The 72,089-nt window shown below is 36.8% G+C and overlaps 1 protein-coding gene across 1 annotated transcript; it reads right to left on the reverse strand.

Annotated features, from left to right (window-relative positions):
* Window positions 1-34,571: 34,571 nt before the first annotated feature.
* Window positions 34,572-46,080, reverse strand: LOC149178877 (uncharacterized). Its single transcript, XM_089420467.1, has 3 exons — window positions 45,790-46,080; window positions 40,541-40,749; window positions 34,572-35,142 (listed from the first exon to the last, which is right to left on the reverse strand). Exons 1-3 carry the CDS (start codon window positions 45,889-45,891, stop codon window positions 34,884-34,886), a joined length of 570 nt encoding a protein of 189 aa, XP_089276593.1. The 5' UTR covers window positions 45,892-46,080; the 3' UTR covers window positions 34,572-34,883.
* Between the last annotated feature and the right edge of the window lie 26,009 nt (window positions 46,081-72,089).

A 72,089-nucleotide genomic window follows, 5' to 3' on the forward strand; every position in this document is an offset into this window, starting at 1 on the left:
ATATATGTTTAACATTCTACATGGAGCAACAATGAAGGAAAAGATGAATGTTGTTCTTAGAAAAGAAAATTTATGGAACATGTAAATGGCGATGAATTGGTCCTTAGCTCATCTGGAGTGGTGTTGGAGGTTAATGAAGTGGGGAAGGGGGGGATTTTTACAGAACTATGAGGACTCTAGTGGAACGAATGTATAGACGTACTTTCCACTTACAATACAAAAATCAACGTATTTTCCACTTACAATACGAAAATCAATGCAATGATTCTAAAAACGAAATTGTATCTAAACTACAGGAAGTGTTTCCAGAGCAATGGTTAATGAAACATGCCACACTTGCAATAGAAAAAACATACAACAACAAAAAGAATCATTCAAAAGGTAATATTCCTAATTGTATAAAATGATTTTCTAGAATTATATGTGTATATTACTACAAACCATTCATTTATTTATAATGATTTTGTTATATTTAGTTTTCATATATCATTATAAAAATAGCTTATTACTTTTTGGAGGAAGATTATGAAAATCTCAAATGATCAACGCGTTGTTATGTGAAACAGGTCAGTATGAATGTCCAAAAAATTGTATAAGGAGATGGTCAAAGAAATGGACATAATTGCAGAACAGGAGGAGCCATATTAACAACAACATGCTTCAAATGTATGTAATCATGATTGAATTTGTACATATAAAAAAATATTTAACATTAAATATTAATTTTCAAGTTTTTTCTTGCAAAAAAGAAAACAAGATGGGACTCATTCAACACATAAAATAGGACGACAAGGAAGAAAATGGTTGATTTCAAAGTTTGTGAGTAATTGTTAATATTTCCTTATAACAACTCAAGGTTTCATTTTTTAATATTTTAAGTTGTTTTACAGTAACCATCCTTGAATGTCTTCAAATAGGTGCTAACATACAAAGAAGAGTCATCAAAAGAATTGATTGACATTAAGTTAAATAAGGGTTATGAGTATATGTTGGCATATCAAAAATTAATTGTGGAATTTGTAAGTATCTATGTTGTTTTACTTCTCTAAGTTTATAATTAATAGAACAAAAAAATCATTTATATTAAATCTATGATTTATAATGGGGTTTAAAACATGCAGGAAACAAAGTATGGAACTACGCCAGCAAAAGACTTGTTGCAACAAGGCATGAGACTTGGTTTTGATAGCATGTGCATTGTTTATGAGTCACTTCTTGTTTTGCTACATTGTTATTCGATTTAAATTGATGTATATTATTTATTTCAATTTTCATTATTCTCACCAATGTAGATACACTCATTACACTTTATTTTTATGTTTGCAGATGGAACAAGATCAAGAAGATGAAAACAATCAATGCAATCAACAAAACATTCCTTCAAATAACCCAAGTCATGGAAGTAGCTCAAGCACTAATAGCAGTTCCAGCAAAGAATGATGATCTATTTGGATATCAATGCAACATGTCGTATTTTTTGAAATAATTGTCTCTAAAAATCAAACATTTTCTTTAATGTAATGATGGACATAATGTCCCAATTGAAAGACAAGGGGTTAACAATAACAATCTCAATTTGTATGGCAAAGAGTCTTTTATTGATATATAATAAAAATATTTTTTAATTTATTCTATTGTGTTATCCAATATCGTTGTGAAATGTTACACCACTAATTAAATATATGAATGATTAAATATTATAATGAAAAGATGCAAAATCTGACAATATAACAAATTAATCCAAACATCATATACAAATACACTAATCAAATATTAATTTATATGAATATTTTTATAAGATATATGTTGATTTTTCAATGAATAACGAATTTTAAAAATTGCAATAATTGCACTGTCACAAGTCAATGTCTCCGAAAAAAGAAAAAATATCATACAAAAACATTTGTGCGTCCATAACATAAAAACACATTGGTTCTTTACTTCAAATAAAAGCACTGTGACATCATCTTTTAGCATAATCGATGCTTTTTCATAAAGTGACGGCATCGGGGCTTTCAAGTCTTCAAGCACCGGTATTGTTTTTAATTAATGCCCAGGTGCATTGTAACTCTTAACGCATCAGTACTTTCATAGAACTAACACCCCCCGATTCTACAAAAATATTATTTACATTCCCAGTGCATTATTAAAATTAACGGCATTGGTACCTCTATATAACAAACACATCAGTGCGTTCATACAAACAAGACGTGTTGGTGTTGCGTGTTTAAGTGAAAGCATCCGCACTGGAATTATTTTTTGTGTGCCTCGAAGTCATTCCTTCATCAAAGAACAACTAGGGTTTTTTCTATATAAGCACTGATGCGGTATACGTTTCAAGTTCCGATGTTCTTTGAGTTGAACGCTCCGAGGAATTTTTTATTGTAACCACTAGGGTGGTATACATTTTAGGTGTCATTTCTCTTTCAATTAAATGCCTCGGTGCTTTCAGTTATGTATGAAGCATGATGTGTTTCTATAAGTAGTGTATCAGAGCAGCTTGTTCCATAAAGTGCACCAAAAAAAAGAACATCCACCAATGATCCGTTAATGAAAAAGGTATTATAGACTATGTGTGAATTTGCTTATGTTACTTAGTGCAACAGATTGAAAATATTGCGAATAACATAAACACATAAATAACTTGAAAACACATTCAAACACATCAACACAGCCAAATTTAATAAAGGAGTTCACCAGACTTCCTGGCTACGTCTCCTGGTCCTTTCACTTCCAGTGTTGACCTCTATATTTTGTCTTCAAATTATTGTTACAGGTATGAGCTCAAAAATAGAGTCTCAAATAAGAAAATGGATCTCACCACTGTGTTTAGCTTGAATTTTCGAGTCAAAACGAGTATAAACTCGACCGTATTTGGCCACTATGACCTCTAGACCCCTTGGAATGGTCCAAAAACCACACTAGTCCACTCTTTCAGTGATTTGGTATTGATATACCATGTATAGTTGCAAAACTGTGGTGAACGTGGAATAATACGATAACATTAAAATCAAAGGATAAACCAAAGGACCGGTGGGTGTGGGGTTGACCTCGACCGTCCGGCCTTTTCCCGGTGGAGATCCCGATACCAAACGATCCAACGATTATCGCATCCCTCGCTCGATCCAACGGCTATCGCATCCTCCGCTCGATCCAACGGTTGTCGTGTCACCCACTCGCCAACTAGCTTGGCTGATCTCCACCATCGATCCATCCTACTCGATCCTACGGCTGTTGCGCAATATCGCGCTCCCACTAGCCCGACGGTTAAGACTCCGAAAGCACACGAGAAAAGTTGTTTTGGTGTGCTACGTGTCGACCGCTGAGTGTAATCGCGTAGATTTTAGAAATACCATTTCCAGCATTTAAGGCGCACGAGATACCACTTACCACTTTCTTGTTGGAACCCAAAGAAGTTAAACTTCTTTTGAATAACCACATCGCGTCCGTTTGAACTATTAACCTGCTTGCATGTTCTGACGCGATATGCGTCGATCTCCTCTGATCGGATGATCCAACGACTGTGGTGTGAACCAATCACAAATTTCCATGTCACCTTCTCTGCTGACATCATCCAGAACCTGTGACTCATTCCCGGGTTGCCACGTGTCCTGCTAACGTAGGCATTGATTGTTGACCAAAATCTTTGATTGGCTCTAATTTCTTCATCCAGACTCAGATTTACACGCCATTTGCACCATTGGATTCGTATCGACGAGCACTTTGACTTGATCCCATTTTCATCTGCATTTGAAGACTTTGATCTGGAGGCAAGACTGAATCCATTTTGGATCACTCCTCCCCACTGGAAGCTTTTGGTCCACCAAAAGTTGGTTTTAGCTGTCGAGTAAGTGAGGATAAAGTTCCCTCACTTTTCCAATCTCTATCCATCGTGCTTTACTTGGATTTGTACCTTTGAGTCCAACTCGAAGATACTCAACATTTCCCCGTCATGAAGTCCTTATCCTCCTGTTAAGAACTGTGTCCTCTTGTAGCTCATTGAGATACTCGGGCAAAAGATCTTCAATGGAAGGTAGCTGACCTTGCTCTTTGGGATCTTCAATCAATGAAGGTTCATACAACTGCAAGTTTTCAACATTTGCGACGGAATAGATTTGCATATAAGCTAGTAGATCTAGGCAGAAAGCATTTTCACCAATTTTGTCAAGTATTTTGAAAGGACCATATCTAATTGGTTTCAATTTTTTACCTTCCCCTTGTAGTCTTTCTTTGTTGATGTACAACCAGACTTGATCACCAACTTGAAAACTATGCTCAACTCGATGCTTGTCATGTCGCTTCTTATACTTTGCTTGGCTTCTTTCCAGTTGTCCCTATACTGCCTAGTGAATTTCCTGGATTTGTTCAATGAACTTGGTTGCTTTGTCCACATCATTGTGTCCATCAAATGCTATGTCTTTACCAAAGACAAAATCCAAGGAGACTTTGGTATAAAACCAAAACAAGTCTCAAAAGGAGATCGCTGAGTAGAAGAATGTTTTGCATGGTTGTAAGCATGCTGCACATAACACAAATGCTCGTCCCAAAGTTTGGGATGCTTGCTGCAATATCCTCGAAGCAACTGTATCACTGTCTTATTGACCACTTCTGTCTAACCATCTGTTTGTGGATGAAATTTCGTGCTCTTCTTTAACTTTGTGTCCATTAACTCCCATAGACTTGACCAGAATTTCCCGACAAGTCGAGAATCTTGATCAGATACAATAGAAGTGGGTAACCCAAAATGAACCCATATATTTTGAAAGAACAACTTTGCAGTTTGTTCAGTTGTAACTTGTTTATTACATGGTGTCAAAATACACATCTTACTGAACCTATCCACAACTACATACAAGTAATCATGACTCTTTCTATATTTTGGCAATCCGCCAACAAAATCCATGGAAACACTTTCCCAAGGACGAGAAGGAATTGGAAGTGGAGTATACAAGCCTAATTTTCTATTACTTGGCTTACTTGCAGCACACATAGTACATCCTTTAATATATCTAGAAACGGTCTCATTCATTCGTGGCCAATAGCAGAATATTTGTAATTGTGCAACTTTTTTACTTACACCAAAATGACCTGATATGAGAGAAGTATGTGCTTCTCGAATTATGTTAACTCTTTCAATTTTTGGAATGCATAACTTTCCCAAATGATATAAGAGTTTGTCCCTTATAAAATAATCCAATTCTTCTACCTGCTTACCATGACTTAAAGTTGCATATACATCCTTAAAATCTGTGTATTGAGCATATTGTTCAATGTAACTTTCATGAATTATCGAATTATGCTTAAGTGTTGTGGATGCATTTATAATTGGTCTTGATAACATGTCTGCAACCTTATTATGTATGCCCTTCTTCTATCTAATAACAAAATGAAATTTTTGTAGAAAACCCATCCACCTGTAATGTCTTGATTGTTGCAATTTAGTTTGTGAGTGTAAATATTGAAGTGGTTGATGATCTGTATGTATGATTGTTTATTTACTCATTATGTAAGGTTTCCACTTTTTAACACTCTAAACTAATGCATATAATTCCTTATCATATGTAGGATAGTCAACTACTGCTGATGTGAATGTCTCAGAATGAAAGCATATAGGCTTTGTGTGCTGCATCAACACTGCCCCAATGGCATATTCACTTGCATCTGCCTCGATCTCAAATGGATGCTGAAGATTTGGCAGTGCTAGTACTGGCGTTGTACTGATCCTTTCTTTCAATGCGTCGAAGGCTTTCTGTTGTTTGCCTCCCCACTGAAACACCTATTTCACACTTGTCAAAGCATGTAAAAGCGCTGCAATCAAAGAAAAGTTAGCAATAAACTTTCTCCAATATTGCGCTGCCCCTAAGAAACTTCTAACTTTTGTAGCAGTATTGGGCTTAGGCCAATTTACAATGACTTCGACCTTAGAGGGATCTATCTTCAATTCACCACCCCCTACAATATAACCCAAATAATTCAAAGATGTTCTGCCAAATTCAGATTTCGACAGTTTTACATAGAGATTTTATCTTTTCGAAACATCTAAAATCTACTTTACATGTTTTACATGTTCATCCCATGTTCTACTGAAAACAAGAATATCATCTAAATTAACTATGACAAAATCATCAATGAATGGTCTAAATATATCATTCATGACTCGCATGAATGTAGCTGGAGCGTTAGTTAAGCCAAAAGGCATAACCATCCATTCATAGAGTCCTTGCTTCGTTTTAAAGGCAGTCTTCCATACATCCTATTCTACAACTCTGATCTGATGGTAGCCGCTTCACAAGTCCAATTTAGAGAAAGTAAACTGCATCTTTTAACTGATCTAACAAATCATCAATACGAAGAAGAGGATAATGATTCTTTATTGTGATTTTATTTAGTGCTCTAAAATCAATGCACATTCTCCACGAACCGTATTTCTTTCGCACTAACACAATAGGTGATCCGCATGGTGATGTGCTTGGTCGAATAAACCCTTGATCGAGCAACTCTTGTACCTGCTTCTTTATCTTTTTATTCTCTAGAGCTTTTATACCTGAAGCTGTATCCGTTGTCTCATCACCTGAATCTGACCCCAAGTCCTTTTGAATAGCATCAACATTCTTTCGCTCTTTACTCCCGAACTTCCTAGGCTTCAATTCCAAATGCAATGACCAGCAGTGTGCCTCATCGTGTCCTTCCTTCTTACAATGAGTGCATGAAGGTTTATCCTTCTTCACAATGTTTGTTTTCTTCTCCTTCCATTTAAGTTTCTTCTTACCTTTATTCTTACTTTCAATAGGTTTGGATGATTTCCCAACATCTTGGGTTACATTTTTACCTCTAGCTTCTAGATGGGTTGCTTGAACTGATACATCATCTAAGCTAGTTGGATTAAACATAAGTATGGTATGCCTCAAATAACTATGAAGACCACCTATGTATTTCAACAATGTCTCTGGTGAGTCCAATGATATGCCTAATGTTAAATCTCTCTTATGGAATTCCTGAGTATAAATTTGAACACTTTGACCTTTTAATTGACGTAGTGTTTGCCAACTCATCATTTCTTGTTGCATATAAGCCAAAGGATAAAATTGCTTTTTAATAGCATAAACAAATTCATTCCAAGTTGAAATGATTTTACCATGCTTTTGGAGATCTATTTGTGTCTTGCCTTCCCACCATACAAGTGCGGTTCCTCTAAGTCGAAGGCTAGCAAGCTAGATCTTCTTCCTTTCTAAAACAACTTTCTGCACCCTGCAATATACTTCAATTTGTCTTATCCAATTATCAAACTTTTCAGCGTTAAGTTCTCCATCATAAATTGGCAAGTCAAATTTTACATCTAATTTGATCAAAGAATATTTCTTCTTTTTCTTTTTAAAGAACTAGTTTTATGAGAAGAAGACGATGATGATGACGATAATGGTGATGATGGAGGAGATGGTGGAGGAAGAATTCCTCCTTTTCCTTTATCTTCTTTATCTGGAGGAACAAAAAGAGTAAGGTTCCTCTACTCCTTTGTCTGGTTTAGGTGATGAAGTGCCTTCACTTTTACCCTTTTTAAACTCATTATACATCTCTTCCACCATTGCACGTATCGTCATGAAACTATCCAAGAATTTGGATTCTGATCCAAGTGGATTTTCATCAATCATCCTTCTTTGTGAAAAGACCCTTCCAATCTTTGGATTCACCTCAACAAGTTCACCTTCACCTCATCCGAGCCTCAACTTAGTAAGCATTCAAATCTCCACACAAACTTGTCAAACCTTTAAAAACCTTACTGCTCTAATACCACTTGATCTGTTAATGAAAAAGTTATTATAGATTATGTGTGAATTTGCTTATGTTACTTAGTACAACGGATCGAAAAGATTGTGAATAACATAAACACATAAACAACTTGAAAACACATCAACACAGCCAAATTTAATAAAGGAATTCACTATACTTCCTGGTTATGTCTCATGGTCCTTTCGCTTCCAATGCTAACCTCTATATTTTGTATTCAAATTATTGTTACAGGTATGAGCTCAAAACAGAGTCTCAAATAAGAAAATGGATCTCACCACTGTGTTTAGCTCGAGTTTTCGAGTCAAAACAAGTATAAACTCGACTGTATTTGGCCACTATGACCTCCAGACCCCTTGGAATGGTCCAAAAACCACACTAGTCCACTCTTTCAGTGATATGGTATTGATATACCATGTATAGTTGCAAAACTATGGTGAACGTGGAATAATACGATAACATTAAAATCAAAGGATAAACCAAAGGACCGGCGGGCGTGGGGTTGACCCTGACCATCCGGCCTTTTCCCGACAGAGATCCCGATACCAAACGATCCAACGGTTATCATGTCCCTCGCTCGATCCAACGGCTATCACATCCTCCGCTCAATCCAACAGCTGTCGCGTCACTCACTCGCCAACTAGCTTGGCTAATCTCCACCGTCGATCCATCCTACTCGATCCTACGGCTGTCGCGCAATATCGCGCTCCCACTAGCCCGACGGTTAAGACTCCGAAAGCACGCGAGAAAAGTTGTTTTGGTGTGCTACGTGTCGACCGCTGAGTGTAATCGCGTAGATTTTAGAAATACCATTTCCAGCCTTTAAGGTGCACGAGATACCACTTACCGCTTTCCTGCTGGAACTCAAAGAAGTTAAACTTCTTTTGAATAACCACATCGCGTCTGTTTGAACTATTAACCTGCTTGCATGTTTTGACGCGATATGCATCAATCTCCTCTGATCGGACGATCCAATGACTGCAGTGTGAACCAATTACAAATTTCCACGTCACCTTCTCTGCTAACATCATCCAGAACCTGTGACTCATTCTCGGGTTGCCACATGTCCTGCTAACGTAGGCATTCATTGTTGACCGAAATCATTGATTGGCTCTAATTTCTTCATCCGAACTCGGATTTACACGCCATTTGCACTGTTGGATTCGTATCGACAAGCACTTTGACTTGATCCCATTTTCATCTGCATTTGAAGACTTTGATCTGGAGGCAACACTGAATCCATTTTGGATCAACTAAAACCTTTGGCCACCCAAATTTTTTCAGTTGTGATGAAGTTTCGTTATAAGCTCCGCTAAAACATCTATTCCCACTAACGAATGTTATTTTGACAATTTTTGCCAATTTTATAACACTAAAAACCTCCGCTAGAAGGTCTTTTCCTTGTAGTGATGTTGATCACACCCATGGTAGTGTTAGTCAGTATGTGTACTCAATGGACATTTATTGGCACTTAAAGACATTGTTGGGGGCAGTCTTGCTAGACCACAATGAAGTTAAGGAGGAGATTCTCCTTATGCTAGATGAACTTTAGTTCTCCATGTATCCCTTGGAAAAAAAATTGTAGCACATAGAAGCTCATATGGACCTCCGTACAGAACTAAGATGTTCACCAAGAAGCAGTGATGAGTCAATTGCAATGGAAGAACTAGTTCCCTCAACAATAGACCCTCAACAATAGATTATAGTTCTTATTTACTCCTATCTTGTTTTCTTGTTTTTTTGTTTTTAATTTTACAATTGTGATGGCATGGTTAAACTTGCTTCTTTAAACTCTTTTAATTTTTAAATAAAAGCTCCTATGGACCTTCGTACAGAATTAAGATGTTCACCCAGAAGCAGTGATGAGTCAATTGCAATGGAAGAACTAGTTCCCTCAAAAATAGATTATAGTTCTTATTTACTCCTATCTTGTTTTCTTGTTTTCTTGTTTTTTTGTTTTTAATTTTACAATTGTGATAGCATGGTTAAACTTGCTTCTTTAAACTCTCTTAATTTTTAAATGTTTCAAAATTCTAATTTTTCCATTAATCCGGTTTCTTGAGCAAATCAAAACATATTTTTATTATCAATTTTTTAAAATGAATGAAACGTAACTTACTTAGAAAAAAGCCAAAACTTGTGAGTTGGCTCATTATGCTTATTATTAGCTTTTATTTGATAACATGAGCAAATCAAAACATGTTTTTATTACCAAATTTTTAAAATAATGAAACTTAACCTACTAAAAAAACCAATACGTGTGAGTTGATTCTTAAAATCATAACCGAAACCTATCTACTTTGAAACTATTATTCTTATTATTAACTTTATTCATTTGATAACATTGAGTTGAAATTTATAAATATAAAGGTATAGAGGTAATTTAAGGTTTTGAAATTTAAATATTATAATGTTTAATTTAAATTTATAATTGTGATATCAATCATGTTTTAAATTTACAAAATTTACAATTATTATGATATAATTTTCCAAATGAAAATAATATTTATTATATTATATTCCATGTTATTACCTTAACCACTTATGACGTGAGGATTTATAGTCATAGTTCCTCCTCTACACATTCATCAAAATCCTCCTCTACACATTCATCAAAATCTAGATAGGTGTCACCAAACCATGCACATTCATCAAAATTTAGATAGGTGGTGTCAAACCATACTACTCATAGCATGTAATCCACTTAGGCTTTAACAAAGATGGTACATGGTTAAAAGCCTATGTGATTATTGTTTGGACCCTCACTTCATGCTTGTTGAGCCATGCTCACTACCTTGCTCATCCCCAATGGCACTCCACATGATTGCTAGTTTCCCCTTGCCTCATGATTGCGAGCCATACTCACTACCTTGATCATCTCCCATGGCACTCGACACAGTTGCTAGTTTCACTTGCTTAAATAATTGTGATGCCTTGGCTCGTCATCCCTTACTTTCGAAGTGTTGAATAAGCTCTTATTTCTAGCTTACTCTAATTAATTTCATTGTTTTGGCTCGACTCATAGTCTCTCTATCTTTGGTCTGAGAGCATCAACCCACTACCCTAGTTTATTCATTCCCTCTCCTTCAACTAATCAATTTTATTTGTCGAACTCCTTTCATTACCTTGTATCAATATCTTGCAAGTTTGATTTGTTTTTAAATCATCAATGGCTCCTTCTATTAGAATTAATGGAGAAATATATTTTAGGAGGGAGTTGGTTCATTAGTTAAGTGTATGCCTTTGATTAGGATTTAGTTCCTATTCATTTGGAGGTTGTTCTAACTTCCCTATTTGAGTGTAAGTTATATATATTCATGTGTGTAATTGGATGGATATAGAGCGTTCTGCTAATGGCATGTTGGCATTATGGCACAAGTTTGGAGCTATGGCACAGGTGTTGTCCTTGATGGCAACTCTCTTTGGTAACAGATCTCAGTTCAGGCTTTCAGAATGAAGGAAAAGACATATACGCAAGTTCATCTAGACGAAGACGCGTATACACGCGGGTTAGACGTTTCAAAGGCGCGTATGCGTATACACGCACTTTCATGCAAGGAAAAGCGCGTATATGTTGGAGAACTTACCTTTGGTCCGTGGTAGTTAGTCCTTGGTATTTGAACCTATGGTTTTGGACCATGGTACCTCGTCAAAAGTGTTGATCCCAAGTATTGGGTCCGTGGTATTGGTTTATTATGGTTTTGGACCGTGGTATTGTGGAAGGCCTAAAACTATAAAAGAGGAAGGAGATCATGTGGCAAAAGATCATCTGAATTATTATTGAATATCTGATAAAGTGCTAGATCTGGAATACTGGTAATTGGGTTATGGTGCAGATCTAGATCTGAATGAAGGAGGAACCTTAGTGCAAAGAGAAGGATAAGTTCTATTGATGGGTCATAATCTTTAAGCTTGAATGATAGTATCTTTGTATATTTTTGATCTGCTATATGTGGCGCTTGCTTGATCTATAAGTCTAATAATCTGGGTTAATTAGTGTTTGAATATCTGAAAGAACGAATTATCCTTTATAGATCTGTACGCAGGTTCAGTGAAGCGAAGGTGCGTATACACGCCGGTTCAGTGAAGCGAAGGAGCGTATACGCAGGTTGTTCCAACAACAGAAGCGTATGTACGCAGGTTTCAGGTTATTAAAGCAGCGTATATCTTTTGAGTTGTGATCTAGCTGCTTTTGTTTATTGCTGCAGTGTTCTGGGTTCAGATTTGGTGTGTGGTTACTGTTACTGTGATCTGGGTACAATTGTCAGATAAGTGTTTATTTTGATTCAGTTTTGATTGGTGAAAAGGTGATTGATTGATGCAGAAATTCTTGATGTTTGATTGATGTTAGTTGTGGATCCAGTCTGAAAATTTATGAAACATGGTCCCTGAAAGAAAGAGAAGGTTGTAGCTTTCTGTAGGCCAGCACCTACGTACTAGTATCTTGGCTAGTGCAAGAGCTAAGGGGGTTGTAGCTCCCTTCCAGGAGAAGCTGGAAAACGAGAGAGGGTTGTAGCTCTCTGCAGGTTGCAGCCTGCGTACTGGTAAAGGACTGCACCAGTACAATTGTAAAAAGAAGTTTCTAATTAAAGAGAAGATAGAGACGAATTGCAACAGGTGGTTTTCACCCACATTAGGTTTCCACCTTATATCTTGTGTTCTTGTGTGCGATTGTCTTTCTGCTCTGTTTTACTGTTTCTGGTTACTGGTTATTTGTTTCTGAAACACAGATTAACAATCAACATTAGAAAGATAAAGTAAATTAAAAAGTTTGCATTATATACGCGGGTTTCCTTCTGCATAGTTGTGTATATATGCGGGTTTAATTAACTGAAGTAGCGTACGTCATTTGATTTTGAAAAAGGAATATTTGACTTGATAATACTGATCCACCCCCCCCCCCCCCCCCTCTCAGTATTATTTCCAACAATTGGTATCAGAGCAGGATCTTCAGAAGAAGCTTGATCGCTTGAAGAAAGATCTTTCATCATGAGCAACTACAAGAGGGAAGCATCAATCAGGCCACTGATTTTTGATGGGACAAACTTCGTATATTGGAAGGTAAGAGTCACTGCCTATCTTCAATCTCTTGGTACAGAAGTCTGGGATATCATAGATACAGGGTATACTTTTCCATCAGCAACTCCTACAGATCTAGCTGAGAAGAAGAAATATGAAACAAATGCAAAGGCAGTCAATACTCTATTAGGATGCCTATCTCAATCAGAATTTGTCAAGGTAATGCAATTTAAATCCGCAAAAGATATATGGGACAAGATTGTTCTAAGCTATGAAGGAGATGATCAGGTAAAATGAGCAAAACTTCAAACCCTCAGGATTCAGTATGAAAATCTCAGAATGTACAATGATGAAAGTGTGGCTAACTATTTTCTTCGTGTAGATGAGATTGTTAATTGTATGAAAAATTTGGGTGAAGAAATAAAAGAGGCTGTTGTGGTTGAAAAAGTTCTAAGATCTTTGTCCCCTAGGTTTGAATCTAAAGTTTCTGCAATAAAAGAAAAAGAGAATCTACAAAACCTTAAAATGTCACAGCTGCACGAAATTCTAACTGCTTATGAAATGAGGAAAGGAGGTCCATCAGACAGGAGAGAAGCTGCCTTCAAGGCTTCAGGCAAAGGAGAGTACTATGAGTCCGGACACGTGTCAGAAGAAGAAGAAGAATCAAGTTTTGTCGGAAATCTTCAACGGGGTACTGGACGGTTCCGAAGTAAGTTACCTTTCATATGCTTTGCTTGTGGAAGAGTCGGTCACTATGCTGCCAAATGTCCTCATAAGGATAAGATTGACAAAGGGAAGGAACCTGTTAGATGGAACAAGAAACAGAATGCTAATAAGAAAAGCTATTACACTCATGAAGATAGTGATGGACTTTCAAATAGTGACGAAGATGAACGAGGTAATAATCATAAACTTTTAATGGCTTTTGAAGATGATGATTACATGGATGCTATAGATGAAGAAGGTCTTTATGAAGAGATTTCTAATTTCAAAATTTGTTTAGAAGAGAAAAATGTGATTATTGATTCTCTGCAATGTCAACTGGGTGAAAGGGAAAAACATCATGAAAAATTGGAATGTGAAATTGTTGGTCTTCGAAAGGAGATTGAGAAAACAAAAGCTATTAATCTTAAATTTGTTAAAGGATCTGAAACTCTGGATGAGATTATCAATGTGCAGCGTTCTCCACTAATCAAGACAGGTCTGGGATATAATGGAGAAACATCTCAAGCATCCACCTCCAAAAGTTATCTTGATGCAGTAAGGAGGAGCGAGCAAAGGCCTAATAGAAATCATCAGGTAAATCAGGGACAGTTTACCTCAAGAATGAACAAAGTCTATCAAGAAAATCAGGGGCAATCTACCTTAAGGGAAAACAGAAGCTACAACCAGCCACAGGTAAAATCTTCCCAATTTTCCTCAAGAATGGATGTCAGTAGAAACTACAATTGGTTGGATAATCGCAAGAGTTACTTCAATGGCCAATGTTTCTCTTGCCATAACTTTGGTCACAAGGCAGCTCAATGTGTTGCCTATAAGACAATCATGACTAGAGAAGCTCAAAAACAAAGAAGCATGACTGGAATCACGAAAAGGACCTATAACAAATTTTCCGCCCTTGAAAATGAAATTGAATGTTATATTTGTAATAACTTCGGTCATGAAGATTCTGAATGCAGGAGCAGGTTTTGGAAGACAACTCAGAAGGAACAAACCTCAAGTGCCAAAACATGGAGAATGAAGGAACCGCAACCAGAAAGATGTGGGATAGCTTTTTATGCAGAAGGACAGGAAAATCTATGGTACATCGACAGTGGATGTTCGAAGCATATGACAGGTGATAAAGAAAAACTTGAATCATATAGTGTTTTAGAAAAGGGAAATAAAGTTTCTTTTGGAAATGATACCCCTGCACTACTCGGTTGAAAGAAAAGGTCAAAGCTGGAAATGTTTTGTATGTTGATGGCTTGAAGCATAATCTACTGAGTGTCAGTCAGATGTGCGATCAAGGAACCGAGGTAATATTTCGATCAAATGGATGTAGTGTTCGTGATCTTGATACAGGAAAAACAGTGATCAAAGGTAGAAGAACTCCAAATAATTTATACATATTTGAAGAAGGACAACAACAATGCTATTTGAGCAAGGATGATGAACACTGGTTATGGCACCGGAGGTTGGGGCATCTAAGCTTTTCACAAATAAGGAAAGCATGCAAATACCAAGCAGTTCGTGGTTTTCCAAATATCAAAATTCTAGACAACACAATATGCAAATCATGTCAGTTTGGTAAGCAAACCAGAACTAACTTCCCTGAGAAGGAATGATCAACTAGCAGGCCTCTTGAGCTAGTCCATATAGATGTATGTGGTCCATTTAGGACAAGGTCACCTCGAGGAGAAGAATACTTTATATTATTCATTGACGACTTCTCCAAGATGGTTTGGTTAGGACTTATGAAGCACAAAGACGAAGCATTCGAAAAATTTAAATCCTTCAAAGCCTTGGCTGAAAACGAATCAGATCACAAAATTAAGTGCCTCAAGTCCGACAGAGGTGGGGAGTTTACCTCAAATGAATTTTTCGATTTCTGTGAAGAACATGGAATAAGAAGGGAATTTTCTACAGCTAGGACTCCTCAGCAAAATGGAGTGGTGGAAAGGATGAACAGAACAGTCCAACAAATGGCTCGTGTTATGCTTGATGAGTCTGGAACTCCCGCAACCTTCTGGGGTGAAGCTTCATTTGCTGCGGTTGGTATTCTCAACAAAACAAATGTCCGAGTGAACAGAACTCAAACTCCTCATGAGCTTTGGTATGGTGAGACTCCTTCGGTAAATCATTTCAAAATTTTTGGAAGCAAATGCTATATTAAGAATAATGATGAACAGCTTGGAAAACTTGAACCTAGAGCAGATGAAGGCATTCTCCTTGGTTATTCTCCCCACAGCAAAGCATATAAGTGTTACAATAAAAGACTTGGAAGAATTGTTGACAGCATTGATGTATTGGTTGATGAAAAAGGATACATTCCTTAGTAAATTATGAAAATATCGAAGAGGATGAAGACTACTCTCCAAATCAGACTGATGATGAAGAAGAACCTCAAGAGGCACCAGAGGAATAGATAAGGATAGAAGAGAAGACTCCATCCAGGTATGTTCAGAAGGATCATCCAGAATCTCAAATTTTGGGGCAGAAAGAGGCAAGTATACAAACAAGAAGAACAATTGCAAAAGCCTCAAGCTATTTGGCTTTGCTCTCCTCCACTGAGCCACAAAATGTAAAAGAGGCATGCAAAGATGAATGCTGGGTCAAGGCAATGGATGAAGAACTTGAGCAGATCGAAAAGAACAACACTTGGGAGTTGGTTCCTAGACCAAAAGATAAGAATGTCATAGGGACAAAATGGATCTTTAAAAATAAGTTGAATGAAAATGGAGAAGTAATCAGAAACAAGGCCAGACTTGTGTGTAAAGGGTATGTTCAACAAGAAGGAATAGACTTTGAAGAAACTTTTGCTCCCGTTGCTAGACTTGAGGCCATCCGAATGTTCTTTGCTCTCTCAAGCTGTCAGAAGTTCAAAGTATTTCAAATGGACGTGAAATCAGCCTTTCTGAATGGAGACTTAGAAGAAGAAGTGTACATTGAGAAACCAGATGGTTTCATTCTTGGGAATGATCCAAATCTTGTATGCAGACTAAAAAAGGCTCTCTATGGTCTTAAACAGGCTCCAAGGGCTTGGTACTACCGTTTGGACAAATATCTTCATCAACAAGTTTTTTCAAAAGAATCAGCAGATAGCAATCTCTATATAAAAATTGAAAATGACAAATTGCTAATACTTGTTGTGTATGTAGATGATATTATCTTTGGCAGCAATGAAGAAGCTATGAGTCAAAGCTTTACCTTGGTGATGCAGAAAGAATTCGAAATGTCTTTGCTTGGAGAACTGATGGATTGCAAATCCAACAAAATGAAGGCGGTATCTTCTTGTCTCAAACCAAGTACCTCAAGCAGATTCTGAAGAAGTATGGCATGGAAGATTCGAAACCAGTATGTACCCCTATGGTTACAGGATGCAGTCTCAGTGCAAATGATGAATCAGCAGCAGTACATCAACCAACCTATAGATCTATGATTGGAAGTCTACTTTATTTGACAAGTACCCGACCAGACGTCATGCATGCAGTGGGAATAGTTGGAAGATTTCAGGCAAATCCAAAAGAAACTCATCTTCAGGCAGTGAAGAGAATTTTCAAGTATCTTCAAGGAACTCAAAATTATGGCTTATGGTATCCTAGAGATACAAATCTCACTCTTCATGCTTATACAGATGCAGATTGGGCTGGAAGCGTGGATGACAGGAAAAGCACAAGTGGTGGTGCATTCTTTATGGGTTCCAGATTAGTATCTTGGTTCAGCAAGAAACAGAGTTTGATTGCTTTATCTACAGCTGAAGCGGAATATGTGGCTGCTGCATCTTGTTGCACTCAACTTCTTTGGATGATGCAAACCTTGCAGGACTTTCAAATCACTTGTACACCACCTATCTCCATCTTATGTGATAATACAAGTGCAATCAGCATTTCAAAGAACCCAGTCATGCATTCAAAGACCAAGCACATACCGATCAAGTATCACTTTCTCCAGGAACAAGTGTTGAAACAAAAGGTCAAATTGGAGTATGTTCCTTCTAAGGAACAAGTCACTGATATTCTCACCAAACCACTGCCCAGGGAGACATTTGAATACCTCAGACAGAAGTTGGGAGTAGTTGATGCATCATATTGCTGTTAAAACTTGTCTGTTTCAGAGAAAAATGGGTGTACGCGAGTTGCCTGAGGAGGATCCGCGTACATACGCCGGTTTGTGCAGAGAGAGTTGTGTATATGGAGGTTTGATGGATATCAGTAGGGACAGGCTCTGGTTGAAGATATTCTGATATGGGTCTGACAGAGACCATCCGGCACAGGTTCAGGGGGAGCAGATAATCTTCTAATAATGCATTGTTGGCATTATCTTAGAAGCTTTTGGTTCTAGTTCACAGCTGTTGTTGGTTTCAGGTGGAATAGAGGCAGAGGAAGAACAGAAGGAAATCTTGGTTGCTGATCTGAATGGTGATTGACAGATGCTGTTGCTATCAGTTATTGGTGACTTTCATAAGTCTTGTTCTAGATATTTCGTCTCTATGTCATGTATCTCTTTTGTGGTATCTCTTTTATGGTGTCAAGGTCATGTAACGGCCTATTTTGGTTTCCCCACTATGCCTGGGATGAACATGTAATGAAATTGGTTGTCATATGTAAATTTTTTATGATCCCCACTTGGTTGGGTGATGGATTTATGTATTGAGTCTTTTGATGATAGGAAGGTCTTTTATGATGTATAAGTCATGGTTCTTCTTGAAGAAAATTTTTTGCATATCTTGCCTACAGTCAGGGGGAGCATGGTGAGCACAGCAGGGCAGAAATTTCAGCATGTACTCAGGGGGAGCGCAACCCTTTGCCCTTGATGACAAAGGGGGAGAATGAATTTGAGGATTTTGGGTTGCCATCAAGTCCAAAGGGGGAGATTGTTGGCATTATGGCACAGGTTTGGAGCTATGGCACAGGTGTTGTCCTTGATGGCAACTCTCTTTGGTAACAGATCTCAATTCAGGCTTTCAGAATGAAGGAAAAGACATATACGCAGGTTCATCTAGACGAAGACGCGTATACACGCGGGTTAGACGTTTCAAAGGCGCGTATGCGTATACACGCACTTTCATGCAAGGAAAAGCGCATATATGCTGGAGAACTTACCTTTGGTTCATGGTAGTTAGTCCTTGGTATTTGAACCTATGGTTTTGGACCATGGTACCTCGTCAGAAGTGTTGATCCCAAGTATTGGGTCCGTGGTATTGGTTTATTATGGTTTTTGACCGTGGTATTGTGGAAGGCCTAAAACTATAAAAGAGGAAGGAGATCATGTGGCAAAAGATCCTCTGAATTATTATTGAATATCTGATAAAGTGCTAGATCTGGAATACTGGTAATTGGGTTATGGTGCAGATCTAGATCTGAATGAAGGAGGAACCTTAGCGCAAAGAGAAGGATAAGTTCTATTGATGGGTCATAATCTTTAAGCTTGAATGGTAGTATCTTTGTATAATTTTGATCTGTTATATGTGGCGGTTGCTTGATCTATAAGTCTGATAATCTGGGTTAATTAGTGTTTGAATATCTGAAAGAGCGAATTATCCTTTATAGATCTGTACGCAAGTTCAGTGAAGCGAAGGCGCGTATACACACCGGTTCAGTGAAGCGAAGGAGCGTATACGCAGGTTGTTCCAACAACAGAAGCGTATGTACGCAAGTTTCAGGTTATTAAAGCAGCGTATATCTTTTGAGTTGTGATCTAGCTGCTTCTGTGTATTGCTGCAGTGTTTTGGGTTCAGATTTGGTGTGTGGTTACTGTTACTGTGATCTGGGTACAGTTGTCAAAGAAGTGTTTATTTTGATTCAGTTTTGATTGGTGAAAAGGTGATTGGTTGATGCAAAAATTCTTGATGTTTGATTGACGTTAGTTGTGGATCCAGTCTGAAAATTTATGAAATGTGGTCCCTGAAAGAAAGAGAAGGTTGTAGCTTTCTGTAGGCCAGCACCTACGTACTAGTATCTTGCCTAGTGCAAGAGCTAAGGGGGTTGTAGCTCCCTTCCAGGAGAAGCTGGAAAACGAGAGAGGGTTGTAGCTCTCTGCAGGTTGCAGCCTGCGTACTGGTAAAGGACTGCACCAGTACAATTGTAAAAAGAAGTTTCTAATTAAAGAGAAGATAGAGACGAATTGCAGCAGGTGGTTTTCACCCACATTGAGTTTCCACCTTATATCTTGTGTTCTTGTGTGCGATTGTCTTTCTGCTCTGTTTTACTGTTACTGGTTATTTGTTTCTGAAACACAAATTAACAATCAACATCAGAAAGATAAAGTAAATTAAAAAGTTTGCATTATATACGCGGGTTTCCTTCTGCATAGTTGCGTATATACGCGGGTTTACTTAACTGAAGTAGCGTACATCATTTGATTTTGAAAAAGGAATATTTGACTTGATAATACTGATTCACCCCCCCCCCCCCCCCCCTCTCAGTATTATTTCCAACATGGCAATCTCTAGATACAGCCTCTCACCTAAGAGTTGCACAGCTTGATCAATAATGTCTAATTCTTCAGTTTTTATCATGGCATCAAAGCTTGGGATTAGAGCCCTGTCTATCTCATGAGGAAGTTGTGTGCCACATGTGTGGAGGAGGCGCATACCTCAACTGAGATTTGTGTAAAGGACAATTTGTGGATAATAAGGGAGGTTGATTGCTCGCTCAGGGTGTGGAGGATAGAATTCCAAAGGTTTGTTTTGTTGCCTTTGTGATATTGTTGAGACCTATTTGTAGTCGTTGTTGTTCGATTGAATCCGATTTGTGGTTGAAGAGGACGAATGAGGCTGATTTGCTACCTAAAGAGACCAATTGTGAAGGTCGAGTGTTGTGAAGATTGAATCACTGCTCAAAGGTTGTGTGAAGGCCGATCCCTGCGAAAAGGCCGTGAGGAGGTTGATTGTTGTGAAGTCACCGTAGTGCTGAGACACGGTTGTAGACAGATTGTTGTGCTCAAGGTATTTGTTGGGCTCATGAAATAAGTTGTGCATGTGTGGCCTCTTTGAATTTGTGTTTTGTTGCACTGCTGGAGCGCTGTTGCGTTGGGCCAAGTTGCATGAGGCAATAAAGGCGGACTCATTTGAAGCTTGGTGAGATCCGCTGAGATCTGTGGCATGGGAGAGGACGCCAAGTTTGTAAAATCCGCTGAGATTTGTCAACAGCCCAAATCTAAGTGATATGTGGATTGCGAACTAAACAGAAGTGTATGTGTAGCTTGAGAGAAAATCTACAGGATCTGCGACGTGACTGTGAAGCATTGCAGCATTCGTTGCCAATTTCGAACTTGAAGCCGGAAAAACGGTCGAGGTGGCGTTGGTATTTGAGATTGAGATCCATCGGATTGAGGTGGAGTTGTGGCGTTGTGGATCTGTGATTGAGATCCAATAAGTTGCCTGCAGAGTCCCAGCCCTAGCCTTGTGTGGAGACCGCTTTGTCAAGTTTGCGGTGTGAACTTACGTGCAAGAGCAGAGAGTTGCGTGAGGAGGATTAGCGTGCATTGGATCGCTCGGATCATTTGCTCATGTCTAGTATTGTGGGTAATCTTCGATCCCTCCACTCCTTTGATGTGTGAGATCGCTTAAGTCTGAGAGATTGTCGGTGTGGTCCGGTTTTGGGAGGAGAGAACTTGCCCAGATTTTTATTTGCAGGGAAGAGAAAATGGAGGCGTGGTGCAGCAGTGTGTGAGCCGAATCTAAGTGATGGGTTGAAGGAGTTGAATCTGAGAAACATTGTGTCGCGTACAGTGGCTATGTCAATGGAGGCGTGGTGAGGCCCGAAAGTTTACCCATTCTCAGCTTCTAGATCGCTCAGGAATGTTATGCTACTCACCATCTTCTTGCAGTTGTTTACCTACTGCATGTAAGAGCTCCATGGGCGACTGTGCTTAAGGACCAAGGGTAAAACCCTTCAAGATCGATGAATTTGCATGTCGAGGCTTCAACTTGAATGCCCCAAGGGTATGCGGAATTCCTCTATCAAATTTGCAATTTTAGGTAATCTTATAGGAAAGGTGTGTCCGATGCTTCTCTGACATGCTACAGTCATCGCATATTGTAAGCGCGAGTAGTTGTTTTGGCTGGCTAGAAAAAAGCTAGTTCAAGAGAGCCAACTAGTACAAGTTTTTTATTTTGCTACTGACAGTTCTCTAGTATCTGTGGCTACAAAAAGTGCAGTGGGCAGCGAACTATTCCTGACCGACTGAAGTGTTCTTGCGTGCTTGATGCAAGGGAAAAAATAGAAAGAGAAATGGGTCAACAAAGGAGATTGAAAGAGTCTCGAAGAAAACTAAGGAGAAAGCATCAAGGGACAGATGTAATATATTGTTTTGTTGAATTTGGTGAAGAGTTTTCAATCGACGCTAATGAACTTATCGATGATCAAGTCAAGGATCATGATGCAAATCTAGAATTTGTTAAAATCGTTAAGAGGTTAATGTTGGATCTACCCTCTTTTTAAGGTATGAATTATGAAAGTTGGGCAGCTAAAATTAAAACAACATTATGGAAGGTAAATTTATTGAATTATGTTGAAGATGCTATCAATTTAAACTATGATAGTGGAAATACATCAACATTATCTCTTATAACATATGCATTAGATGAAAACATCATGTTCAACATACTACATGAATATGGTAAGATTCAAAATGCAAAAGTTTTGTGGGATATTTTAGAAATGAAGTACAATTTGAATGAGGGCAAAGATGATGAAGGTATTGCTCTTGAAAATGATGATTGTGTTTTCAATCACATAACTGGTTGTGAAATTGAACATGTCAATGTTGAAGATGCAATGATGGGTGATGAATGTGTGCCTATAATTGACATTAAAACATGTGATGATGAAGATACAACCATTATTGTAGAATCTAAATTTTTTTATGAAGAAAGCTTCCTTGATGTAGAGACCTATGAAGTCAAATTTGATGAGATCTATGTATCTCATGACGAGTGGATCAATCTGATGCATGAAAAGCATCTTATTGATGAGTTGTTGTTCAGTGAGAAGAAAAACCTATCTCCATATACAAATCAAATGCAAGATAACATGTTTGCAACAACAAAATTGAGTAAAGAGGTTGAAGGCATGAATCAACAAACTATGTCAGTAGAAATGAAAGCTCTCTTGAAGGAGCAGGAAGACAAGGGCCAATATGGTCCTCTTTATGAATCGAACATTGTTTTTAAGTGTGCAAATATTGGCATTCAAGAAAAACAATTGAAAAGTCCCAAGAACCTGCAACATTGAATGTTAGCTTACAATCGAGATCAAGAAAGAGGAGGATAAGAATTCAAGCATTTCGCCTTTGGGGAAGAAAACATAAATAGGAGCAGAAGCTCCATCACTACCTTATGGCAAGAAAAGTGAAGATGAAACTTCACCGACGAATGAACAAGCATGGACTCTCAAGCAAGAAGAAAAAAATGAAAGCTTAATTACCAAGTTTTTCATGTACCCTTGTAAGCCTAGCTGAGACTAGACCAGCAAGCGTATGTTATTTTTCAAGCACCCTTTCTCCATTAAGGGGGATTGTTGGAATTAATGGAGAAATATATTTTAGGAGGGAGTTAGTTCATTAGTTGAGTGTATGCCTTTGATTAGGATTTAGTTCCTATTCATTTGGAGGTTGTTCTAACTTCCCTATTTCAGTGTAAGTTATATATATTCATGTGTTTCAGTGTAAGTTATATATATTCATGTGTGTAATGGAATGGATGTAGAGCGTTCTGCTAGTGGCAGTCTCTAGGTGCAACCTCTCACCTAAGAGCTACCCATCTTGATCAATAAAGTTTAATTCTTCAGTTTTTATCACCTTCATCCCTAGTCATAGTATTACTACTCTTGTCGTGCATTTTCCTTCCACCATGCCATATCTTGGAACAAGTCAAGTTCATCAAGGTCATTCTTGCGCACTCACGCATCAAAATGCAATGAACTCAATAGCTAATCTACTAGGAGCACACTCCACATTTTGCTAGAAATAAAATAACATATTGTAGAAATATAAGTCTAGGTGGAGAGACAATTTTTCCAAATTGAGAAAACGGTAAAAAACAAAAAACCAAACAATAAAGTGGCACATTAAGTCCTTGTGACTTGTATCAACCATGATCGTTAAAAGAGATATCTTCAAACAGCGAATTTTTATTAAAACGTAAAGGAAAATATGAAATAAGTGCTGGCTCTAAAAAATGAAATTTGACAATAGATTCTTCTTTGCATTGATGCCTTTCACCTATAAATCAAAAAATAAGAGAACAAAATGTCTCTACTAACTCAAAACTTTGCAAATCTAAATTTAGCAATCCTTGAAAATAAAAAAGTTAAATCAAAAGACAATTCCAAAGGACTCTTCCCAATAATATTTTAATGTTTTTTGTTTTAGTTTCATAAAACAATGAATCTGCTCATCATACTAGGTATAGATATTGCCTCTATAATAGCTCTCCTCATGGCAAAAAGCTTATGAACCTACTCCATTTTCATTTTTGATAATTTGGTAATATAAACAAAAACTATATACCTATATTATTGGTCTGATTTCTCACTGACAAGTTAAGAAACAAAAGAATACATCCTTTTAATTAATTACCATAATAATAAACAAAAAATTTATATATATATACAAAACTTTTGTTTCAATTTCATTTCAATACTCAATTAAAAGAGAAGTGATGCAAAGTTATTATTATAAATTCATTAAAAAGAGAAGTGATATAGAGTTATTATTATAAATTTGTTGAGCTAAAAAATAAAATTATAATTAATAATATAACAAAAGAAAATATAAATTTTATAACAAGCATAAAGTCGAAAAGAGAAGTGATGCAAAGTTATTATTATAAATTTGTTGAGCTAAGAAATAAAAAAGTTGATAATATAACAAAAATTATAAATTTTATAGCAAAGATAATAACAACGAATAACAAGTACCTAGGAATTGATATTCATCACAAGCTCAACTGGAACCATAGCATTGAGAAAAGGATTAATGGGGGGTGGAAAGCTTATTTTGGTCTTAAAAATAATTGTAAAACAACAAACCTCGTAATGTGGGATAAAAAGTTCATCTTTGAAACTTTAGTCACTCCTGTTATCTTATATGGCTGAGAGGTTTGGGGTTGCAGCATCTCCAAAAAATCATGGAGAAAGATTGAGCAAATCCAGAAGCATTTTATAACTTATAACCTGAAAATTAAAAGTAATACACCCTATCATATTCTCCTTATAGAAGCAGGTCTTCCCCCTATTGAGAGCCTAGCTATGATTAGGTTTCTGTTGTACAAGCACAAACTCAATAACATAGACGATCATAGACTTCATAAGCTAGCTTTAAATTCCAGCGAAAACCACCTAAAGCTCAATCGGGGGTGGCATAAAGACACAAGGGCCTGGTTAAACTATTGGGAGATCAACGAGAATGATGCATTGCAAAACATAAATAACATTAAAGATATTGTTACTTCTAAGTTCAAAGAAAAAATGTGGTGTGAGAGAGATTTAGCGTTAAAAGAAAATTAAATTATTATAAGAAGGTTATCAACCCCACCCTAGAAGATCAAAAGTATCTCTCTATTTTAACTAGCTCAAAGAAGAAAATTCATATAGTAAAGATTAAAACGAATTCTCATGAGCTCCATAGTGAAACAGGGCGTTGGGCAATTCCTAAAACGCCATGGATGGAAAGGATCTGTTAGCGCTTGAATCTGCCTCAGACTGAGGAAGGCAAAATCCAAGGCAACATCAAACCACTTAGCCTCGTAGCTAGCCCTACGAGGACAAGAGAGGGCTCTCTCCAGTCTATCTCAGCAAAAAGGTTTTCAAATGGCTGAGATGACCAATAAAGAACACTAATTTTAGGCTAGTAAACTGATAGGGAAAGTTTGATTTTAAATTTTTAGAGTTTTGTTGGAAAACTAAGCACAGCAATTTTGGGTGCGGGGATGAGACAGTTTTTGCAGAGGTCTTTTTGGGGCAAGGTAGGAGATTGTCTTGATGCCTTTGAAATAAGTGAATGGATAGATATGACCGGTGAGGAGCTAAGGAGAGCAAGAAACCATCGAGAGTTCTCCTTAAACAGATAAAAACATAGATATTAAGCAAACTTAAAGGCAGAGCATAGAAACCATGAATTCTACCTTAACACTTCATTTACTTAATTTACAGAAGAGAGGAGTGGGTAAATGATACACATAACAAACTTACAAGTACATGAGAGAAACACACCATCAACACAAATCACCACAGGAATCCCAAATAGCGCTGCAAAACCCTGGTCTTTCCTTTGCCAAAATTGCAGAGATACAAAGAGTAAAACAGTCTAAGCTTATCCCTCAAGAGTCCAACCTCCCCAACCATGAAAATGATTTGGAAAATACATAATATAGACCATGCCAACCCATTCCCTAGCCTCTAGGGGTCGAGTTCATCATCCTAGGAGCTGTTTCAACCAATTCTAAACTAAGCACTACAATCTAGGCAATCAAAACAACTTGCCTCTATAAGCTAGGAAACCAATTCATTCATTAATTGTTTGCCATTTTATGAATGAATCTTCTAGAATAGGTAAAAAAGTGTCATGTCAACATGAAATTACATCAATTACATCAAAGAGGATGAAAAATCCCACCAAAAAGTCAAAAGTAGTCAATGTTGCGTTTTCCTGAGCTGAAAGTGCAAAACTGGCAAATTTTCCCAACGCGTAGCGTGCCTTTCAAGCCTCTTTTGAGGCACTTCCTGGCATCCAAATGAGGCACAAGTGGGCTTGTTGGAAAGGTCGGGATGTCTACTCTCCAGCCCAAGTGGAATTTCTCAATTTGGTAGCCATTTGCCCCTCCAAAGTTGCAATCTCCTAAGACTGCTTCCTGTGTGTCCAAAAAGTGGCAGAAGGTCATTTTTTGCTTGTTTTTTGACCTTTTGGGGGCTCAAATCTCCATGAAACTTCTTGGCAATGGCTGAGCAAGTGTATTTTGTCATGACAAATCCAAAAATGCTGAGTTTTCGTGAAATGGACCTCCCCAACTTAAGGGTAGCGCGCGGCACGCTACGCGTTGAGCTGAAGATGAAAACTGTGCAAAAAACCCTGACGCGTAGCGCGCCTGAGCCCTACGCGTATCGCAACTTTCAGATGCTTTTTGGAGGCCTTCCCGGTGTCCAAATTGGGCGCAAGATAGCTCGTTGGAAAGGTCTTTGGGTCTACTTTCCAACCCAACTGGAATTTTTCAATTTGGAATTCATTTGCCCTGTCAAAAATCAAATCTCCCAAGACTGGTCAAAATGTGCCAAATGAGGCTGCCTCAAGGCAGAGTGCTGTTGCAATCAACTTTTGAATGCCTTCCGCAACTCCAAATTGAGCTCATGATAGCTCATTGGAAAGCTCTGTGTCTAGTTATCATTTGACTCATCAAGCAATTCATTTGACCAAGCAAACCAGGAGAAAACTTGATTTTCCCAAAGTCACTCCAGAGGTGCATTCGATTCTCCTGAGGCAACGATATTTTTGACATTTCTCTAAACCCATGACACCTGTATAAAAAGTGAAGGAGGTTTTTCTTCTTTGGCATGTTGTGGACAAAAACCTCTCTCAGTTTTCCAAAATTCATCTTTGATTGCTCTGAAACATCTTTTGAGTGAAACTTATCCCGATGTGTGAAACAAGGAATTTTGTGGAAATGAAGCGCAATGAAGGGGATGAGGGGCTTCTAAATTCTTGGGGAAATTTTTGGAAGTAGGGAGGGATGTTAGGAAGCAGGGGAAAGTGGAATCGCGGAGATCGAGTGAGGGGAAGGGGTCCAAAAGGGCAAAACACAGGCCCAACCTAAAAAATTGCCAAGTTGTGGCAAGAAACTAGGGTTTGTGCAAAAATGAGGAATTTGGAGGATCTCAGTGATGGGAAGTGTTTAATAAGGTACATTAAGGATAGGGGAAGGTGTATGAACATCAGGATACAAATTTTGCTAATGATTTGACCATCCAAGAGAAATTACCTCCAAAACCCTAGGAGAGGGAAATGGACCTTACCAAGGCACAACTGAAACATGAATAAACTGTAAAATGACCCAATGGAACTTGACATGATGATAACAACCCTCTGAATGATGATAGACTCCGCTGAATAGTGACATAGACTGACATTTTGGCAACTTTGAAAGGAGTGAAATCAAACCCTAGACCTAATGCCTAGTGACCAAATTTTACTTAAAGACTCGCTGAAATGACAAAATTTGACCTTGACACTCTGAGACCACTTTGTAAGAGCATATTTGATCACTGTAGGAAGGCTGGAAAGACTGACACTAACATTGGCTCCAATGGGGATGGTAGCTCCTTGGAGGTGCCAAGAACGGCAGATCTTTGGGAGAGCAGACCAGCGCCTTATCCATTGGGCAATGGAGTCAAAAACTCAAACTAAAATGCATGACTGAAAACTAATGACTCGACAACACAAATTGACTCTCACTCAACTAAAAACTGACTCAATACTTGAACACAACTGACAAACTGGAAATGATGCTCAAAGTGGAGCTTATTCATCAAAACCTACTCTAACAGTTTCATTCATCACCTGATCAAGTGAAATGAAACAACCAATGCAACCAAGTAAGTATCTCGTCTGCTAGTTGAATTCTCCACAAGTGCTCGCTTATGAACAACAAGAGAGAACCACTGAAAGGCAACTCCCATGACAACTTGGAAACAGAGCCATAGAATGATATGAATTCTCTATCCACCTCCAAAAACACTGCATAAGGATCTTGAAGTTCATGCACACTGAGACTTAGCTCATCCAATGGATTACTTCTCTTCTCCTCATACCATGAATGCAAACTTTGATCTGAGCCTTGTGATGAGACCTCTGCTAAAAATAACAAAGAAACCGGCTGCCGAATCAAGTTCATGTCAGCACATGTTTCAAGCTCACATGTAGTCAATGGAGAAAGACTTTCACTGCAAACCTCATCCAAAACATCAGCTATTGGATCATGAAAAACTTGAAAAAACTGCTGTAATGTATCCATTGAAAATGTATGACCTCCTTCTAGCTGTTCATCTTTTTCTTGAGAGATTTTACGAAGATTCTGCCTTATAAACTGAAATGCTTCGAAACAAAAGGGTATAGAATCTTTCTGCATCATCAAATCATGTATTTCGTCTTCCACAACTTCATTTGTAATCTGCCCTTCAATTTCATTTGGTGGCTGCAAATCTGATGCTACAGGCTGCTCAAAAATTTTTTTATCTATCTCATCCTCAACATTAACACTGAGAGATTGTTGATTTGTTATAGGCTGTTCATTTGAAGATTTACTATGCAATCTACCCTTCAAGAACTGAAATGATTCAAAACATAATGGTACGGAGTCACCTTGAATCATTAAATCATGTGTGTGCACTTCCAAGTCTTCATCTGCAACTTGACAATCAATGGCTTTCGGGGGTTGCAAATTTGAATATGAGAAGTCTTGAACAAAATTTTCATTGCTCTCAAGATGATTCAAATCAAGACTTGTTGACATTTGATTTCTGATTGCATGGTAGTTATCTCTGATGAACTAAAACGAATCAAAACAAAAAGGCAAAGATCCTTCACTTACTTCAAATTTTGCTGGACTCTCCTCATCAATGTCATAGCTGATATGTGATGGCTGAACATTGTATTCAAGCTGCTGAAAATGAACTTCTTCCTCCCACAAACTAGCTGCTTGTTTGATTGCAAGATTAGCTTTTGTTTGGAGAACATAATCATCATCATACTGATCAAACTGAGGCAAATCATCGGTATAAAACATATCATCAAGCATGCAGGGCATATCAACAGTTCTTTCTTCGCCAAGGTGATCTACAAAACAATCATTATCAGATCTATGACAACTAGGATAAGAAACAAAATGTTTTGGATCAGCGACTTGTTCTTCTTCAATCAGCGAGTCATGGGCTTGAACATCATAAGCATTTCTTGCGGTGATCTTGTCCATCATCTAGGGTTTGATTTCACTCCTTTCAAAGTTGCCAAAATGTCAGTCTATGTCACTATTCAGCTGAGTCTATCATCATTCAGAGGATTGTTATCATCATGTCAAGTTCCATTGGGTCATTTTACAGCTTATTCATGTTTCAGTTGTGCCTTGGTAAGGTCCATTTCCCTCTCCTAGGGTTTTGGAGGTAATTTCTCTTGGATGGTCAAATCATTAGCAAAATTTGTATCCTGATGTTTATACACCTTCCCCTATCCTTAATGTACCTTATTAAACACTTCCCATCACTGAGATCCCCCAAATTCCTCATTTTTGCACAAACCCTAGTTTCTTGCCACAACTTGGCAATTTTCTAGGTTGGGCCTGTGTTTTGCCCTTTTGGATCCCTTCTCCAAAGGTATGCAAATCTTTGGTATTCACAATCTTCAAAGGGAAAGAATCAACTGCAGGCCGAGGATCTCTTCTCAAATACAGTATACTTTGCAAAGCCTTCTTGACATTCTTGGGAAAAGAGAAGAAATAATTTATGACTAAGAACAAAATGTCTTGGATGAAATTCCAACTTGAATACCTTATTTGTCCATGTTGTCCTTTCATGTTTTTGCTGGTCGGGATCATCTTCCAGTGGAGTCTTTGGATCTGATCTCAAAAATTATTTAGAGTCGCCAGGGGAATGATTTCAGCCTTTCAATATTTGATCGTTGTCCACCATCAACAATCAGATCTAAACTTGATACATGTACTTGGGCAATTAACAAGTTAGATGTCACGATTACAAGCTAGATCGGAGATTGACTGAAGCAGCGTTTATCTACTTCCGCTAATGCAAAGCAAAAGCGTTTCGAAGGCTACCTGGCATAACTTCAGGCTCCGTCTGTAGCTTATAAAACAAATGACATCAACAAGTAAACCATTTGTTCTTCCCCAGTATGGTCGCCAATATGTTAGCGCTCGAATCTGCCTCAGGCTGAGGAAGGCAAAATCCAAGGCAACATCAAACCACTTAGCCTCGTAGCTAGCCCTACGAGGACAGGAGATGGCTCTCTCCAATCTATCTCAGCAAAAAGGTTTTCAAAGGGCTGAGATGACCAATAAAGAACACTAATTTTAGGCTAGTAAACTGATAGGGAAAGTTTGATTTTAAATTTTTAGAGTTTTGTTGGAAAACTGAGCACAGCAATTTTAGGTGCGAGGATGAGACATAGTTTTTGCAGAGGTCTTTTTGGGGCAAGGTAGGAGATTGTCTTGATGCCTTTGAAATAAGTGAATGGATAGATATGACTGGAAAAGAGCTAAGGAGAGCAAGAAACCATCGAGAGTTCTCCTTAAACAAATGAAAACATAGATATTAAGCAAACTTAAAGGCAGAGCATAGAAACCATGAATTCTACCTTAACACTTCATTTACTTAATTTGCAGAAGAGATGAGTGGGTAAATGATACACATAACAAACTTACAAGTACATGAGAGAAACACACCATCAACACAAATCACCACAGGAATCCCAAATAGTGTTGCAAAACCCTGGTTTTTCCTTTGTCAAAATTGCAGAGATACAAAGAGTAAAACAGTCTAAGCTTATCCCTCAAGAGTCCAACCTCTCCAACCATGAAAATGATTTGGAAAATACATAATATAGACCATGCCAACCCATTCCCTAGCTTCTAGGGGTCGAGCTCATCATCCTAGGAGCTGTTTCAACCAATTCTAAACTGAGCACTACAATCTATGCAATCAAAACAACTTGCCTCTATAAGCTAGGAAACCAATTCATTCATTAATTGTTTGCCATTTTATGAATGAATCTTCTAGAATAGGTAAAAAAGTGTCATGTCAACATGAAATTATATCAATTACATCAAAGAGGATGAAAAATCCCACCAAAAAGTCAAAACTAGTCAATGCTGCGTTTTCCTGAGCTGAAAGTGCAAAACTGGCAAATTTTCCCAACGCGTAGCGCGCCTTTCAGGCCTCTTTTGAAGCACTTCCCGGCATCCAAATGAGGCACAAGTGGGCTTGTTGGAAAGGTCTAGATGTCTACTCTCCAGCCCAAGTGGAATTTCTCAATTTGGTGGCCATTTGCCCCTCCAAAATTGCAATCTCCCAAGACTGCTTCATGTGTGTCCAAAAAGTGGCAGGAGGTCATTTTTTGCTTGTTTTTTGACCTTTTGGGGGCTCAAATCTCCATGAAACTTTTTGGCATTGGCTGAGCAAGTGTATTTTGTCATGACAAATCCAAAAATGCTAAGTTTTTGTGAAATGGACCTCCCCAACTTAAAGGTAGCGCGCGGCGCGCTACGCGTTGAGCTGAAGATGAAAATTGTGCAAAAAACCCTAACGCGTAGCACGTCTGAGCCCTACGCGTAGCGCACCTGAGCCCTACGCGAACGCGCCTGAGCCCTATGCGTAACGCGACTTTCAGATGCTTTTTGGAGGCCTTCCCGGTGTCCAAATTGGGCGCAAGATAGCTCGTTGGAAAGGTCTTTGAGTCTACTTTCCAACCCCACTGGAATTTTTCAATTTGGAGTTCATTTGCCCTGTCAAAAATCAAATCTCTCAAGACTGGTCAAAATGTGCCAAATGAGGCTGCCTCAAGGCAGAGTGCTGTTGCAGTCAACTTTTGAATGCCTCCCTCAACTCCAAATTGAGCTCATGATAGTTCATTGGAAAGCTCTTTGTGTCTAGTTATCATTTGACTCATCAAGCAATTCATTTGACCAAGCAAGCCAGAAGAAAACTTGATTTTCTCAAAGTCACTCCAGAGGTGCATTCGATTCTCCTGAGGCAACAATATTTTTGACATTTCTCTAAAACCATGACCCCTGTGTAAAAAGTGAAGGAAGTTTTTCTTCTTTGGCATGTTGTGGACAAAAACCTCTCTCAGTTTTCCAAAATTCATCTTTGATTGCTCTGAAACATCTTTTGAGTGAAACTTATCCCGATGTGTGAAACAAAAAATTTTGTGGAAATGAAGCGCAATGAAAGAGATGAGGGGCTTCTAAATTCTTGGGGAAATTTTTGGAAGTAGGGAGGGATGTTAGGAAGCAGGGGAAAGTGGAATCGCAGAGATCGAGTGAGGGGAAGGGGTCCAAAAGGGCAAAACACAGGCCCAACCTAGAAAATTGCCAAGTTGTGGCAAGAAACTAGGGTTTGTGCAAAAATGAGAAATTTGGGAGATCTCCGTGATGGGAAGTGTTTAATAAGGTACATTGAGGATAGGGGAAGGTGTATGAACATCAGGATACAAATTTTGCTAATGATTTGACCATCCAAGAGAAATTACCTCCAAAACCCTAGGAGAGGGAAATGGACCTTACCAAGGCACAATTGAAACATGAATAAGCTGTAAAATGACCCAATGGAACTTGACATGATAATAACAACCCTCTGAATGATGATAGACTCAGCTGAATAGTGACATAGACTGACATTTTGGCAACTTTGAAAGGAGTGAAATCAAACCCTAGACCTAATGCCTAGTGACCAAATTTTACTTGAAGACTCACTGAAATGACAAAATTTGACCTTGACACTCTGAGACCACTTTGTAAGAGCATATTTGATCACTGTAAGAAGGCTGGAAACACTGACACTAACAGGATCTACCATATTTGTGAGAATAGGAACATCGAAGATGAAAACCACTTCCTCCTAGAGTGCCTCGCGTACAACCACATTAGATCTCAGTGTCACAATTTTTGTTACAACACTGACCCTCCTAGCCTTTTACAATGTCAAAATTATAGTGAGCTCGGGAGGCTTCTCTCCAAGCATTTTGAGCATAGGAATAAAATCTTAAATCAAAATAAATAATTTGTTTCTTGAAGTCTGATAGACCAATGTTATTATAGTGAGCTCGGGAGGCTTCTCTCCAAGCTTTTTGAGCATAGGAATAAAATCTTAAATCAAAATAAATAATTTGTTTCTTGAAGTCTAATAGACCAATGTTTGGTCTCAGCAGACGTTAACCACAATCATCATCATCATCATCAAAAAAATTATAACAAATATCATAAAATCTAGATTTAATTAATATATATAATTTATTATATTATAAAATTTATAATCAGCATAGTAATAACTAGTATAAAAATTATAATAAGTAACATAAAATTTAGATTTAATTTAAATAAACAAATATAAAAATACAATTTAAAAGAAAATTCATATATATGCATCCACCAAAAACATCTCTTTAAAACCCCTCATTTTAGCTTAATATTGGAAATTTGCCATATGATTGACGATTAATCTTACGTTTTAATTTCTAAATTTGAAAACATTTTAAACGATGTAGTTTTTACAATCTTGAGGGTTTATGATTATAACCGAGGTAAAGTTTTCTGAATTTTGATTCAACAAATAATTTACATTATATATTAAATACTAATCCACTGTTTGTTAACCTAGTAAAGGGAAATGCATATGCATGTAATCCAGAATCAGACAGAAAAACGGTTCTGTAGAAGAAGCATCATATATAAAAATAAAATACTTGATAAGGTAGTTATGAAAATCACACGCCAAATATAGCCAGATTAACAATAATTAATTTCCTTCATGTTGAGAAACGCAAACTCTTGCCTGTCTTGAATTTAATCAGATCATTATATGTTAACTTGTATATTTGTTGGGAGGAATGCAGAGCCTCAAAAATACTAGACAGACAAATTCACATGGTTTTATTCTTCGATCACAAAGGTCTCAACATCCCCAATCCCAGACCCCTTCGAAATGAAAAATTAAAAGGATGGCACAAATCAGTGTTTGATATTTATCAAATTTCATGCATGCATTATTAAATATAACTGAACTATGAAAATGTATAAACTTATGGTCTTTGATCATTTATAATGATATCTAGTGTATTAAATGCCAAAATACAGACTGTCTGAAAGACTACACATGCGAAGTCAGACAAGATAAATAGGTTCAATCGAAACAAAGATTGCAAAACAACAAAAGAGAAAGAAATGAAATAAAACGAATAGATTTTGATCACTTGCCTGAAAGAAACGTAATGGACAGTAGGTCTGGGCATAATAAATCCGAGCACTAATTACTGCAAATAGTGTTAAGGGAAAAGATAAAGAAAAAAGGTAGGACATCAAAGAACCAATTTGAATAGAAATACAAAAACAAGGGGCAAAATTGTCAAATAGGAGATATACAATACACATTTGATGAGGGCAATCATCTTAACTTTTTCAAACACATCTAAAATATCTCAGTACTCTTAGATATGTACCTTACTGTAGCATTGCAGTAACGTCACTTGCTACAGTGAAGAAACCTAACCTCATATGAAGCTAAAAATGAGATATTCTCTTTTGAAATCCCAAGATAGCATGGGTAATGCTAGAACAACTGGTGCTATTTTCTGAATAGATGACACCTGTATATTTTACTTCTTCAAAAGCTAGTCATCCCAACATTAGATTGTCCACGAACTGTCTTACGCACACCATCTCTGCTTTTGGTAAAATTTATGTAATACAATACACTCAATGCCAAGGTAAAAACGGTAAAAGCTGCTCCTGCACCAAATACCCCCTTTCTCAATGTTTCACAAGAAAAAGTTCCCATATGCAAAGAATTCCTGTACTTCGTATGATGGGCATTTCTTACAGCACCAGCCATAAGACATGCCTCTGCAATGAGAAATGTCAACCTGCAAATATCAGAGCACATTGTAAGTGATGTGTCCTGCAGAAAACATACTGACACGCAAAGAATTCCAAAGAAAACGTAAAATAACAAAAGAGATCAGAAGAAAATCTCTGACAACAACGATAAAGTTCCACAAGGTATATCTTTGTATCCCTAAAGATGTCAGAACATTAGAATGAATGAATGAAAGAAAGAAGTAACATTTATGTCCCCTAGTGACAAAAACTGATCAATAGAAATGAAAGTTATAGCCTGCTCTTGGCAAGCTCTTACTCCCCAAGAGGTACCCCATTATGGCAACTTCTCCATCAATCATAGAAAAAAACGGCCCCTCATCTTTCCTTAACCCGGGAGGTACAAGAGAAGGCTTAAATATCTGGGAGGACAAATGGTGAGATGCAGATAAATCCCAATTGAAGAACACGCAATTCATTGTATAATTGCGCACCATGCTCCAAGATTAGAGTTTAATATAACCTTCTTCCTTCTAAATGCCAATGGAGGATAGTGGATTGATAATGCAATACTCTTCCCCCTTCTGGTCAAAGAACATACAGTTCAAGAGGTATTTGAAGACAAAATACAAGTTTTAATGCATCTGCTCAAGGCAGTACCTACAAGGGAAAAGGTTTCCTCTATGTATGCTTATTACAGGACCTTAGGCTTACTACAGGACCTTAGGAGGACGTATTCATTCATACCACCTTTGAATGTCATGACTAGCATAGCTCAATCTTAACCCCAAACTTATTAAGCACTACGAGGGAACCTCAATATTTTTGCACCTTTAGATATTTAATAAACATTTAGGTTTGAACCTCACCTTCTTGTATACCTTCAAACATATAATAGAACCAAGGTTAAGATGAATGATGCAAACACATAATAGAACCAAGGTGAAGATGAATGGTGCAACTTTAGTTATAGTTGTTGCAATATTGTGAGTATGATAAGTAATACATTGGCCTTTTTTACATCATGTTAATTAAAAAAATGTGGCGTCAGATCTCCTTCATTTTAATTTATAGGTGTTACACATGCACACACATACACACTAACATCTCCCCCACCTGGGCTTTACAGCGCCTTGCTTCTCTCTGTGCAAAGACGTCTCTGTAAAGCTCCAACTGAGATCTTCTTTCTCCACGAACTAGAAGCAGATCTGGTAAAACATGCTAGGCACTGCAAAAATGCAACTCACTGGTGCCTAGATCACAAAGCTTTCTTCCGCCAAGATACAGCTCAGAGTTGGAGGATCCAGAGCAACGATATAATGCTTATTTTGGGGATGTCATTGATCTTGAACTCAAAGTTGGAGGATCCAGAGCAACGAAATAATCCTGAACATATTTTGGGGGTGCCATTGATCTTGAACTCAAAGTTGGAGGATCCAGAGCAAAGAAATAATCCTCAGCATATTTTGGAGGTGCCATTGAGGTTGAACAATATGGGATAGGTGGCATAAAGAAATCAATAAAGAAAACTAAGTAATGAGAACTTTCCAAGAAAATCTGCATCATGGCAACTTTTTTTGCCCCCAAATCTGTGCAAAGCCAAAAGGGAGAGTTAAGCAAAGTCAAGAACCTAAACCAACCATCCTGGAAGAGCATAATCTTCGCAGAATAGACAAAAAAGGCTTTACTTGACCAAGCAGTCCTCGTTCCAGAAAAGGTTTGGGAGCAAGTAGATCACAGAGTTGAAAGCGATAATAAGCACAGGACCTTGTTAAACAAATGCAATCAAGGCCTTGTCCCCTCACTCCCAAGTTCCTTACAGCAACAGTGATTCCCAGACTATGGTTCGCCTGAAGACAAATAATGGGCAGCCCAGTACATAGGATAATTGTGAATTCTATTTTGATTGGCTATTAACTATGAAATGTGTCTTCATTGACTATGTAGAGAAGTTCATAACTGCTCACAAGCTTCTAAGTTTGCTTGGTTAGCCGTTTAGAGTCTCCTAGTTCAAATTTTGAAAGGCTTTAGTTCCTACATTAGAATCTGATCTCAATGTAACTTTCTATACCAGTAATAGCAAGTAAATCTTTGGTGGAGATATGGAAGTCAAAATATTATACATAAAGTGAGGGGTAAGGGTCAACACCTGTCCAACCTAAAATGCAGTAACAAACACAAGTGAAAATATTTAGAAACCTAAAGTAATGGAACAAACAACAAAGTATCTAAAATAAGGCAGGTCACCATTGTGGACCAAAGCACTAAAAGCGCCTAATTTTTAAGTCAGACAGCAACAATGTATTTCTGTAAATTGCGTGCTCTACCAATATGAATTGGAAAGTCAAGTAACAAGAAACAAAGAAGCCACACAAAAGCTCAGTGAAACTTCTAGAAGCTTTGATGAACTCCTGGAAATCACCGGCAACTTCGATGAGACAGAGTTGGGACCAGGGATGGAATTTGACGGGCATTTTGCTCGTCATAGAGCATTTTGACCGTATTTGACTGTTAGAATTTGTGGATGCCCGTTTTTAGTGACCTGCTGAGAACGGTGAAACAAGTATTTCTGACGTTTAAAACTTTTTGGAAAACGTTCTTACGGCACTTTATTTTCCATGATAGCAGTATGTTTTTTTTGCAAGTTGACTCCTCACTGAACGGCTCAACTGCAAGTCTAGACTTTACAACCACAATAAAACTGTAATAGAAAGTTACCCTTCTTGGCATTTAAGAATATCAGGGGGTTGAGTATGTGCCTCACTGGAAATTGGTATAGGGCCTCCACTCTCTCGATTGATAATTCGTTTTATTCCCTGTTATGTGCGTGAGGTTGAAAATGGTGCGTGGTCACACCTTAAATCACGGTCGGACTCTTCTCACGGTCGGACTCTTCTTGAACTTGAAGTTGTGAGGTGGAATTTGTTATTTGCATTGCGAATTATAGAATTCTGACGTAGAATATGTTGGCGGTTTCCACGGGGTTGGGGAAATGTGATTTAATGGAGGAAATTAAGGGATTTCTCGGATTTCGAGCAGAGCAAAGCATGGTAAGGAGCGCAATAAATCTGAAGATCGCTTTCCATCTTTCTCTCAGCTCGGCGCTACCCTTTACAATAAGTACACAGCCTTCCTTTTACAGAAAGGACACCGAAGAAGGAATAGGGCCAAGGTCATGAAGTACCACTTTACTAGTAAGAAAGCCAATCAACGCCACTGTACTAGTAAGAATGCCAATGAGCGCCACTGTGAAGCAGTGTTAATATCGCTGGCTGCCTGGCTTCATCGTTAAACTGCACAGGCATAGAAAAGGAGCTTTGGGCAGTCTACTTCCCACACTCGCACAGTAACAAGTACAAGCCTCCGTTCCCAACATCTTTTTTCTTCTACCGGATGGGTTAGTTCTCTGGATATCATTCGCAAACATATGGGTACTTCAATAGTCCTAGCTTGGAATATTAAAATAAGGAAAAAAATATTGAAAAAAAAACGCCAATGCAAGCAATGCATGGCTTTTATTGATGTAAAGAAAAGAATTGCATTGCATTTATGGCATGGCTTTTTCTGCAGCTCAAATGCCTCCGTGTCTAACCTTTTGCTATTACAGGCGCATATGCCTTTAGATTTAATTTTCTAATATTTAATTTGTCATATAATTTAAAGTTTTTAAGTATTTCGTTTGTCATATTACTTGTATTTTTTTGGGAAAAACTTGTAGATCTAACTTCCAGCAACTATAATAGTTTACCATGTTTTAAGAATAAAGCCAAGGATTATTCAATTTGTCATATACTTCCAAGTTTTTAAGTATTTCGTTGGTCATATTACTTGCATTTTTTTTTTTTTTTGGAAAAACTTGTAGATCTAATAGTTTACCATGTTTTAACAATAAAGCCAAGGATTATAAAATAGTGGGAAAAGAAAAAGCCTCTTAGAGTTGAAAAAATAACTGTAAAGCTTGGAAAGCAACCAACAAAAAAAAAATTGTTATTACATAGGAAAATTATGTGTTTGGAATCTGGAAAAGACGCTATTCCATCTATACAAAGATGAAAAAGCCTCTTAGAGTTGCAAAAATAACAGTATAGCTTGGAATCCGGAAAAAATGCTATTACATATGAAAATTATGTGTTTAGAATTTGGAGAAGACGCTATTACATCCATACAACGAGTTTTCCTGTGTTAGGACACCGCTTAAAAAAACTAAGAATAATATAAAACAAAGATGCTATCATATCTACAAAACATTTTTAAATTAAATAATTAATAATCTGAAGCGAAGATGCTGGATTTTTACATTTTCTAGTCACGCGTCACAATTTAAAAAAACAAAATATAGAAAAAACATTGATTTAAAACAAAACCAAAAGGGAAAAAAATGAGCACACTGAGAGAAAATGCTCCCTCACATGATCCTTTTTGGTAAATTGTCGAAATTCCATTTCTACTCTTTGCCATGAGTGGAAACCCCGCTTGCCTACCCATTTTTAGCCATTCAAATTTCTCTGCTTAACTTGGGAAGAACTAATTTCTATTTGGTAACGTACCGTTTCCATTAATATTTTTGGGGCTTTCCATGCAATTTCAAATCAAAATTTAAGATTTAATAATTTATTTGTGTGTTATAATTATATTGGTTTTTTTTATTATAAAAAATATATGAAAATTTTTAACATAATTAATTATTGAACTGAATTGAAGTTTAATTTTTAATTAAACATCTATATGAAAAGACATGAAAAGTTAATTTATTATGACGTCGTCATTCTTGAAAGGCAAAATTGAATTGAAGGGCAAAATCCTTTCCAATTGAATTGAAGAGCAAAATTTTAAACATAAGGGGGAAGCATAAGGACACAAAACATCATAACAACAAAAAATGATGTGATGGGTATAGAGAAATCTAACAAAAAAATGATGTGACGGGTATAGAGAAATCTAACAAAAAAAATGATGTGACAGGTAAAGAGAAATCTAAATTCCAAAAAATGATGTGACAGGTAAAGAGAAATTTAAATTCCAACCCTGGTTGAGACTCCCATAAACATGGCGAGCTGTTTTTGTGGTTTCCAGCAGCCCCAGACATGTGCCGCGTGAAGTTAACACTTTTCATTTGTTTCATGAAATCTGAAACCAAGGTGATCAGAAACTGCTTAGACTTCCGTTGACAGAACTCCTGAATTGGCGACATACCAATGCCAGAAACTCTGCAAACCTGTCGGAAACTTCTTGGAAATGCCCGAATGCCATGAGTGCCATGGGACCCATAGGAAGTCTAAAAACCTTGATCTATGGAAAATGAAGAAAAATCAACCTCCAATTCATTTCTAATCCAGGTTAATCAAATAAAGAACATCATAAAGAAAGCAATTAACCAAACTTTAGTATGGTACACAACCCTGTTGAAAGTAGCCCATGTCAAGAATTTGGAAGATAGCAATTTACCAGGATGACAGGAAATAAATGATAGCCCATGCACGAGATCCCCCTGGTGTCAATGAACTTCCGCAGCATAGACATTTTGTTACCACCATGATCAAAACCTCTGCAAGTAAAAGAAACAGAAATGCCCCCACTCCGTAACCAGTTGCTATATCTGAATGGTACACGCAGTAGGTGACATCAACTTCATTTGGCTCAGGAACTACTTTACCCTGCGATCAAATAGACAATCAAATAGACAGTCAAAAGGTTAGGATTGATTCCTAAAACTTTATAGTTTGAATTGAGGGATAAAATAGGACACCAGGAAAGAGTCAAAGACATTATCCTCATGCACTCTTTCAAAATGAAAAACACTGCGAGTGAATTGAGTGGAGGCATTGAACAAACACAGAAACATTGAAAAGCAAAACAATGCAATAAAGAGTCAGGTGCAAGACATTCAATAAAGATATGCATTGAAATTTATTTCTGGAAATTAAAATTTGTCCTCATGTCCTGCAATAAAGAGGCAAGTGAAATATATTCATTGTTCAACCAAGATATGCATTGATATTTAATACTGGCAACTAAAATTTCCCTTATAGAACATAAGGACATATATGCTATGTCTTCGGTAAAAGTTATTGCGATGACACGAAGAATATTAAAGCTAAAAACCATCCGGGAAAGGTGCTTGGTTCTTTGAAAGAAGCACATCAATATATACAAGTTAAAGATATTTGGAGCATTCCAAGTAATCTGCAGCGGTAATTGTGGCAAGAGACACAATTCAACAACCTCGGTAGGGGAGATCATCAATTCATTGTGTTACGCACCATGTATGTAATCTTCTATAAAGAAAAAAAACAAAGTAGCTAGACATATCTTCAATAAAAAAATCAAAAGTGACTCGCAGACACCCCTTGCAGTTTTTGCTATGTAAAAGGGAATGTTGCATGAGTCTTTCTCTCACAAATGTCAAGCATTGTCCCGGCTGGACCAAAAACAGCCTCCAGAATTACACACCCTCTGACTGACTTGGAGCTTAACGTGATGCTGAAATTGCATTACATCAGACTGCATACTTTGGGAAGAACGCAATTCAAAATTGTTGCAATAGAAAGTGGAAGGCAACAGTCTTTGAGATTTTAGTGGGTACAGACCAGTTTCACGGAGGTTGGATTTGGCAACCAGTGGCATACTGTATGTGAAATGTAATGATGAGTCAGTTAGAATTGTCTAATGATTTGTCTGACTCTAAATTGGAGGCTTGGGTGGATTGAAAGATTATTACTCGACTCGCAGACACCCCTTGCAGTTTGCTATGTAAAAGGGAATGTTGCATGAGTCTTTCTCTCACAAATGCCAAGCATTGTCCCAGCTGGACCAAAAACAGCCTCCAGAATTACACACCCTCTGACTGACTTGGAGCTTAACGTGATGCTGAAATTGCATTACATCAGACTGCATAATTTGGGAAGAACGCAATTCAAAATTGTTGCAATAGAAAGTCGAAGGCAACATTCTTTGAGACTTTAGTGGGTACAGACCAGTTTCATGGAGGTTGGATTTGGCAACCAGTGGCATACTGTATGTGAAATGTAATGATGAGGGATTTAGAATTGTCTAATGATTTGTCCGACTCTAAATTGGAGACTTGGGTGGATTGAAAGATTATTACTTGACTCGCAGACACCCCTTGCAGTTTGCTATGTAAAAGGGAATGTTGCATGAGTCTCTCTCACAAATATCAAGCATTGTCACAGCTGGAACAAAAACAGCCTCCAGAATTACACACCCTCTGACTGACTTGGAGCGTAACGTGATGCTCAAATTGCATTACATCAGACTGCATAATTTGGGAAGAACGCAATTCAAAATTGTTGCAATAGAAAGTCGAAGGCAACATTCTTTGAGACTTTAGTGGGTACAGACCAGTTTCACGGAAGTTGGATTTGGCATACTGTATGTGAAATGTAATGATGAGGGAGTTGGAATTGTCTAATGATTTGTCCGACTCTAAATTGGAGGCTTGGGCGGATTGAAAGATTATTAGTTAAAAGATTATTACTTGACTTGCAGACACCCCTTGCAGTTTGCTATGTAAAAGAGAATGTTGCATGAGTCTTTCTCTCACAAATGTCAAGCATTGTCCCAGCTGGACCAAAAACAGCCTCCAGAATTACACACCCTCTGACTGGCTTGGAGCTTAACGTGATGCTGAAATTGCATTACATCAAACTGCATAATTTGGGAAGAACGCAATTCAAAATTGTTGCAATAGAAAGTCGAAGGCAACATTCTTTGAGACTTTAGTGGGTACAAACCAGTTTCATGGAGGTTGGATTTGGCAACCAGTGGCATACTGTATGTGAAATGTAATGATGAGGGAGTTAGAATGTCTAATCATTTGTCCGACTCTAAATTGGAGGCTTGGGTGGATTGCAAGATTATTACTTGAAAGATAAACGACATTATCATCTTTTCACACTTGGTTATAGTCCAGGCTAGTAAAAAAATGTATGCATTCCATTATATTTTAGTAGAATAATCACTGTCTGTGATTTTTCTTGGAGGTTTTTATGAAAATCAGTAGATTTTCAGAAATGAAATCTAGGAATCTTCAATTGGAAAATTATTTTGTTGGTAACAGATCTGGGGTTGAGATGAATCTGTGCAAATCATAAAGTCAGCCTTGAGAATATACATTGAGCCTTTTTTGAGGAACTGCCCAGGAACTGCCAATATGCAGGTTTAACAGTTTTTGGCTGATGGCAACAACCTTTATGTTTGACTTACGGACTGGCATGAATTTATCCAAGGCATCCCAATATTTATCATCTTTGCCTATGGGGAAATTTTCATGGTCTAGTTTTAAAGTTTGAAAACAACAAGACAAAAGGGCTTTAGATGACTGGTTTTGGGTTAGAGCAATGTCATTTATAAGACAGTGATTTACACGGTTCAACCTGTCAACTTGTGATTCTCTACTTAATCCGAGCAGGGCTTCCAAACCTTCCATATACGAGACTTTAGAATATATAGGAATAAGATTCGATAGTTTATTTCCACGAAGAATTATATTAAGATAATACTTTTGTTACCTGTGCTAAAATACACTTGAAAATGGAGCTCATAAAAGGGATTTCTGAGTTAACACTCTTGGAGTTCGGAAGAGAACTTTAAATTGCAAAAGTATCACCTTCAAAAACATGTATTATTACAAGCTTGGGCAGCTGGCATCATCCTGTCAGAGAAGGATATTCCCGTCTAAAATAACTAACATAAGTAAAATCGTTACAGAAGGTTGAAAGGAGAAAGAAAAGTAAGAACTGGTGCAGGCAATCGAGTAAAAAGTCGGAATGCCAAAAGTATGTCCCATTGAGACGTAGATTGATGCCCAGAAATGGAAGGAAAAGAGCATGGAGAATGTAATGCCAAATAGGAGAAAGATGTTGAACATAGAGGACCAGGTAACACAGAAATAAATGAATACCTATAGAAACTCACTCATTACAGGTGAAGATAGTGATTGTCTTATCAAATAATAGAAAAGACAAAATGCTCGTGCATTGTAGATAACGACCAGCCTTTCCAATTGGCTAACAACCACAGAAAGACCCAACTTGGAAAGTGTAAGGATTGTTGGTTTGCAAGTTGCAACTGAGCCAGAGTAGCAGGGCTAGTAATAAAGAAGAAAAAGCCAAGCAACAAGACGCAATCGTGTGAAAATCACAATTGACCATAGCAAGAAACCAAAACACAGTTTCTATGTGTACCTACAATTTCAGCACTGCCTACCTAGTGTTCCTTTAAGTTAAAGGTGTGGCCTCATTCTAGTTTGGTCGGATTAATAGCCCATGGTTACACAACTATGGATGTATTTAGAGAGTGTTTAAGTCTTACCAAGTCTCATTACTAAATAAACTGTCTTCGTCTCAAACTAGTAAATACGGGTAGGGAGCAAATCTTAGATAGGATATACGATACCTGAAAGGTCCCTCGTAGCTAAGGTCAGGTCATCCCTTGACCAGCCAGTTTTTATTGCTCATAGATAGGAGAAGCTGGTCGTAATCAAAAGGTAGATGAAGCTGTGTGATAAGCGTTGTCTCCGGCTGAGGGGGTTAAACTTGGAAGCAGAAAACAGGCTTCAAAGATCATGGAAATGCTTTTGGGTAGATAATACTAGAGGCTCTTGATTTGTAAATAGAAGCTGTTCATAATTTTATGATTATCTGTATTGGTTTATTTTCCAATAAATAAAATAACTTAACGTCTTTGTACCCACAAAAACAAAAGTGATTGATAAGCTTCAGATCATAGGTGATTCTTCTCTGATCGTTAATTAAATGAAAAGGAGTCTCCAAGTAAAATTCATTCTATCCTTCCACTAGCACAGCAATTAAAGGACATATAATATGTCACTACATGGGTCTGTTTGTTAAGTCTTTTTGAAATTGTAATATGTCACTACATGGGTCAGTTAAGACTACTGTTTGCTTTCAATCACTTGATAGATAGGAGCCTTGTGTCACTACATGGGTATGTTAAGATAACTGTTTGCTTTCAATCACTTGATAGACAGGAGCCTTGATATTACAAAGGATGTGGATCTTTCTGGATCTATAATAAAAGATCTAAATAAACTTGTCTTGGTATGATATATTTTGGACTGTGACTAAAACATCTAAATATTGTTAAAAAAAACAAATTTGTCCAACCAAACAAAATGAAATGAGAATTCAAGACTATCATACTAAGTCCACGGAGAAAATTAAAGCCAAATTAACCAGAATATGTAACTCGGCATAAAAATATCAGGACTGGAGAACGCCAATTTTCAACGAAAATCTGAAATGCTAAGAGAAAAATATCAGCAATGGGCACATATTTTTCAAAAATAGTAAGTAAAGGCAAACATGAATGTCCTCATCTGAAATATCAAATCAAATAAACCCAGAAGCATAGCTCAGAAAAAAGAGGGAAAATCATTCAATTTATATTTAACGAAAAACGACTGCAACATAAACCCAGGTAAAACTCCAGAAATTCAAGCCACAGAGAAAACCCATTAGAAATTAAAGTTAATCAAGACAAGAGACATACTATTTATCTCTCTCTCTCACAGCGTAGGAAAACAAAAGCAACACAAAAGCCAGGGTGTTGAAAAAAATTAAAAGATGGGAACTCAGCAGACAAAGTTGTAGCGCAGATCAAAAGATACATCATGCAGATTTGAAGTGTGAAATATATAAAGTGTAATAACATACAGTGCTTCTTCTGCGCTCGGCAGCTACAGCGAACCCAAATGCAATGAGATGAAGCACTACAAGAAGCAGTAACACCAGTGTAGATGGTTTTCCATCTGCCATTTCTGCAACAGTAGGGCACCAGATCTCTTCCTTTCCCTGCACAGTCTCACCGTGGCTGTGAATGGGATGAAACTCTCGGTGGCTCGAACCCGGGACGAGCCGGTTAACGGAATAAATGGTCGCGAGAGGCCTTCGCTGCTTTCCAGTGGGGCTGTGAAAGATGGCCAACGAATGCCCGCCGTTTACTTTGTTTTGCTTTCCACCTGTACTCCTGCACTACTTTAACGCTGCCGCTGTTTTCAGCACCTCGTACGGCTAACCCAATCGCTTTATTAATAATTTGAAAATTAATAATAATAATAATAAATAGCAGTGCAGGTTGGGATCAATTTCCATCGTTGGATTAAAGACCCTGCATCCATAAATTCATGTTCATAGAGATCTACCAATATGAATATGAATATTAGATTTATAATAGAGAAAATATATATGTATATTATTTATAAATAAAAAAATAATGAATATGAATATTAGATTTATAATAGGGAAAACATATATGTATATTATTTGTAAATTAAAAATAATTTTATTAAAATAAGAGATTTGAATTTTGGATTTAATTATGGTGAATTTATAATTTGTTAGAGTAATATGGATTAGGTGTAATATTAAATTTATTTGTTATTGCTATAATATTAAGTATATCTAATAATTTTCAACTCAGATATATTAATATTAAGAGTATATCTAATAATCTCCAAGTCAGCCCCGGATGCGGGTGGCGGAATGGAAAGGACGGGCACACCACATGCCACGCATGGGCTGCCCCGTGTTAACACTACGGCCACCAGGGGAAGGCCGTCAACTATTATATGAACCCCCTGCTGCGTTAATGCAGTTAATGGCGAGGGCGTTAAGTAGATGGATCCGCAGAAGGCACTTAATGCGCGCCTGTTTCGAGGGCACAAGGCAGAGTTTATCAGGCACGATGAAGTGCGCAAGGAATTATTGTCTGAGAAACATTGGAAGAGGGGGAATTACAGAGAGCCTAGGCGGTGGCAGTTTCTTTCACATACAGGCTTGGACTCCCGTGGCCATTGTCATTGCCATTGCCACTCTGGTTGCTGGTCAAGTAGACGATGGCAATTGGCACAATTGTGGCGACAGCACTGGAATTGGTTCATTCTGCTACCAAGGGAAGGGCTTCAGAGTGGAAATTGGGTACCCGAGAGAGATCTGGGAAGCAATTGGTTCTGTCTTCGATTCCAAGCTTACCCGCAAGCATACAAGAGAAGATTCAGACTCACCATGGCCAAACTTCGACAACGACAGCCATGTAGGAGAGGTCCAGCAAGAGGTTCCTCCTCACGAGCCCCTGCAGCGGATGAGCATCACCACTGCTGCTGCTGTTACTGCCATAGGAGAGCCAGGGCTACCCCGCTCCCCATCAGTCAATTCTTGGAGGTTGGGAGTGCTAATGAAGAAAAACCAGAGCTTCCCTCCTTTGGTTCAGTGGTTTTCACGCTGCAAAGCTCTGAGAACAACCCAGGGCTTAGTGCCCACATATCAGTCATGTTCACAAAAATTCTGGAAGGCAATGGGGAGAACACCCCTCAGAACTTGCCGGAGAAGCAACCGGAAGGCAAAGGCAAAGAAATTGACAAAGGAGAACAAGAAGCGGCGGAACAAGGCCCGCAAGACACCTTTCCTCCAATGGGGCCACCCCCTCCAAGTGTTGACGAAGAGACAGGGAGAAAGATGTGGGAGGGACGAGCAGAGGGCGATGGTTGGGCGTATGTGGTGGAGGACAAAAGCCTCGCTGAAGAAGCTGATGCCTATTTCGCGACCCTCCCTCCACCTTCAACACATCTCCAGGATTAACGCAGTCGCGGGTACTTTTCTCTTGCTATTTCGTTTTGCTTGCTGGCAGTTGATGCTTGCATCTTCGCCGTATGTAATTTTGTCTCGTCTCTGGTCTGGTCTTAATTTCAATTGGTCCAAGTCGATAGGTGACATGAGCGCTTCTGTCTTGCTCACTTCTGTCTGGTCTTTAAGTCAGTCCCTTTTGGCAGTTAGCCCCTGCGTGGGCAAGAATGTGTTGGGTCTTCTCCTTGCGGCTCCTCTGGGAGTCTGATGATTTCTAGAACTGTTTTGGAAAATTGATCCGGTGCTGCCCCTGCGTGGGAGCTTTTAGTGTCATGCAATGTCTGAATGGTTTTGACAAGGCTACCCCTGCGAGGGAGCTTTCAGAATTTTGGTCAAGGTTCCCAGGGTGCTACTATAGGCCCTGGAAGACACGTCTTACAGTCTGTAATTTTTACTTGTACATATAATACATGACTTAGCTAGTTTTTACGGAGAAAAAAAAATAATCTCCAAGTCAGATATATTATGAATCTATGATTTGGTAAGAGTCGAGGCTTGAGGATGATACCTTAATGCAATTTGAAACCAAGTGAAAGAGATGATAGCATATCGGGCTAAGCATTATTTAAAAAAAAGGCACTGGTTGAAAAAAAATATATATATTAAATTTTTTTAAATTGTTGAAAATAGTTAAGATTAAAGTTTTTTGTCATTATATTATTAAAAGATATATCAATAATTTTTATAAGAATTTGGATAAAACATCTATTTTCAAATTTTAATATAAAAGGTTAAACATGTTTGTTAGAATTGAACCCAAATAAAAAAACAAATTACACTCCTAACTAATCATGCTACTACCAAAAAAAATTAATAACATCGAAATTCAAAAACATAACTGGGAAAGAGACATTAAATCTAATTATATTAAAGATATAAATTTTCAAAATACACTTAAATCATAATTTTTTAAATTATAAAAATTTACAAATAAAAAAAATACAAATTATTAATTTAAACGCTGTAGGAAAAAAAACAAAATTAATAACATCGAAATTCAAACTCGTAATTGGGAAAGAGACATTAAATCTCACTATATTAAAGATATAAGTTTTCAAAATACACTTAAATTATAGTTTTTTAAATTTAAAAAAAAAAAAATTACAAATAAATAAATAAAATACAAATTATTAATTTAAACCATTTAAATTTATTAAAAATTTAAAAAATAATAATACAAAAACATATAAATGCAGGAAAAACAAAAAATAATTTACGTAAAAAATAATAAATATCATTACCTATTCTATAAAATTAAATAATTATACTTCAAATTATTTTTAATTTTTTTTAAATTTATATATATGAATGATAACAATGTTGTTTATATTTTTTTGGGGTTTTTTAAGTAATTGATTTACATTCTATTTCTAAAACGGGAGTAGACAAGGAAAAAACGCTCTAAAAAGGAAAGTATTTGAGCCCTTCGCAAGAAGCACTCAAACAAGTCCCCTCTACAAGCACGTGGCAACAAAAAGTCCAGAGGAAAAGTCATTGATGATTTTGCCTTATATAGTCCCACATCCCACACAGACATTGATGATTCTGCCTTATATAGTCCCACATCCACACCTCTCACCTGATCATCTTTATGTGAAAGAATTGTTAAATGCAAAACAAAGGTTGGAGATTTTAACAAAAATAAAATTCATATAATAAAGAGATCATAAAATTCATATAATAACAGGTGAGAAAAAGGCTTTAGCAAAAAGCAATAAAGTTTTAAAAAAACAAGTGGTATTGCTACAGGAAGTTCTCTAGATAGGGAAGACATAATGGCAACGCATGAAGGCAAGTGGCTTTAGCAAAAAGCAATAAAGTTTTAAAAAAACAAGTGGCATTGCTACAGGGAGTTCTCTAGATAGGGAAGACACAATGGCAACGCATGAAGACAGGTGTGCAAAACATAAGAAATCTGTAGTGGAAAGTACAGAGGTGGTGAATGAAAATCATCCCAGGATAAAGGGAAAATGATTGCCCAAATAGACAACCATGAAGAGAAAGCAAGAGAAGAAAGGAAAGGAGATTCCACCAAAGTTTCCAAAGCTTGGGCTCAAGTTATTAGCAATTCTCCTAATAAGGAGAAACAAACATTCAAGTCGACAACATGCAAGATAGAGAAGGCAAGGAAAGACAAAATAGGGCAGCAAACATAATTATTAAAGGGGTGAAAGACTATGGGAAAAATGAATATACTCTTGACCTTACAAGAGACTTCTTGAAAGACAAGTTGTTATGGCAAGGAAAAATATGCCAAGCATGGAGGGTGGGTAAGTTTAATGGTGATAGAACTAGGCCCATAAAAGTCATCATGCCTAGCTTGCCTGATAAATATATCATTCTAAGCAAGAAGCATCTCTTGAGGGGTTCTCGCTTTTTCCTAGAAGAAGTATTTAACTCTAAAACAACAGGAGGAAAGAAGGGAGGAAATGTTAAAGGTTAGGGCAGCAAGAGATGAAGGCAAGAGAGCATGGATTTATAAAGGCAAAGTTGTGATAGCGCAATTTGGTCCTCCTTTCAAAACAGCAACAAGATGGTAATAAAGAAGAGGCAACAAACTCTTCAACAGGAAATCGGGAAGCAAGGTAAGTATGGGAAAGCAGGGACAAAGACTCAAATGTGAGTCTTGCATGTTAAAATAAATAGCAATCAAGTCATACCCAGGTTTCCTTAAGATTAGTTTGTTGGAACTACAGAGGTTACCCATGGAGACGAGGACCTGGGTTAGGGCCTATTGTGGAAGATAGAGATATAATTTGCCTCTAAGAAACACATGAGCATAAGGATGCAAGACACCTCTGTTTGAAGGATATTGGAAGATGGCAGTGTGGAACAAGGCAACAGGGAATGGCAAAGGGCGCGGGGTATCATGGTTTTAGTAAGGGAGAAATAAGGTCATCTCATTTAGTTAGAAAAAGAAGACGCAAATAAGCAATTCATTTGGTTTAAAATATCATAAAATGGAAACCACATCAAAATTGCAGCATGCTATTTTGTGCCACAAGTTTCAAAAATCTACAAAGGTAGAGGGCTTGACCACGAAGATCCATTTGTAGCCTTAAAAGCGGATATTGCAACATATTCGCAGCTAGGTGAAGTCCTTATAGTGGGTGATTTCAATGTTAGGACTGCAAGTGAGCAAGCTAGCATTCTTTGTTGTAAAGATGATTCCGACCCTATTTGGCTTATAGAAGAGAGTAATCATCAGTGAGAAAGAATTGCAAAGGACAAGGGCTGCAATCTCTTTGGTGAACAATTGCTTACTCTATGTGGGGCCTTTAATTTAGTCATTTGTAATGGCTTGACTCGATGCGCAAAGTCTGGTAATTTCACTTGCAATACTTACAATGGAGCAAGTGTAGTAGATTATGTAATTTGCTCGCATGGTTTGTGTGAGAAAATGGAGGAAGTGTTGATTGGAGATCAACTGTGGGACTTAAAATCAAATCACGGGCCAATTTTTTTATGTTTCTCTTGGACTGGAAAGAAACAATTAGAGTAAAATATTCAGCATGTCCAACAAAATCTCCCACAGGGTAGAATTATTTTAACCCCAAAAAATTGTAATACCTTCAAAATGATGCTAGAGAGGCTTTTTGATAAGGAGAAAATCACAATTCACAGCCTTCATAGTCATGAATTAACACATTTAATTCAATGCGCACTTGCAAAGTGTAAAAGAGCAAAAATTAAGAAGTTTGAAACAAATTGCCTTCTGGTTAATGCTTGGTTTGACGAGGAATGCAAAAAGAAAATGAGAATGTGGAAAGAGTCAAACAAGGATAAGCAGTTATTAAGCAAGAAAAAGGTTGATTTCATGGTTTCAAGCAGGGAAGAACTAATCTTCCGTAGGAAAAATAATCCCAAATTATTTTGGAAGGAGCTCCAACCGAAAAAGATACAAACTGGAAATGGTATTACAACTTCTAAATGGTTTGACTATGCAAGACAACTCTATGAGCAGGATCCCAAGGTTGACCCTCCCCCCTTAGTCAACACTAATACTGAACTCTTCACAGTGCAAGAGGTAGAGATGGGTATCAAGAAGTTGGGTGTTGGAAAAGCAAAAGACTTAGCTGAACTCCAAGCAGAATATCTAAAGTGGGGCTCAAAGATTCTTGCACCTCACATTACAAAAATTTTCAACAACATCATACAACAGGGACTCCCCACAAATTGGACAACTAGTATGGAAATACCTCTTTTCAAGAGTCGTGACATCAATAATCCCTCCAATTATAGCACCATCATGATAAACCCTTTGTTTGCAAATCTATTTGGAAGCATGCTAGAAAACAACATTAGCAAGTGGGCAGAAGAAAGAGATAAGTGTGCTAAAGGGAAAGAAGGTTTTAGACCTAGACATTCCACAGTTGATCATTGTATAAATTTAAGGCACGTCATTGAAAAAGTTCAAAAGAAAAAGGAAGAAGTTTTTTGTTGCTTTGTTGATTTCAGAAAAGTGTTTGAATCAGTTCCTATAGATAAGCTTTTGCACACAATGGAAGAACTTGGGATTCCTAAACATTTGAGAGCAGTTGTGCATAAGTTGTATGAAGAGGTGAAAGCCAAAATTAGAACTTCAGCAGGCATTTCTAAAAGTTTTAGAAGTGATATCGGGGTCAAGCAAGGTTGCCCATTGTCTCGCACCCTTTTTGGTTTATATATTGATAAGCTTGAGGAGTGGTTAAATTCGCAAGGGGGCGATGGTATCTATTTAGGCAAGTTTGTTATAAGGCTTATTTTGTATGCAGATGACCTTATTCTGATTGCTAAATTGGCTCTTGGTTTGCAAGAGCACTTACTATCCCTTGAGCATTTTTGTAAAAGTGTGGGGATGCAAGTCAATATTAGCAAAACGAAAGTAGTGGTTTTCTCTAAGAAAATAAAACATAACCAACATAAGTTCTACTTTGAAGGCAACATTATGGAAGAAGTTGTGGAATACAAATACCTCGGAATTGACTTCAACAAAAATCTAAGTCATAATGGTTGTAGAAAGAAAAGAACTTTGGGGGGTTGGAAAGCATTTTATGCTTTTCAAAATAGGTGTAGAGAGGTGGAGTTATGGGACTGGAAAACCACTCAAACTCTTTTTGGGCTTCTAGTGATTCTAGTGATTCTCTATGGTTGTGAACTATGGGCCAACAGTACATCTAACATGCAGAGGAGACAAATTGAGAAGATTCAGAAGTGTTTGATTACAAACAAATTCAAGATTGAAAGTGCAGTTCCTTATGCTATCTTGTTAAGTGAAACAAGAACTGCTCTTATTGAAGCAATTACTATGGTGTGAGTCATAAGGTATTTAAAAAAAATTCAGCAAATGGAAGAGGGTAGATGGCCTAAGGTTGTCTTTAATGAAAGATTGTGCAAGAGAAAAAAAAAAACTTGGATGCAGCAAAATAACAAATGGTTTAGTAAATGGGGTATTTGTTTGAACGCGTGTCCCATAAACAACAAAGAGATCAAAGTTTTTGTTATGGAAAAGTTCCACAACTGTACTTGGGATAAGGAGCTACGAAGAAAGAAAAAGTATTATATTGAAGTGTTGAATCCCACTCATAGTCATCAACCAAAAGCATACATAGAGGTCAATATATCTTGGAGAGCCAAAATTCTTATTGCTCGGTTAAGGACTAATTCTCATCAACTCCGTTGTGAAACAAGGCACTGGAAAAGGCCAAAAGAAGTGTGGGAGGAAAGGGTATGCATTTTTTGTTCTTCCGGAAAAGTGGAAATAGAAAAACATTTCATTTTAGAATGTGAGGCCTTTAAAGACAACACGGAAAGTTATGCAGGTATGTTAGCAGCTAGCTCTTGGGACAATCTATTTAGCGAGGGGTTTGTTGAGAAGCTGGGAGCATTTATTTTGAAGCTTCACAGAAAATGTGCTGAGTACATCAAACAGATGAAGAAGCAATCTGTCCCATAGGCTATCTTTAGCCTTGTGGACATTAAAATAATTTATTTCTTTCTTTCTCTAATCAGGAACATTGTAGTAAAATTTCATGTTTTCTCATTTTCCATTACAATGCCTTTTAAGGATGTTGAGGAGAAAAAGTGTTTCTTATTCTTTTTCCTAAGAAAAACAATTTCTACCACATTGTGGAAAAAGATTATATTTTTCTTAAGAAATTCAAAGCATATTATTGAAAACAGTACGTCTGCGCTTCGAAGAATATATTGTCGTCATCATTCATAAGCATACACTTAGAAAGTATAAATATATAATACATGTATAATAGTAAAATTATATAATTAATAGTATTTATAGTATAAATATGTAAGTTTATGTGCTACTTTAATTGTGAATAGTGAGATTCAAGGTTTAAATTTTCATGGGCTTTCATTTAAATAAGAGATAAATTATATCCATAATTTTTTTGAGCCGAGAGGCTCATTCTATAGCCAGTATGATGTGTGTAACCTTGTTCATCCGTCATCAAAGTTGAAATTTTGCTCATGTCAGCCAAAACAAAAAATTAAAAAAAAAAAAAAAAAAATATATATATATATATATATATATATAATTTAAAAAATTAAATAACTATACAAAACATTTAAATAATGTTGGCTCATAAAAAAATTTGCACGTGAAAAAATTGGATCCTTCTCGACTCATGTTAGATCAGTATTTAAGATGGATCTATGATGGTTATAATGTTCTTTTTAACTTATTAACCAACATCTTAGATACTAAGTCATTATGACTCGCTCCAATTAAAAGAGGAAATCAATTTATTGAAAAAATCTAGTATATTTTTGTCACCTTGTATGTTGGTTTAAAATAATAGTAATAATGATAATAATAACTATAAAATTTTAATATTAATAAAAAAAATCTAAATAATTAATAAATTTTGAAATTGAGTTTTCCTTCATTGTGATTTAGTTATAAATTAAATGATTAATATTTTTTTATGGAAATAAATCATAATAAACATCAAAATGCTTAGTTCATAATACATTTTACATTACCAAAATATATAATAATAAAAAATCTTTAAAATTAACAAAATTATAACTTATTCTAAATTTTTAGTATTATTACTCATTATAAAATAATAATAATATATAAGAAGATTTTTTCCCGATATGATGAGCACGGAATTGAAAAGGGGTCTAAAGGGATGAGCCTGCCCCCTTCCCACCTGAAGTGCATTAAATAGCAAGGGGTGTGGTTCATCCCCGACATGCATCCACATGCAACCTCACAGATGGTCATAAATAGGCAAGGAGGGTTGATGGAATTTACATTAGTCCTAGTGGTAAGTGTTGGAGATAGGGGCAAGCGTGAGGTTGAGGAATTGACCTCCTTGTCGCTGGTACTTTCGCTTGGCTCCTGTGTAGAGGTAGCACTACTTGTTCGCGTGCTTAGCAGTAGTGCGAAGGGGCGTTGTTTTCATCCGGAGTTGGAGAAGTGGAGGTGGGTGGGGAATTTCTACAAGCGAGAAGGGAATCTATGGTTGGAACTAGGGATTGGTAGAGGAAGTCGATGAATGCTCTCCACTGTAAACGCAAGTTTGGCTGCGCAGGTTTCATTCCTCACGACTTTTCATGGTCTACTTGTTATTATTCTTGGTTGTGTACGTCATGTCTATGTCAATTCATTATTTAAGTTTTCTATGCTAGGGTTTGAGACTGAATTAGGGAAAATTGAGCGTTTCTTTAGCCTGTCTCGACCTAAGGAGATAGTGTTCATTCCAGGCCTAAGTATGTTGCTTTTCATGTCTGGTCTATCAAAGATTTTTCACATAGCATCGACCTCCTGGTTCAATTTAGCAGGGAAAAGGTGTGGTATGTCTTGGCTTTAGACTTGTTTGTGGCTTTGTCTTTGTCTAAGTTCGCAGGTTGCTATAGGTTTCAAGGGGGGAGGCTTTGATTACCTCGAGGAGCAAGGTAGTAATGATTTGTCTCTAGAATTATTTCAGTGTTATTTGTGTCACGTGCGGTGACTGCTTTAATTTCAAGATCAATGTGTATATTGCTAGTGGTTTTGTTTCAGGGGGGGATTCTTGTTTGTCTTCAGGTCATGATCACTCGTTAAATTTTTAGAGTTTTGAACCCCACATGCTCGACATGCCTCCCAAGTGACACATGTGGTAAATACAATATGGTGGTGGCAGCAATCCTCAAGGACAACATAGGGCATGATTTTTTCCCAAGGCATGGCTGCAACATATTTTAATGCAGTGCTACCTGAGACCCCACATGAAATTAAAAATTTAGAAATTAAAATAGGGGCCAAAAAACAATTCTACTCTGACTCTGAGATACTTGAGGAGGCGTCTTGTTGGGTTCCCAATCCTGGTCACACTAGGGGGCAAAGAAAGCAAGACCACAATTTGGTGGTGTTGTACTGGCAGATGAAGACTTTACTTGGTCTAGTATTGAAAGACAAACAAGTGGAAAGATACAACTTGTTTGCTTCACTGGAGGACATCAAAAGGACCTTGAGGAACCAATGTTTCTACATGGATAGGCTCGATACAAGACTAGCCCATGTAGAAGGGTATCTCCATTGTAACATTAATATTGACGCACCTCTTGGTTCAAGTGTGAGGGTCCTAGCACCCATTTCTTCTTTTGACTCTTAATGGCTCTTAAGTCTACTATTATATCTAGACTCCACCTATGTTTTGTATTATATATCTAGAATGTTTGGTTTTGTGATCTTTTTGTTATTTGTGATAAGAACAGTGGGTGGTTTCTCATGTATTCAAGGGAGGCAGTGAGATCCCCTGCATATGACTAGATGTATTAGCTCTAGAGACATTTTGATAATATAAAGTTTCTCTCTCTCTATATATGTATATATAAAACAAGATTTTTAATCATGGAGTTTCAAATCCACTTTATCCTCGAGATTATTAATCTATAAATAAGCTTTGTTACAATATCATGGCTTATTAATATTAAATATCCAAAAATCCATACATACATACATACATACATACACACACACACACATATGTGTGTGTATAATATTTAATTTTATAACATTTTTTAATTAAATTGAAAAGCAAAAAGAGTATAACTACTTTATATATAAATCTAGACTCTTTATCTTGACTACTACTAAAAATATTCCATAAACATTCAATAAAGGTTAAATCTCTATCATCCATTTATTAATTATTAATAATTTTTCTATTAAAATTTTAAAATTCTTATTCCAAAATAAACACATCTATCAATATATAAAAAAAAAATTGTATGCTTGGTAGTACCTTCCTTTTCATTACTTTAAAAGCAAATTACAACAACATAAAAGTTAGTTAAGTGGTCGGAACTTGCCCATAGGGAAACCAAGTTAACCGACCACCTAACAGCATTATAGGCCAACCAGTAGCAAAAAATAAGGAGTCTATCACACCAGGCTAGATATGCCTGCAAGTCTAGACTGTATCTAAAAACTACAATGCCTTCAACAATAATTACAACATATTGAAATGTAAAAGCTATATGCATACTGTTATTCAAAAAAACAGAGAGAGATCAACAAGAAAACTAGTCAGCGCCCTCATCTGAAAATGACTCAATCAGAGACGAATCCTTCACATTCGACCCAGGGAGTTTTGTCAGAGTATAGATGCACGTAATATGGTCTTCAATTCTCTTGAGGCAATGATCATGCTTCTGAAATTGGAAGTGGAGTTTCTAAAACTCCTTGTGGTAGTCCGGGAAGCTTTGGATTGTCATTGCCATGTTTATTGCAACCTGCTCCAGTGCCTTGCCCAAAAGGCTCTTCATCGACCAGTATAAAAACAAAGTTTGTTTGTACTAAGTCACTCTACCGCGGGTGTGCCTGGGATCCGACACCATTTCTCGTGCTTCTTCGACATCAATTTCCATGTTGTCAGCTTGTTTATTTAATTCTTCTTCCCATTCTTCAATGAGATTGTGGATTTCCTCCGCAGTACCCTCATGATACACAAAGGTCACGTCGTTGATAATACTATTGACGGGATTTCGTCCTCTTGTCCGCCTCCCTAAGGTGTTGGGTTGGTCTGACTGAGTATCCCCTCTATTTCGTTTGCCTCAGCCCCAAGAGGTAGAGTTGTGACCAGACGTTGTCGACGAGCGAGCCATTCCCTTACAGAACCAATGAACCTAATAAACAAAGGGTCGTGTAACTGTAATCTTAAAAGAGGGATCGTTCTAGGAGGCGAACCACTTCCAGGTGGTCTTACTATCTGAAACCCCTGTCAGAGAAGCAACAAAACACCATAATAACACCAGAATTTTATGAGAGAGAACACCCCAACTCTGCTTGTGACCGTAGAAATTGAGGTTCAACCCCATGGATAGCGACTAAATGCAGAACCAAAACCTGCCCTCCATACAAACCGATAATTCGATAGAGATTAAAGACAGGGAAGAGCTTCCACAGACCTACCCTCAGACTCACTCGTGAAAGACCTTTGACCCAGGACCCAACATGACTCTTCTCATTCCAAGCACCCATGGCGGTGTTACGTTGTCGTCGGACAACCAATTTCTTCGGCAACCGACTCAGAGGACCCTTCCCAACCCAAGAACATGTGTAAATACCAGACCCATACGCATAACAAATGAGAACCCTAGCTGCAATCCCAAAACCGTTACCCCAAGTCCAGACCACAAAGACCAGGAAACGATACAAACCCATCTTCGACAAGCAAATTTCATACAACATCGACACAGAGGTACAATCCCGCAACCAAACCTCATTACAAATGCATACAGTTGCATGCATGTGATTAGTATTTAGCTCAAAAATCAAAATCTAAAAATCACTCAAAACCTAAACAACCGCGTCCGTCTCAGCGATACGATCCAATTGCAACTCATTTCACTCAAAATGGAGCTCGTATGAGAAAGATATTGCGTTCTGTCCACTTTTCCAAACAGAGGAATTTAAAAAAAAAATACAGTCACTGCACAGTCAGCAGTCCGTACTGCTAACGTAGCAGGTGACTGTTTAGGTCAAAGGTTGGTCAATGGCCAGTGAGGTCTTGCCAAGTTGCGCATGTTGGTTGGTCTACAGTTTGATGAGTTGGTGTGATTTCATTAAACAAATGAGGACCAATGAGAAGGAGACATGTGGCAAGCCCAGAGGCTACCATGTGTCCCTCCCCAAAGGCATGGCATCGGCACGCAGTGACAAATTTTTATGGCCAGTCAACGGAGTCGAACCCGCAACCTTGCCCGCACAAGCCCACAGTCTTATCGTTATACCGCGCGGTGGTTCTTACAAATGGTATTGATTTGTATTTGTTATGTAAACAGTTAGCGGTTTGGGGAGGAGAGGGCCAACCCCCTCACATGTGACCACACCATGCATAGCCGGAGGCCAGCGGTTACATTAACCATGTGCTTAATGCGCTAATCAAGATTAACCATTAATTAATACATGTTTATCCATAATTAATGGCGCAGTTAAGTTGGTGGATATTTTGGTGGTCCAACAAATTTGGAATTTTCTCCAAAATTGGTGGGATTAACTGGAGTTCTCCAGTTTTAGTGGAGATTTCCTAGGAGAAACTGAAGAAGCCATAACTTTTGCAATTTTCGACCAATTTGGGCTCAGAAAAAGTAATTCTTAGATGATTTTGATGTTATGAGCACATTTAAGCAAGTTTTAGGAGCAGTAGAGCATTGTAAACAACACCTTTTTCCATTTTTAGCTAATATAGAGACCTAAGCCATGGAAGCTGGACCAAGGAGATGTAGCCCAGGAAGGGTGAACTCCTTTATCAAAACATTGTGTTAAGTGTTCATTTTGATGGTTTGTTGTATATTTGTTTATTGTTGTTCAACACTTCATTTACATGCTATTTTTCTGATGAATTTGACATAAAGCTTGATAAATTTACATGTTACATTCACAAACACCATAAAGGAAACTTATTCACATAAAGCAAATGATGAGCAATTGTTTTTAATTCTGAAGTTGAAATTAGCACAACAAAACTAACATTCAACAATAGATCAAGTTGGTATCAGAGCAAAGGTTATTTGCTTGATTGATTGAGTTTTGTGCAAGTAGGGTTTTAATTGTTGCAAGTTTGTGATGCTTACAAGGTTAAAGTTGCTGAGAGGAGAAGGGACACTATTGGTTGCAAATACTGAGGTAATGCCTAGAAGAAGGAGAGCCACAAGGCCACAATCTTTGCCCAAAGTTTCAATCCCAGTTGCACTTGAAGTACCTCAAATTTTACCTTCAATTGAGATTGAGGAGGTACAAGCAGTACCAGAAGTTGAGCTTGAATCCAAAGCCATCATGTCTGGAGAAAGAGAGACATAAGGTATTTCAGAAGAGGAAGCATACAAGAAATATTTCTATGATTTAACTGGCATGGTTAGAGTCCTCTATGAAGAGAGGAATACTAGAATGGTTGGAGAGAGTTCTAAGTCCCCACATGGAGAGGGAAGCTCAGAAGATAAAAAAGATGAAAAGAAGGATTCAAAGGGTAATGGAGGAAATCCTCCTCCATCTCCACCATCTTCCTCATCATCTTCATCATCCTCATCATCACAAACAACATCATCTTCCACTTCCACCACAAAAATTGTTCATACTCATTCAAAAACCCCAAAAGAAAAAACTCCCTTACTCAAATTGGACATTAAGTTTGAACTTCCCATGTACAATGGTGAGGTAAATGCAGAGAAGTTAGACAATTGGATTCAACAATTGGAGATTTATTGCAGAATTCAGAACCTTCAATAAGATGACATAAAGATCCAGTTGGCTTCATTGAGGCTAGAAGGAGCAACACTAGTTTGGTGGGAATCAAAGACTCAAGAGGAAATGCGAATTCATGGTAAGATATCCATTTCTTGGGTTGAATTTGTTTCATCAATTAAAAGATAGGTTTTATCCTTTAGCCTACATGCAAACAACCATCATGAGTTGGTAAAACTTTAGGGAACTCAAGGGCCAAACAGTTCAAGACTATACCTAGGAGTTTAGGAAAAGGGCTTTGTTGTTAGGAGTAAACTTGAATTCCCAAGATACTCTCTTGAAATATATTGGGGGTTTACATTCCTACTTAAAGCACACTATCCTTATGTTCAATCCAAGCAATTTAGATGAGGTATGTGTGCAAGCCACACACCTTGAAGCAAGAGGAAAGAACATTCAGGAAGAGGGTAGTAAGAAGAATCCATTCAAGGGTAAGGAGAAAGAGAAGGGTGGAAAATGGAAAGGAAAGAAGAATGCAAGTGTAAAGAAAGAAGGGGAGAAAACTATATGCAAACATTTTTCCAAAATGGGGCATGATGACACCCGCTGTTGGAAACTACATCCCAAACTAAGGCCTAAGAAGCCAAACAATAAGGTGAAACAAAAGATGAATGCTACCACACAACATGATCTTGGATCCGATTCTGGTGATGAGACAAAGATTTCAACCATGGTCACAAAGGGAAAAGAAGCTATAGCAAGCACTAGTTCCTCACATAGTCACAACAACACTCCAAATGAAGAATCAAGGATAGAGTTGTTCCATGTAAGGGTAATCTCAAATCATACAAAGATTGATGCATTATTTGATAGTGGGTCACAATCGAACTTAATTTCAAAAGACTTGGTCAAAAAGCTTAACCTTGAAACTGTACCTCATCATAAGCCATATCCCTTGGGTTGGATAGTCAATAATGCAAATTTACAGGTTACAAGGAAATGCTTATTCAGGTTTTCCATTACTGAAAAATTCATTGATGAAGTTGAGTTAGATGTAGTTCCACTTGACATCTCAGGAATTATTCTAGGGAGCCCATAGTTGTATGATAGGAAAGAGGTATTTTATCACCATTAGAACAAATAACTATTGTCCAAGGATGGAGTGGAGTTTTTTGTGAGAGCCCATCGCAAAAAGTTAAACATTCCTTTGGTTAATGCAGGGCAGATGAAGAGGCTAGTAAATGCAAGTAAAAAATTTGTGCTTCTCATGATCAAGAAAAAGAATGACATAGATTATGAATCTTTTGAAGGTTGTGATGATAAGTTAAAATATGATTTGTTTGATGTGGTAAGCAAGCATGATGAGATGTTTCAGGAACCAAAGGGGTTACCTCCCAAAAGGGGAATTCAACATGAGATACAGTTGTAGCAAGATGTTCCACTTCCAAACATTGGCATGTATCTCATGAATTATGGAGAGCATGGAAATCAAGAAGAAAATTCAAGAATTGCTGAAAAAAGGTATCATACGCCCATCTACTTCGCCATGTGGTTCACCAATTGTCTTGGTGCCAAAGAAGGACGGGACTTGGCACATGTGTGTGGATTTTTGTGCACTGAATAAGATAACGGTAAAGAATCATTATCCACTCCCAAGAATTGATGATTTGCTTGATTAATTGAGGTATGCAAAGTATTTCACTAAGTTAGACTTATGAAGTGGTTATCATCAAGTTAGAATAGCTGAAGAGGACATTTGGAAAACCGCATTTAAAACTAAACAAGGATTATTTGAGTGGCTTGTTATGCCTTTCGGTCTTACAAATGCTCCAGCTACTTTCATGAGAGTTATGAATGATGTATTGAGACCATTTCTAGATGATTTTGTCATTGTTTACTTAGATGATATTCTCATATTCAGCAAATCTAGAGATGAACATGTCATGCATGTGAACAAAGTACTTGATGTCTTGAGAAAAGAACAGTTATTTTTAAAGATGTCAAAGTGTGAATTTGGCAAGACTTCTTTAGTGTATTTGGGACACATTGTTGGAGGAGGTGAGTTGAAGATAGACCCCTCTAAGGTTGAGGTCATTGTGAATTGGCCCAAGCCCAATACAGTTACAGAGGTAAGAAGCTTTCTAGGGGAAACACAATATTGGAGGAAATTTATTGCTAATTTTTCTTCCATTGTAGCTCCACTACATGCATTGACTAGTGTCAAGAAAGTCTTCCATTGGGGAGATGTACAAAAAAAATCATTTGATGCTTTAAAAAAAAGATCAGTTCAACACCGGTATTGGCTCTTCCGGATCTTAGACAACCATTTGAGATTCAAACGGATGCTAGTGATTACGCCATGGGAGAAGTTCTCGTGCAACATGGTAAGCCCATTTCATTTCATTATGAAATTTTTAAGGGTGCTTTAACTAACTATCCGACTTATGACAAAGAACTTTACGCATTGGTACAAAGTGTTAAAAGATGGAAACACTACTTGATGGGGAAGGAGACCATTATCCATACCGACCATCAACCATTACAGTACTTACTGTCACAGTCAAAGTTGCAACAATCACGACACTTTAGATGGATGGGTTTTCTACAACAGTTTCATTTGGTTATCAAATACAAAAACGGAATCTACAATAAGGTAGATGACATGCTTTCTAGGCCTATTGTAAATTCATCTATTATAATCAAGCACAACTCTGTTTTAAATGAAAGTTACATTGAGCAAGATGCATATGATAATGACTTTCAAGATGTGTATGCAAGCTTGAGGCAAGGAAACCAAATTGCAGAGTTAGATTACCATGTACATAACAATTTGTTGTATCACTCTAGGCAAGTTATGTATTCCACAGGGAGAAAGAAACAATATCATAAGGGAGGGGCACATGTCATTGATTGCTGGACATTCTGGTGTAGGCAAGATAACAACGAATCTCGAAAGGTATTGTTATTGGCCACACATGTTTGATAATGTATCTCATTTCATTAGAGGATGTTCTTTGTGTGCAATAAGTAAGCCTAGCAATAGGAAACTAGGATTGTACACTCCACTTCTAGTACCTTCATGTCCATGGGAGAGTATCTCAATGGATTTTGTAGGAGGTCTTCCATTGTCAAGGAAAGGTCATGATTACTTGTATGTAGTTGTAGACAGGTTCAACAAGATGTGTATTCTAACGCCATGTAAAAAGAAAATTACAGCTGAACAAACAACTCATATTTTCTTTCAAAATATTTGGGTTCATTTTGGTCTTCCTACTTCCATTATAAGTGATCGAGATTCTCGATTTGTTGGGAATTTTTGGTCAAATTTGTGGGACATGATAGACACTAAGTTGAAGAAGAGTACAACCTTTCATCCGCGAACAAATGGATAAACCAAGGTGTTCAACTGGACAATCATTCATCTTCTTAGAGGATATTGCAGCAAACATCCCAAGTTGTGGGATGAACAGTTGCATTACATACAACATGCATACAACGGGGCAAAGCATTCTTCCACAAACACATCACCATTTGAGGCATGTGTTTAGGTACTTGCTAAGATCACCATTGGACTTCATATTTGAGAAAGATGTCGTTATTGATGGTCATAGTGACATAGATAAGGCAAGGAAGTTCATTGAGCAAATTTAGTTGATACATCACACAGTGCAAGAACAACTTGAAAAGAGTTAAAGCAACTACAAGGCAAGGCATGACAAACACCGTGTTGATCATAAATTTCAAGTTGGAGACGAAGTTTGGTTATATATTAGCAAAGAGAGACTTCAAGGGGAAGGTAAAAAGTTGAAGCCAATCTATTATGGTCCTTTTAAAATTCTAGAAAAGATTGGTAACAATGTATTTAAGCTAGATTTGCCTCCTTATATGCAAATATACTCTGTTGCTAATGTTGAGAATCTGATATTGTTGTACCTCCTTTGCTTGATGATCAAGGAGAGCATGTTCAACTGCCATTAATAGATGATTTCTTACCAGAATATCTTGATGAACTTCAACAAGATCTCATACTTGACAGAAGAACCAAAACTTCAAAGAGAGGGAATGTCGAATACCTTCAAGTGGGACTCAAGGGACAAAATCCTTCTAAGGCCAAATGGATGCAGATTGAGAAGGTGAGGGAGTTGTACCCTCAACTGTTGAACAATTGATACTAATCACCTGAAAAATGATAAGGTGATTAGTATTTAGCTCAAAAATCAAAATGCTCAGAACCGCTCAAAACCTAAATGACCACGTTTGACTCGGTGATACAATCCCAACGCTACTTGTTTCACTCAAAACGGAGCTTGTATGAGAAAGATATCGCGTTCTTTTCGCTTTTCCAAATAAAGGAATTTAAAGAAAAAATACAGTCACTGCACAATCAACAGTCCATACTGCTGACGTGGCAGGTGACTGTGCAGGTCAAAGGTTGGTCAACGGCCAGTGAGGTCTCGCCAAGTGGTGCATGTTGGTTGGTTTACAGTTTGATGAGTTGGTGTGATTTCATTGGTCAGATGAGGACCAATGAGAAGGAAACATGTGGCAAGGCCGGATGCCGCCACATGTCCCTCCCCAAAGCCCTAGCATCGGCGCGTAGTGACAAAATTTTATGGCAAGTTGGTAGAGTCAAACCTGCAACCTCACTCGCACAAGCCCACAGTCTTACCGTTATACTGCACCGATGGTTCTTACAATACTATGGTTTCGATTTGTATTTGTTATGTAAACAATTAGCAATTGGGGGAGGAGAAAGCCAGCCCCACGGGCTAGCCCCCTCACATGTGACCACACCACGCATAACTGGAGGCCAACGGTTACACTAACTGCGCGCTTAATGCGCTAATTAAGATTAACCCTTAATTAATACATGTTTATCCATAATTAATGGCGTAGTTAAGTTGGTGGATATTTTGGTGGTCCGACAAATTCGGGATTTTCTCCAAAATTGGCGGGATTAATTGGAGTTCTCCAGTTTTAGTGGAGATTTCTTAGGAGAAACTGAAGAAGCCATAACTTTCTCAATTTTCGACCAATTTGGGCTCAGAAAAAGTCATTCCTAGATGATTTTGATGTTTTGAGCAAAATGAAGCAGGTTTCTAGAGCAATAGAGCATTGTAAACAACACTTTTTTTCCATTTTGAGCTAATACAAAGGCTCAAGCCATGGAAGCTGGACCAAGGAGCTGTAGCCCAGGAGGGGTGAAATCCTTTATCAAAACACTGTGTGAAGTGTTCATTTTGATGGTTTGTTGTATATTTGTTTGTTGTTGCTCAACACTTCATTTACATGCTATTTTTGTCATGAATTTGACATAAAACTTGATAAATTACCTGTTACATTCACAAACACCATAAAGGAAACCTATGCACATAAATCAAATGATGAGCAATTGTTTTTAATTCTGAAGTTGACATTAGCATAGCAAAAGTAACATTCAACAACATATCAACAGGTACCAAAGGCGACTCATACCTTGATAACCCAACAAAGCAAGGCCATGCACCCGCATTTTCCAAAGACTGGTAAGCCAATACATGTAGCAGGAGGGAAAGAGACATAAAACATACCCGATGGACTGAGAGAAGAGGAGTTGAGCTCACCTCCATGCCAAGAGCTTTTCGGTAGTGTGCCCTTCCTCCTTCAACTTCCCACAGAGTAGACTTCGGGCGTGATCACAATTGTTTGCCAAGACAGTTAACCATAGGTTGCATTGAAGGCCTTTGCCACCTTCGATATATGTCTTAAACGCCTACATGCACTTGCCCTCCTCACCACCTGCCTCGAGCGTGTGAGGTGGGGTGGGTGTGCTTCCCAATGCCATCACCATAACGAGCCCGTGGGTGATATGTACTCCAAGTCACACCATGATTGAGGAACATCTATCAATATAATTATTTAAAAGAAAATATTATAATTTTTTTCTCGAAGAAAAAATCTTAATTTTCATTAGTTCGTAGAAAATTACAATTTGTATGTGCACGGGTTGCACCCAAAAAGCTCCAACGAAAGTTGGCCTTGTTGTGTCGAAAATTTGGACTATTCAGTCCACATATATACATCATACAAAGTTCAATAATTGTACCTCTTCTTGTAAGAGGAAATATAAAAAACAAAATAAAACATAGATAGTGACCACAGCTGAGAAGGATGTTCAGTGAATTTAGCAAGGATTAAATATCAACCAAGAAACCAACAAAAAGTAGCAATATCAAGTATATGTATGCATGCCCGCTATGAAGGGTTTTTGGTAAGAAACATGTTCCTAACCATTTATGTCCTTTGTGATATGCCATGTTCCCATATTTTGAGCAGCAATTTCCTTAGATAAGGTGTCAGCATCCCCATTCATTTCCTTGTAAATATGGAAACATGTAATGTAGTCAAAATATTATTTCAAGAAATTGATCTCCTCAATGATGCCGCCGACTGTGTGCATGTGGGATTTAGAGATGTTGAACCAATTGATTACATTCTTTGAATCCCCAAAGATTTGCGTTTTACAGAAATCCTTTTCAATATCAAACAATAAAAGTGATCTTAAAATCATAAGCTCAGACAAATTACCAGTGCCCTATCCCATCCCACTTTTCAACTTGTAGAATTGGCTTTGTGATAAGTACAAAACAACTCCTCCTCCGCAAGTACCATTGGCAAGAGAGGCTCCATCAAATATGCCCAAGGAAAATAATGATCAATGGATTCAATAGCGATGTTGCGAGTACGTGGGGGAGGATCATCATTAAAAATAATAGAAAAAATGGTTATAAACTGTGCAACCACTCTATCAGGAGTGTTTGTTTTATCTGGAAGATTTCATCATTCCAAGCTAGTCATATTCCGTAGGAAATGTGAAGGGGAAAACATAGATTCTTCTTTGGATTTGCATTATTCCATCAGTCCTCCCAGGCCTCCAAATAAGATGCTTTTTGCCAGAGGATTGTAATACCCATATATGCTTTAACTAATGCCCAAGCAACTTGTGTAAAGGGGTATGCAAGAAACATGTTGCTAACAAATTTCTCTAATATTTTGCATAATGCGCACCAACTCAGACAAATAATGTCTCTCCTATTAAGATTCACCTATTAGGACTTTGCTTTCGAAAATGCACCATTAGAAGAGACGCACTTTTAGGGCATTCAATTTTCCATAACTTCTTCCACCACCATGAAATATTTGTTGGCTTTCTGGAATGAATGAGAAAAACATAACCCGTTTTTGGAGTGGATTCACAAGCAGGGGCATGTGCCCAGATCAAAGAGCCATCTTTGTCCCTTATGCGCACATGGGAAGAGTTTAAAGCCATTGTGAATTGACGCCATTGATCCATATACTCATGGGGAAGATGAAGTTGATGGGAATCATGCAACCCTTGGCCCCATATTGATGACCTATCATGATCAACGATCTGAGCCAAAGTGTGCCTCCCAATTGTGTGAAGGTAATCAATTAAATCTAGCAACAAGCAAAAATTTCTCCCACAGGTCAACATCAATTCTTACTTGTTCCCCATTTCCAACTTTCTAGACTACTCCCTTTTCAATAACTTTGAAAAAGTGAGTTACAACCTTCCAAATCACTGAGACATTTGGTTTGCTTTTTCTAGAGCACGGATCCCATCCACATTGAAAACATCAAGGGAATCACCGTGATTAATTTAAAATGTGATGGAATTTAATAAATTTTATAATTTTGATTAATTTTAGTATATTTTAAAAAATTTAAAATTTTTATAAAATATAGTAAAATTATTATTATTAGAATTATGGTATTAAATAAAATTTTTTATAATGTTAAATTTCTTTATGTATTTAAAATCTAATTTAAATAATATACATATATGATGATGATGGTTAACGTACGCTAAGACCAAACATTGGTCTATCGGACCTAAAGAAACAAATTATTTATTTTGATTTAAGATTTTATTCCTATGCTCAAAAAGCTTGGAGAGAAGCCTCCCGAACTCACTCGAATATATAAACAATAATATTATTTGATTTTGAAAAAAAATCAAAATTATTTACCAAAATAAATTATTAATTTATATTTTATATGTTATTCATCACCATTTATATTAATATCATATAAACCCAATCAAGGTATGGCATATAATAATAATAGAGAAAATAAATATTTATTGTAAAATAGGTCAAACTATAAATACGAATAAATTTACGCAAAAAATATATTTCGTGGAATATTACCTTTAAATATATAGAACCAAGGGAGTAAAATAGATTAGATTAGACATTGGTACAAAGTTCATCACATACATGTGACATGCCAACTATACTGAATTGGATCCATATGGTTGTGGTCACATCATGATTGTGTGTCCGGTGTGGATAGGCCGCCTTTGGGGTTTGATCGTATTTTTGGGATGGTAGGTGGAGCAGGTGGGATGGTATTTTTGGGAGGGTTAAATTACGATAAAACTAATTTTAATTAAATTATTTAAATTATAATAAAACTAATTTTAATTAATTTGCTATCCTAATTACGAGGGAAAATATATTTTTATTACAATATTAATTTTATTATTTTAACTAATTTATATAAGGATTAGTTTTTAAGTCCTATTCGATTTATATAAAATTTTATATCATTTAAATATAATAATTTCCAATATTTTCTAATATTTTAATATAATTATATTTGAAACAAATAGTTGAATAAAATTAATTTTATTTAAAAACTATTTGTTAAGAGTAAATTAAACTTATTTTTAATTATGATTATACATTTATAAATATTCATTTCTTATTCTATTATTATTAATTTAATTTAACTTGAAATCAATATTATTTTAATTAAAATAAAAATAAAAATAAAATAAAACAAAACAAAATAAAATAAAATGATAATAAATATATAAATTTATTCAATAACTATTTTTTAATGTTTAGTTCCTAAGAGTGATTTCCTAATGGACTCCGGATGCATCCCTGTCATGTAAACATTTTGATGGATTGATTTTTTCACCTTTGTCCTTAGGATGAATCACATTAGATGCTTCCAAATGTCGACCAACAACTTATGATGTGATTAATCCGAAAGATGTTGTAATGTCTTGTCCTCTCCTATCTTGTTTAATATTTTGACTTAATCAAGTTACATAACATATTTTTTTATTATTATTATATAAAATAGAATTATAAATTAAAATAAAATTAAAGTAAAATAGTCAATTTATCCTAAAGAGTTTTTGGACCCTAGAATTTGAATATAATATTTTAAAATGTAATATTTTTATTTTAAAAAAATAATATAATATTTTTTTAAAAAATTATTCATTTTTTTAATTAGGCGAAAATAAAAATAAGTCTATGTGAAAACATGTTTACTTGGTCAACATAAAATACAATTAATAAAAACATAACGTTAAAATAAAAAATAACTTCATGCTAACCATGGTATGATAATTCATGGCATTGATCCATGATATTCATGTAGAATATAGCCTATTTAAAGGGGGAATTAAACCAACATAGATCCATCTTCACTCGGGATCTACCCAACACTTAGAAGAATCAAATCTCTTTTTACTAAAAAAAAAAATCGAGTCTCAAAAAAATTGATTTAGTAAACACTTAATAAATAAAAAATGAAAATAAATTTAAATTAATTAATCAACCATAATAAATACCATAACCAAAACAACAAAATACTAAACAATAATTACAACTATAATTACCTTGACCTATGATTCCCTTGCTTTGTCTTTAAAAAAGACAAAAAAAGAAAAGACATAAATACACATTACATCATCCATGACATGTAAAAGATGAGTTGACATGAGAGGCAAAGTGGTAAAAGAAGACTTGCAAACGAAGGAGCCATTTAATGAATGGGTAGAATGAGTTGGATGAACATATTTTATCTATCGCATCCATTGCTCCATGAAGGATGAAGTGATACGTGTATTAGTGAAATCCACAAAACAAAAACTATAACTCGTTAATCGTTAATCATTAAAATTAATATTAATAAGTAAAATCCATGGACGAATGCAATAATTTTATTTTATTTGGTAGGTTTTAATGTTTAAAAAAGGTAAATTTTTAATCTATTTTGACATCTACCAAAGGTAAAGAGGGATCAAATTTAGTAAGGTGCAAACCTCTTTTAAAGTGAAAAGAAATTTGATCCCTCTCGCTTTTGGTAGATCCAAAGTTGGTTAGTTATATATATATATATATATATCTTCTTACATGAATATTATTGACAAAACTGTGAGCTGTTAAAACATGGGCCCCAAAAAAAAGCAACAATGAATTGAATATTTTACCTCAAATTTATTTTAATTATTAATTTTGTATATTTTTTAAATTTTATCTATATTTTATGTAATTTGACAAAATCAAAATGTTTATATAAGACATTAAATCTATTTCATACTAGGTTGGAGAGACCTCTTGCACAAATATATGTCTTAAATATGGTAATTTTTTCAATGAATTGATTAATAAAGGGTGTTTACATTATCCCATGCTCTTGTGGGACTCCCTACATTGGTGAGACTGGTCACTCCATTAATCAAAGGATTCGTGAGCATGCTGCTGACATCAAGCATGGCAGGACCCGCTCCTCTGGCGCAGCATGCAGATAAATCTACCCGCTCCTCTGCTTTGGCGGAGCATGCAGATAAATCTAAGCATCACATTTGCATTGAGGAGGCCCAAGTCATTGCTAAGGTTAGTCATTTCCATCATCGTAAATTGAGGGAGGCTGTAGAAATTGAAAAAAGACCCAATAATTTGAATAAAGATGATGGTTGGAATATTAGTGGAAGTTGGGTCCCTGTCTTGTCCTCCTAATTTTTTAGGTTTCTTTTAGTCTATGTAGGTATTGAAATCCTTTTGTTGATTTATTCTTCATTAAAGTTTTTGTTTTTTTATGTATTTTATCATCGTGTTTTTTTATGTATTTTATCATCCTATTCGTTCTTAACTCCTTTTAGTATTTTCGTTATTTGTTTAATGGGCCCGAGCCCCATATTTTATTGTTGACCCCGTTTTATTTATTGATTATTTTTTCTTTGTATATATATATATGTTTATGTTATATATATATATATATGTTTATGTTTATATATATATATATATTTATTTATTTATTTATTTATTTTGACCTGTGTATATTTTTGTTTTATTTTATTTAATTTTCCATTAATTAATTTTATTTTATTTCCATTAGTTATTTTATTTATTAAATGATCTTGTCTCTGGTTTTCATTCGTTTTTATAATTTTTGACTCCTCCCTTTTAAAGTTTGACTTTGATTATTTATTTATTTATTTTAAAAACTAGTTGTTTAATATAGTGATTACTTATTAATATTTGTTTTTAATAAATTAATAAACTAATACCACAGTTCAAATATTATTTTTCAAAAACTAGTAATATTTGGTTTTAATAAATTAATTTAAATATTATTTTTCAAAAACTAGCCGTCTAATATATCCGTTACATATTAATATTTTAATAAATTAATAAACTAATATCATTATTTAAATATTATTTTTCAAAAACTAGCCGTTTAATATAGCAGTTACCTATTAATATTTTTAATAAATTAATGAAATAATATCATTATTTAAATATTATTTTTCAAAAACTAGCCATTTAATATAGCTGTTACATATTAATATTTT

This window comes from Pinus tabuliformis, chromosome 4_1 (assembly GCF_031772625.1).
Source record: "Pinus tabuliformis cultivar Carrire ecotype Pingquan chromosome 4_1, CPIR1, whole genome shotgun sequence".
Taxonomy (NCBI): Eukaryota; Viridiplantae; Streptophyta; class Pinopsida; order Pinales; family Pinaceae; genus Pinus; species Pinus tabuliformis.

What these genes read in the sequence shown, in the direction of transcription:
- LOC149178877 (XM_089420467.1), bottom strand. Translation starts at nt 45,891, where the DNA reads ATGGCAGATGGAAAACCATCTACACTGGTGTTACTGCTTCTTGTAGTG. An exon ending in CCGAGCGCAGAAGAAGCACT is followed by an intron (nt 40,750 to 45,789) that starts GTATGTTATTAC and finishes ATTTGATCGCAG; the next exon opens with GGTAAAGTAGTTCCTGAGCC. An exon ending in ATTTATTTCCTGTCATCCTG is followed by an intron (nt 35,143 to 40,540) that starts GTAAATTGCTAT and finishes TGATATTTGCAG; the next exon opens with GTTGACATTTCTCATTGCAG.